Source organism: Lepidochelys kempii, chromosome 7 (assembly GCF_965140265.1).
Source record: "Lepidochelys kempii isolate rLepKem1 chromosome 7, rLepKem1.hap2, whole genome shotgun sequence".
In the NCBI taxonomy this organism is placed as follows: Eukaryota; Metazoa; Chordata; order Testudines; family Cheloniidae; genus Lepidochelys; species Lepidochelys kempii.
Window position 1 is genome coordinate 123857105 of NC_133262.1, and position 56570 is coordinate 123913674.

The following is a 56570-nucleotide window of genomic DNA, read 5'->3' on the forward strand; positions in this document are numbered from 1 at the left end:
CAGCAAAGCAATTCCTGGCTAGAGTTTGCCCAGGGCTTTGGGCTTCTGAAGAACACATGGGCTGGACTTTAATTCCCACTTGGCCAGATCCCCCCAGACGCGGGGCAGAGGGAAGCTTGGAAGTTAGGGGAGGGAAAAGCCTAGTGGGGCTCACCTGGGCCGTATCCCGGCCATGCAGGCCTGGTCCCCATTGTAATCAGCAGCCTCAAGTGTTCTGTCCAGTCTGGTTTTCACTGTCGCAGACAGTGAGTTTTCCACCGCTGCCACCGGAAATCTCAGAGGATGATTGAGGGACAAGTCTGGGGGCCAGGCCAGGACTAGACTAGCCGGGGTGGGGGGAGGATGGCAGAGCTGCGGGGTTGGGTCTCACATCCACATTGCCACAGCACGAGTCATTTAGGTGGCCGCCCCTTGATCTCCCGAGCCTGTCGGAAAAGACTGGAGGAGTCACAGCACAGGGTGGCCAGGCTGACAGCCTCCTGGAGGTAGCGGGCGTGGAACCTGGAGGAATGGCGTGGAGTTAAGGGAGGGGAGATGCAGCCTGAGTACCAGGGGGGACACCCAGATGGTGAGAGTGAGGGCAGCAACCAGGGACTCCGGGGAAGCAGCCCCCTCCCGGGGCATTGGAAGCAAGGCTGCCCAGCACGCAGGGTGAGGTGGTGTTGGGCCCAGCATGAACAGAAGCAGCTGCCTGGCCTGGCCAGACCGAACGGCCTCCCAGCTGTTCCTGTCCCAGTGCCCACCAGGTGCCCGCTGGTAGAGCAGGGCAGGGCAGCTCCAGTTCCTGGGCTCATTCCCCTGCTCTGCCACTCCCCCTGCGGGACCTTGGGCCAGTCACTTCAACGCTCTGGGCCGCAAACTCCCCCCGCCACCCCTGACCACACAGCTGTAAACTGGGGTGGCTGATCCTGTTTTGCTCCCTTCGTCTCCCGTGTCTAGACAGACCATGAGCTCTTCCGGGTGTGTCCGTGACACACCTGGTCCACTGGGGCGCTCACCTCAGCTGGGGCCACACGGCCCGTCCAGCTATGAATAATGCAGAACAATAAATAAAATCACACACGCGGAGCTATTGGTCAGAGCGCCCAAGGGGGAGGGCGCAGGATTCCTGGGTCCCATTCCAGGCTTCTTGTGTGACCTGCACAAATCTCTAACTCGCTCTGTACCTCAGTTTCCCCACCTAAGGGGGCTGATGATACTGACCCAGCTCCCCAACAGGGCGTGTGACACTGACAGCACCTTGGGGGGAACAGAAGAGGGGGGGGAACCCCTGGAACCCAGCACTGGAGCCCCAGGAACAACTGCCCAGAGACACTTTTGTCTCCTAGCACGAGGGCTCCTGATCCAGTGTCCGAGACCTGCCGGGCCCCAGAGCCGGGCACGTGAGCAGGGGGGGAAGCCCCCCCACCAGCCAGGTCACTTTCCCGGTACCACTAGTGACCTGCCATTAGTTACAATGCCCGAGTCCAAGGGCACTGCCGGCCAGCCAGGCCAGGAGCCAGCTCCAGCCTGGCGTGGGAGGATGGCGGAGGGGGCTGGCAGGAGCCTGTGTGATGCCGATGCTGGGAATTCTCTGCTGCAGACCCCAGCGGCTCAGTGTGTGCCCTGGGATCAGGGCACTGGGACGCTCCCCAGGGCAGGGGCCTGTTCTCACCCCCACACCGCCCCCAGCGGTGACCCCGTTGGCTTCACATTGGCATGGGGCAGCTGCAGTCCCATGGGACGTGCTGCTCACTGACCCCAACCACCCCTGGAGTGCAAGGGTGGGAAAGGGATCCCCTGCTTTGTTCTCCTCACCTGCTGCATCTGACCCCTTGCCCCGTACTGCTTGGGCCCCTGAATCCCAACCCGCAGCCCCCTGCTAGCCCAGCCCTGGGCTCCCCACACAACTCTGTGTCCTTCCTTACTTCATCATTCAACTGATCCATCTAGTTTGGGCCCCGGCAGCCAGAAGCGGCCGCTACCTGGTGAGTCGCAGGTAGGTGTGATCCGTCGTCCCCTGCCACAGAGCACCCGGGCCACCCCAGCGCTGCTTAGCTGAGCCCCTCCTCCCCGCCGCCGGCATGACCACAACGAACAGGGGCCCAGACCCAGAGGCTGCTGCGGGCACCAGCACCCTGTAGGCTCCTGGGCTTTTCCATTGCCTTGTCCTCCAGCTCCCTCTGCTGCCAGCAACCAGCTGCTGCTGCCGAAGTCCTGGAACCGGCTGTGCCAGCTGTCATAGAATATATCAGGGCTGGAAGGGACCTCAGGAGGTCATCTAGTCCAACCCCCTGCTCAAAGCAGGACCCATCCCCAATTTTTGCCCCAGATCCCAAATGGCCCCCTCAAGGATTGAACTCACAACCCTGGGTTTAGCAGGCCAATGCTCAAACCACTGAGCTATCCCTCCCCCTCCTGCAGTGGGGTCCCTCGTACCCCGGGGCAGGTGGGTAACGACGGGCCCTGGCGGGGTGGGTCGAGTGACCTCGGGTGTCACCTGCTGAGCTGCCCAGGACAGGGGGGTGCCGTGCGGCTGTGCGGCGGGGACCCTCATTCTCTGCTGCCCTGCACCCTGGGCGCTCACGGATGCCAGGACAAAGCGGGTAGGCCATGCCAGCTAGCCAGAACGGCTGCAGCTCACGGTCCCTTCACACGAGTGACTCCGCAAAGTGCAGGACGATGGAGAATCGGGCCCTGGGCTTTTAAAGACCGGCTGGAAATTTGCACACGTGTTTCTCACCGAATCCTTGGGCCAGGCTCCCAGGGAGGGTGTGGGGGTGTTAACCGTCCCATGCCAGACCATTACGCTACAGGGAGGGGGTGGGAGAAGGGTCCAGCGCTCAATCGCCAGCGACTCCCCCTGCACAACGGGGTCCCAGCTACCTCCCAGGTGAGCCGACGTTCACAGCAGCTGGCCAGCGTGCCGCAGCCGACAATGACCCCAGAGCATCAGGTGGGACAGGGGCTTTTAAAAACATCTTTTATCCATCAAACTCAATGAGGACAATAGAAGGAAAACTGAGCCGTCCCCTTTTTCCCCTACCCCAGAAGAGCAGATCAAAGGGGTATTTGAAATTAAAAGGCAGGAAACTGAGCATCAGAACCATGGACATGTTCCGGTATCTGGCTCGCCCTGGCCCTGTGGACCTGCAGAAAGCCGATGGGCTGAATTCTGCAGTGGAATAACACACGTTTTGTTTTAGGAACATAGGACTCACCGGAAGGCATCAGACCTGCCACCCCCCATGCCAGGTATCCTGTCTCCAACGGCGGCTGGCACCGGATGCTTCAGACGACGGTGCAAGAACCTCCATAATGGACAGACCTGAAATAACCATCCCATATAAACGTGACAGCCTGACCCCAAGCACTATGCACTTGGCCAAGTGGGGAGGGTTTATCACCACTCAGCTAAGTTCTGATCCTCTTTCACGTCATCTCTTATTACCCAGCCAAGTGCCCAGTTCGGGTCTGAATCCCACTCGGTTCTTGCTGAGAGCTGGTGGCAATGAGTTCCACAGGTTAATGACCCATTGTAGAGCTAAAAAAGCATTTCCTTTCCCATGTTGTCTTTCCATTTCCTGGGCTGCTCCCCCTTGGATGCATATGATGAGGCTGGTGACGGGGAGTTGCCTCTTTCCCTCCTGTGAGTATTTTATAAGCCTCCTCTCTCGTGCCCCCTCTTGGCTAAGCTGAGCTGGTAAATGCCTCGGGGCGGGGCCTGCGTGTGGGGGCTGGAAAGCACCGTGCCCAGCGGTGGTGTTAAAGCCACATGTTAATAAGGCAGTAAAAGAAAAAAGTCAGTAATTCTGGGCAGCATATGAAAAGGCAGCACTGCTGTGCCCACGCTGGGAGCAGGTCGTACAGCTCCAAGCACCTCCGGGCAGGAGCCAGAAAAAAGCAACTGAGCACAAGGAAGGGGCAAAGAGGGGACCGAGTGAAATTTACAGCCCCGGCCCTGCAAAGACCCACATACAGGCAGCTGCCTGGCGCCCACCCAGGGCTCCACCAAGGACCAGCCTTGAACCAGATCTCAGCCAAAGCGGGGGACTGGCTGTAAGCTTGTTTTCTAGCCTGGCTGGTGCCTACACCAAGGCGGGAGGTGGAGCCTTTAAGGTGCTCCAGAGGGGTCACGGGGGTGGGATGAAGAACAGGGCGATCTGCTCTTGGGAAACACCTGGTGAGGCCTGATAGGCTGTGGCCTCAGCTCCCAAGGGAACCACCATTGCCTGCATCATGACGAGTGGGTGGATGAAGCCCCAGGCTGCGTCCTTTGTAGGGAGCAACCCCGGAGCTTGCAAGGATGGTGCTAGAAGCATAGGGTCCAACACCAGATGGGCCACCGGCCATGGGACTGCCCCCAAAATCCCTGGAGCAGATCTTAGAAAACAGCCAATCGGGATTGAAAACTTGCCCGTGATGGCGAACCCACCATGCCCCTGGGTAGATTGTGCCGTGGTTGATCACCCTCACACTCACTGCTCAGAAACGATGCCTTGTTTCCAGCCCAGATCTCATGACAAAGGCGCTACACCAGCACCTCACCCGCCGGGCGTGGCTGCCTGGCCTCCCCAGCGCTCCCTGCTTTGCACACTAGACAGTCCCACTGCAGCTTGGGCAGCGGGGCTCAGCGAGGCAGGCGGGTGTCACGCCTCAGAGGGCCAGGTGCGGGAGCGGGTTGGGGGCACATGCGCTGGAGACCCAGTGCACAGCGTGAACTCGGCCACCCCATGGCCACAGCTGACCGCCAGCCCAGTGCCGAAAACAACAGCTCCGGCCAGCCTGACCTCTTCGTGGCTCAGCGACCGCCCCCATGGGACCCATTAACCTTTTAGGAACAGGGCCATCGGGGCAGACGGGGGCCCGGACTCTCCTCTCCTTTGGTTTTAATACACACACTGCGTGGGATCATATGGCCGTCACTGGTAGGAAGCCAGACAGGGCTGTGGGATTTGCAGCAGTTGCTCTAAATATGTTGCAATAACCGGCCAGTCCCAGCCATAGAAATACAGGCGATGGAAAGAAACAGGTTAACCTCCTGCTTCCGGGGTTACGATTAGAGACCAGGACGAGACCCAGAGGGGGCAGAATCGTGCACAGCCGTTGCTGTGGTGTTCCTACACCTTCCTCTAGCAGCTGGGACCAGCCATCTGGGCCTGGATTTTAGGGGGGTGGCGACATGCGGGTACAGATACAGACTCCAGACACTCAGCCATGCACACATGAGCAATTTATAGACGCCGGTCTATTTCTTTTCAAAACTTGGCGTGGGCAGGGAAATTATCCCCAAGTAACACATTTACCAGGAGCCGGAAATGCTGCTGCTGCAGCGGCCGGTCTCCATTTCCCGGGCTGGCTGAGGCCTGAGTTATGGCCCTGTTGGAAAGACAGCGGGTTTGTAAATGCTTCTGTTTGTGCCGCTTGCCAGCGAAATGAGAAACCATTGATCACCGGGGCCGAGTTCGAGCCGGGAAAGAAAAGCAAAATTGGGAAATGCCGCGAGAGACAGACAGCTGATGAATGGGTCTGGGAACCTCCCCCGGCGGCTAACTGGACCTGGAGAATTAGGTGCCAAAACCCATGGGAAGACGGGCAGCTTTGAAAGCCCCAGCCAGTGCCCTATGCCCTGCCTGCCGTACCACTTCACTGGGCTTTGGATCAGGTACGTAGAAACAGGCATCCCGAGACCAGCAGTTCCCCTCTACCCAGGGCCTGTGCTCTGTGTGTCCCTGAGGGGTGAGTGTACGCGGACCAGATGTCCCGATTTTATAGGGACAGTCCTGATTTTTGGGTCTTTTTCTTATATAGGCTCCTATTACCCCCCACCCCGTCCCGATTTTTCACATTTGCTGTCTGGTCACCCTAGGTGAGCGACCGAGCACAGAGGGAAGCCAAGGGCTCATGCAGGCCGCCGGGGGAGCTGGCTGAGCCCACGAGCTCTCATCCGGTCAGCGTGCCGCTGTGGAAGGGGTCAGCGGGTAGAGGGGTGGGGCTAACGGCCAGGTACTAAAACCCCAAGGGCTGCCGGACTGGGTCAGACCATCTCGTCCAGTAACCTGCCTCTGACAGGGGATGCAGCTTCACAGTGAGCAGAACAGGGAAATTAGGATGAGATCCGCTCCCCCCACATCGTCCCCTTCCAGAGGCCAGAGGCCAGGGACAGCCGGAGCACGGGGCTGCGTCCCTGCCCATCCTGGCTAATAGCCGTCGATGGACCCGTCCTCCAGGACCTTGGCTAATTCTTCTTTGAGCCCTTTACACTTCTGGCAGGCTCTGAACCCAGCACTTCCCATGGCGGTTTGTTCAGCGGCGGAGCGGCCCCTGTTAGAAACGTGGGCCTTCTTTCCCATTTGAAGGGTCTGACTTCGGCTCCCAGCCCCTGGTTCTTGAAGCTCTGCCTTTGTCTGTGAGATCAGAGAGCCCTTCGGGAGCTGGGATTTCCTCCCATGAAGGGTGTCTACACCGGCGTCAGCTCGCTGGGGCGACGTGAGCGACAGCTAATCCCAGCCCCGGCCAGCGGGCTGGAAACCAACCCCACATGCTGCCCGGAAACAGCCCAGCGGGCTGGTCAGGCCCCCGCTCGCTCTAGATCAGGTTCCAAGCCCGGGCCCCTTCCCCAGTTCCCCACTGCTCGCCCTTAGCTAGGGAGAGCTCGTTTTTGTATTTGTGAGAGGCTCCCAGAGGGCTCAAGGTCCAATTGTGACAGGCGCTGCCCAGCCCCCTAGAGAGATACAGGCCCTGGCCCTCCCCGTCTAAACAGACAAGACAAGGGGCGGGAAGGGAAACTGAGGCACAGAGCAGCGTCATGACTTCCCCAAAGCAGCAGCAGTGCCAGGAACGGAACTGACGTTTCCTGCAGCTGGTTCAGGACCCACATCACCGGACCAGATTCTGCTGCCCTCCCACCTCCCACGTAGCACCACTGAAAGCGAGAGGCTGACGTGGGTCTTCGCTGGCATACCAGGCTTGTGCCAGGCCCTGGCACTGGGGTGAATTTCACCCACAAGCTCTGGGCGGAGAAAACCTCGCCCATGCCCCGCCCGCTAACCCCGCTAGGAACCCGCAGCCCGTGTCTTGTCCTGGTCGATTCTACCAAGCCTGCTCTCCCCTCCCCGAGGGCTGGTCCAGACACTGAGTCAGGCTGGCCCAACGCCATCGCTCAGGGCTGTGAAAATCATCCCTCTCCGAGCGCTGCAGTTAACCGAGCTAAGCCCCGGCGGAGACACCCCGGGGTTGATAGAAGAATTCCTCCATGGGCATAGCTCGCGCCTCCCGCCCTGGTCTATTTACCACAGCGAGGGGCGAGCCCATCCCAGCGCCGTGCGACGTGCCCAGGCTGCCGGGGCACCAGTGGACGCTGCCAGTGTAGACGCAGCCCCGACCTCAGCCCCTCCCTTTAAATAACAAGTGCCGGCAAAACGCACGTCTCGGAGAACGGCCGCCGCGGCACCAACCCCAGCGCAGAGGGCACCGCCGTGCAACGCGCCCACGGGAAGAACGGTGAAGTCCCCGTTCACGGGACGGGCCACTCCTCAAAAAGGGAAGCTATCAGAGGGTTCAGCGAAAATATATGTATGTCCAAGGACTATTTTTTGTTGCAGAAGGATACACTTATTACAGAGGTTGGGATGCATGATTATAAAAGTGGGTCCTTGAAGCACCTGCCCATTGCCCTAAGTCCCCGGCCGGCCAGCCTGCGAGCCTGTCCGTTTCCCCTGATCTTACACTGAGCCTCGTTACCTTGTGCTAATTACTGGGGCCACCCAAGGGGCTCTGCATCCTGAAGGCACTTGGCAGGGGGGACCTCAGCCCCCCCTCACAACCCTTCGGCTCCTCGCAGGTAGGAAAGCAGCATTCTCCACAGGGCGGGGATGGGGAAACTGAGGCACAACCGAGGTGACGAGAAAGGTGAAGGCCACAGGTGGAGCCAGGCGCTCTCGGGTCCCAGGCCTGCCTTCTTTGGGAACAGGGATGCTGGAGCGTTCCGCGGGTCCTTGGCCAGGGCTGGGGGGTTTGCCGATGAGCCGGGGGAGTTGGGGCCCATCTGCAGGGTTTGTGGGGCTCCTGCAGCCAAGGGGCCAGCACAGATCCCCTCGGCGCCCCACTGCAATCCGTGTCATTCCTCTCACCTCGCTGAATTCATCGATGGCCCAGCCCAGAGCAGGGCTACCGGTGCCAACCCCCACACCCAGCGCCCGCCCCCCCGGTGCACCCACCCACCCTGGGATGCCCCTGCCAGCAGCGTCCACAGCTGGATCCCAGCGCTCTGCCTCCAGGCATCCCAGGGACGTGCTCATCTCCGGAGGGGGGCAGCTGCGGGGCCTGGGCTCGCTCACTTGGGGCTGGCCCCAGGGGCGTTGCTGCTCGGCGTGTCGCTGGGCTCCGGACTCTCCTCCTCCTCCAGGTGCTGGCACATGCTGTCCACCAGGGAGTCCAGGCCCGCGAGCCCCTGCGGAGACCCAGACGGGGGGTGAGTTACCAGCACGGGAGGGCCCTGCTCTGCCCTGTCAGGGCGGGGGGGGGGCGGGTGTTCACTGAGCTCAGCCACCCCCACCGCCTGCTCCTGTCCCCTGCCCTTCCCGAGGCCCCCCCCCAGTCCCTTCGGGAGACCGTCCCCCAGCCTGAGCCATCCCACCAGCCCCCCGGCCGCCCAGTCCTAGCCCTGGCAGCCGCCCCCCCCGTGCCCGGCTTACCTGGTGCTGGGCCAGCAGCGGGCGCAGGCAGGTTTTCATGCTCTTCCGGAAGGCGTAGGGGTCCTCGCTGCTGGACAGGCTGCTGGGGTCAAAGCAGATGCCCTGGAGGCAAGACAGGAGTGTGGGGAGGAGGTGAAACCCCACGCGAACCTGCCCCCCTCTCCCAGTCACCCCGGCTCCACCACCATGGCCCTGGGCAACAGATCATAGCTCTGAGCCCCCCGCGCTATTCCCTGCGGCACAGCACCCCTCAGGGAGTCCCCTGCCTGCCCCCCCAGCACAGCACCCCTAGAGAGCCCCCCGCCTGCCCCCTGCAGCACAGAGCCCCCTAGAGAGCCCCACCCCCCAGAGCACAGTGCCCCCTAGAGAGCCCCCCCCACCTGCCCCCTGGCAGCACAGTGCCCCCTAGAGAGCCTCCTGCCTGCCTCCCGCAGCACAATGCCCCCTAGAGAGCCCCCTGCCTGCCCTCCACAGCACAGCGCCCCCTAGAGAGCCCCCCCACCTGCCCCCGGCAGCACAGGACCCCCCAGGGAGCCCCCCGCCTGCCCCCCACAGCACAGCGCCCCCTAGAGAGCCCCACCCCCCAGAGCGCAGTGCCCCCTAGAGAGTCCCCCCCACCTGCCCCCTGCAGCACAGTGCCCCCTAGAGAGCCCCCCGCCTGCCCCCCGCAGCACAGCGCCCCTAGAGAGCCCCCCGCCTGCCCCCTGCAGCACAGAGCCTCCTAGAGAGCCCCCTGCCTGCCTCCTGCAGCACAGCGCCCCCTAGAGAGTCCCCCTCACCTGCCCTCTGCAGCACAGTGCCCCCTAGAGAGCCCCCCGCCTGCCCCCCGCAGCACAGCGCCCCTAGAGAGCCCCACCCCCCAGAGCACAGTGCCCCCTAGAGAGCCCCCCCTCCTGCCCCCTGGCAGCACAGCACCCCTCAGGGAGCCCCCACCCACCACCCTGCAGCACAGCGACCCCTAGGGAGCCCCCCGCCCCCAGAGCACAGTGCCCCCTAGAGAGCCCCCCCACCTGCCCCCCACAGCACAGCACCCCCTAGGGAGCCCCCCGCCTGCCCTCCACAGCACAGCACACCCTAGGGAGCCCCCCGCCCCCAGAGCACAGTGCCCCCTAGAGAGCCCCCCCACCTGCCCCCCACAGTACAGTGTGCCCCAGAGAGCCCCCCCTGCAGACCAGCGCCCCCAAGGCAGCCCATCCACCCATCTCCAGCAGCACGGCGCCCCCTGGGGAGCCCTCCTGCAGCACAGCGCCCCCTAGAGAGCCCCCTCGCAGCACAGCGCCCCCTGCTGCAGGGGAAGGAGCCGGGGGATGGGCTGTGGCAAGCCCCCTGCACAGAGAGCAGCGGGTGTGACGGCCCCGGCAGAGAGTGGGCCCCACCTGGGCCGTGTAGATCGAGGCCGCGCCGACGTCCCCGGGGTGGAAGTGGTGGCGTTTGCAGAAGCTCAGGAAGCTCAGCACCTGCTGCAGGGCTCGAGCTCCCTGCAGGCTGGGCCCCTCGGGCGGCCGCCCCACAGCTGAGGAGGGCAGAGGAGACAGATCAGCGACCGGGACCCTGCAGCCCCAGGGCGACCGTCCCAGAGAACGACCCTCCCTCTCCTGGGACCAGGCAGCTGCCAGCGGCCACCAGAGAACGTGCCCGGCCAGCACCCACGGGTCAGACTCGGGGACCAGAAATGCCGCAGGTGACCCAGCAGGACCAACCAGCCCCAGCTCCCAGCCCCAGGGCCCTCTAGGGAGCCGCTGGCACCAGGCAACCTGCAGGAGGAAAGGGGCTGCCCAGAGACGCGCCACCCGGCTGGGATCCTGCCCCGCACGCCTGGGAGCCCAGGGGGGCCCACTAGCCCATATCCCGCCTCTGGGAGCCACTAGGCACTCAGGCCCTCGCTTGCCTCTCCGGCGTTTCAGGCTTTTCCAGAGCCAGACCCTGGCCGGGCTGGGGGGCAGACGGGCCAGGGCCTCCCCAAGGCTATTCCAGCCTGACCTGGGCCAGGGGCTGGGGATCTCGGCGCTCGCCTGCCTCCCGCCCCTCTATTAACGGGACGCCGGCGGGAACCTCTCCGCTGCAGCCTGGTGCCCCGCGGGCGCCCACGGGCTGCCCCCAGCTAACCCCTCCGTGCCCAGCCGGGCGCTCACCGTGCACGTCCCTGTCCTCCATGAGGTAGAGGATGGAGCCGTTGCGGTCGTACAGGACAGCGTAGGGCACCAGCAGCCTGGGGTGAGGGGGCAGGAACAGGAAATTGTGTAACATCTTCCTCCAGTCGGAGACCACGGGCACCTGGCAAACAGAGGAGAAGCTGAGGCTGTGTCCTGGGCCCCAACCAGCATCAGCTGGGGCCCCTCAGTCCCGGGCTCCCCCCCCCCCAGCTCTGCCGGGGCCCCTCACTCCCGACCCGCAGCCCCTGCCAGCCCAGCCCTGGCCTTCCCCCACCACAGCTCTGATGGGGCCCCTCACTCCCAACCCGCAGCCCTGGGCTCCCCCCATCACAACCCCTGACTGCCGACCTCCAGGATACACAGAGGTGTGTGGTTTGCAGGCTCCTCGGGGCAGGGAGCCCGTCTCTGTCTGCATTCCCTACAGCCCTGAGAACAGGGGTGCAAATGCCCATTCCTGGCCTTTCCCTCCCCAAACACGCCTCGGCTCTGGACCGAGGACACCCCACTCCGACCCCCTCGTTTGGGCCAGGCCCTGGGGTCAGCTGCCAGGTCTGGCTGAGCCGTTGCGAGCCCGGAAAAGCCGAAGCTGGCTCTTCCCCGGAGCTAAATCTGGTGCCGGTTTCCAGAGGCCGCTGTCGACGGCCATCAATAGAGCTCGGTTAATTAATTTGATGGGAACAGCAGGGACCACACTTTGCATTTAGTGAAGTTCCGAGAACTTCCAACCTCATCTTCATAATTGGCTTCATAAATTTGAGGAAAGAGAGAAATCAGCAAAGCAGGAGGAGGGAGAGGAGGAGAGAGGAACCGCTGCGCGCTGCAGATAAGAGAAGTGGCTCCATTTGGCTTCCTTATTTAATTTTATTGCACAGATCCATCTTCCCCCTCCCTCCGCCAGCCCCCACGCTCCCTGCTGGATTGACCTAATCATGATAAATTCAGATTCATTTCCCCGCCTGCACCGGCGGGGGGAGCACGCTCGTTACGCCCGCCCGGCCGCCACCCCATTAGCTCCTGCAAATATTTACTCATGAATATTAAGCTCTGCTATTAACATGCAAAACCCGCTGACGCCCCCTCTCCCCCCCACACAGCTCCTGGTGTCCTCCCAGGTCTCCTGTGCTGTGCCGGGAGCCAGGCAGGTGTGATTAACCAATGAAATGGTTGGAGGAGCCGGTGATTAAAGCTCAGCGCTCCCTGGGGATGGGGAGCAGAGACGGCGCGGGGGTCCGTGTGCCTCAGGCCCTGGGAGGTGCTGAGGAGAGGCTCAGACACTCTGTGTCGCCCTGACCCACGATCAACCCAATGGCCTAATGGTTAGTGCTGGGCTGGATGGGCCCCACTGCTATTCCTGCCCCTGGCTCCCTCTCACAGCCCCGGGGGCTGAGGGTCAGGAGTGAGGGGCACCGGCAGAGCTGGGGGGAGCCCAGAGCTGGGCTAGAAGGGGGCTGTGGGTCAGGAGTGAGGGGCACCGGCAGAGCTGGGGGACGTTCCCAGCTCCAGGACCTTCCACTCCATTTTCAGCTGCTGCAACATTTGGTTCATTTTTAATTTTCAGGACCATCAGATTCACAGCCAGTGAAGGGGGGACCCCTTCCCGGGAAGCAGGAGCCAGGAGGTTGTCGAATGACAGTGCATTAGAGCCATGTAATGTCCTCATCGCTCACCGTGGGCCGCTCTCCCAGTTCTCCTCCCACCACGCAGCCCCGCAGAGGCCAACGTGGGACTGTCCCCGGCTGGCCAGAGCGGGCCCAGCCCAGGCCCCCTCTCCAGGGCTCTCTGGGGCTCCGGACAGGGCAGTTCCTTGGCCACGTACCTTTTTCATCAGCATGCTTTCCCCGGTGACCCGGTCCCGCGCTCGGAACCAGCGATCTGCCAGCTTCTCCGTGACGTAGAACTGGCGGCCCAGAGCATAGTACAGGAAGAGGCTGGAGTTGGGCAGGGTCGTGGCCAGCTTCCGCCCATCCCGCTGGAAAGGAGAAGGCATTTTAATTAACATAAGAACGGCCAGACTGGGTCAGACCAAAGGTCCATCTAGCCCAGTATCCTGTCTGCCGACAGTGGCCAGTGGCAGGTGCCCCAGAGGGAATGAACAGAATACGGAATCATCCAGTGATCCATCCCCTGTCGCCCATTCCCAGCTTCTGGCAAACAGAGGCTAGGGACACCATCCCTGACCATCCTGGCTAATAGCCATTGATGGACCTATCCTCCATGAACTTATCTAGTTGTTTTTTAAACCCTGTTATAGTCTTGGCCTTCACAACATCCTCTGGCAAGGAGTTCCACAGATTGACTGTGCATTGTATGAAGAAATACTTCCTTTTATTTGTTTTAAACCTGCTGCCTGTTAATTTCATTGGGTGACCCCTAGTTCTTGTGTTATGAGAAGGAGTAAATAACACTTCCTTATTTACTTTCTCTACACCAGTCATGATTTTATAGCCCTCTATCATATCCCCCCTTAGTCGTCTTTTTTCCAAATTGAACAATCCCAGTCTTATTAATCTCTCCTCATACGGCAGCCATTCCAGACCCCTCACCATTTTTGTTGCCCTTTTCTGAACCTTTTCAAAATAATTTTTTTGAGATGGGGTGACCACATTTGCCTGCAGTATTCAAGCTGTGGGCGTACCAGGGATTTATACAGAGGCAATATGATAGTCTCTGTCTGATTATCTATCCCTTTCCTAACGATTCCCAACATTCTGGTTGCTTTTTTGATGCCGCTGCACACTGAGTGGATGTTTTCAGAGAACTATCCACAAGGACTCCAAGGTCTCTTTCTTGAGTGGTAACACCTAATTTAGACCCCATCATTTTACATGTATAATTGGGATGATGTTTTCCGATGTGCATCACTTTGCATTTATCAACATTGAATTTCATCTGCCATTTTGTTGCCTAGTCACCCAGGTTTGAGATAGCCTTTTGTAGCTCTTCGCAGTCTGCCTGGGACTTAACTACCTTGAGTAGTTTTGTACCATCTGCAAATTTTGCCACCTCGCTGTTTACCCCTTTTTCCAGATCATTTATGAATATGCTGAATAGGACTGGGCGCAGGACAGACCCTGGGGGACACCACTATTTACCTCTCTCCAGTTTGAAAACTGACCATTTATTCCTACCCTTTGTTTCCTATCTTTTAACCAGTCACTGAGCGATGAGAGGGTCTTCCATCTTAGCCCACGACAGTTTACTTTGCTTAAGAGCCTTGTTAAAAGCTTTCTGAAAGAGCAAGTCCACCATATAGACTGGATGGCATTTGCCAGGATAGCGACCCCCACCCCCAACCCCTACAGCTGGCTGCATTCTCCGTTCCTAGATGTCGACATTTAGCCACATTCAAATACATATTGTTTGCTTATACCCAGCTCGCCCTGTGTCAGGGATCTGTCCTCTCCATTACTTCCCACTCTCCCAGTTCGTGTGTGTTGTCTGCAAACGTTACCAGGGAAGATTTTCGGTTTCCTTCCAGGTGACTGATCAGAATGGTAAGAGGTGTAGGGCCAAGAACCGACCGTGGCGGGATTCCTCCAGAAACACCCCTGCTCAATGATGATTCCCCGTTTACATTTTGAGACCCATCAGCCAGTGATTAATCCATGTCCTGTGGCCATGTTAATTTGATACCGTGCTAGTTTTTTCTGCAAAATATCATGCGGTACCAAGTCAAGCGCCTGACATGGCCTTTGGGGGTGAAAGGAAACACAAGGTAGCCGGGAACCACCAGGGAGGGCCTTGCATCAAGCCGCCTAGAGGTACGTGAACCTCACGGAGAGATCAGGCTTCAGGGCATAAACCTGCAGGGTCAGGAAGGAATTTTGACAGCAGCTGTACAGTTAACCAGGTGCATTATGGGGATTTGGCCTGACTGTGGGTCATAGGTGTAATGCTGGCAGACCAGGCCCGAGCTCACCTGGGCACTGGCAAATACACAGCCAGAGTCCGGCTCACCTGTGGGTTAATCCTGCTAACACAGGTATTCCATTGATCAGCAGCTGTGGTGTGAGTCTCTGTGGAAAGGGGCATTAACCAGAGTGAAGAACTGCGGAGGGCCCAGGAGCTCTGGGGCTGGAGAGCGTCTCAGAGGGTGGGTTACCGCCCTGCCTGTCCACACCCAGAGTGCTATGTGCAAACGCTGGCTCAAGCTCAAGGGGAAACAACGGGGGTAAGGACATAGGAGCTGCCAGGCTGGGTCAGACCAACGGTCCATCTAGCCCAGTGTCCTGTCCTCAGTACCCTGACCGCGGCCAGCGCCAGCTGCTCCAGAGGGAATGGCGAGAACAGGGCAGTGATCGAGTGGAGGGAGCTGGCTAGCTGCTCTTCGGGACCATCAGGGAAACCGGTTGGAGGCTTGGCGTGAGCAGCAGGCTGCCTTTAAAAAAGTGCAGGACTAGAATTGCCGGGGGCTGTGGGTTGGGATGGGGGCACCGGTGAGGAGGGGGAGAGGGAGGCTGTGGGTCGGGATCAAAGGGTATCGCAGAGCTGTGGAGCGGGGGGAGTATAGGGCTGAGATAGCCGGATGGGGGGTGGGGGCTTCAAACCAATAATCTCACTGAATCAAGGACTGTCCTTGCCTAGCTGTGTACCGCACCTGGCACATTTGGGACACTCCTGTAATCCTGGGGTTCTCAACTTTTTCCATAACAGGACCCCTCCCATCTAGCCAAGACCCCCACCCCCCATAGCAGTAGGGGATGCCCTGGCAAAGAACCCTGCTGGGGGTCACAGTTACTAGCAGGTTCGGGGACACAGGGCAGCAGCCGGCTGTGGGCACGTGGGAGAGGGGCTGAACCTGAGACAGGTTCCTCGCTCGCTCAGCTCCCTGCCAGGCAGCAGTGACTCCCGAGACGGGCACCTGCCGGCGAGCTGTCGGCACTCACCATGGGCAGCACGGCCAGCCCCAGCGCCGGGTGCTCCTCCACTCGCCCCAAGACCAGGCCGGAATCCAGGAGCGAGAAGCAGCCGCCCTCAACGTCCAGGAACGTCCGTCTCAGCTTCTCCAGGAGGGACAGGCCACACGCCTTGGTGAGCCTCCCGTAGGCGTCCTCCACGGACATCTTAGTGGGAGCACTCGCACCCGCGGGCCCCAGGTCCCCGATTCTCTGGGCCTGGCTGGCCGGCTCCTGGGAGACGGGCTTGCTGCTCTGACGGTCCGGGCTGACCGAGCAAACAGAACTGCCGGTGCCCGGCCGCCTCCCCAGCTCGGTGCCCCGGGGCCGTCTCGTAACCGCGCCCTCCTCTGTCCCGCCAGGACGTTCCGGCAGCAGCTCCTCTCCCGGTGGGTGTGCTGAGAGGGGGTCTGGCTCAGGGGGGGCGCCCGGGGCCAGCCTGCTCCCCACAGGATGGGGGATGTCCCGTGCCCCTTCCCGGCTGATCACCGGCTCCCTCGCACCCTCGCTCAGCGCGATGCTGCCGTCCCACCGCGGCTTGGCTGCCGGTTCCGATGCCATGGGGTCAAGCCCACGGCCTGTGCCCTCGGCCCGGCGTGCGCCCGCCCTGCCCGCCGAGAGGCCGAGAGCTGCGCTGGGAGGGACGCCTGTACAGCCCTGCTCTTCCTGGAGAACACGGTGACTCTCGGGCAGAGACACATCCCGTCCCAGCTGCACGGAGCAGAGCCGAGCTTCAGCCCAGGGGGAGCAGTCTTCTGGGATGGGGGGCTTCTCCAAGGCCAAGGGGGGAGCCGTCCCGTCCTCCAGCCCTGGCTTGGTCTCTGGGCCTTCCCAGAGCTCTAGATCCAGGACTTTGAGGCCCCTGCACCTCCCTGGCTCTCCCCCAGGCCCGCTGCCCAGCCTGGCCGTCCCGGCGGGCAGCTTGCCGTGCTGCAGGGTCAGGTCTCGGTGAGGGGGCGCAGAGTTGGTCCCGAAGCTGAACGGCAGGGTGGACTGGCCAAAGCCCTTTCCTGGGCAGGTCCCCGGGGGCAGCTTGGGGTAGGGGGTGTTCCAGAGCCGGCAGCCGGCGCCGGGCTGGGCTCCCGTCTGCAGCATAGCGAGGCCACAGCAGCGGCAGCCGGTGGGAGGGGGGGGACCCTCGTAGCCCGGCGCGGGCAGCGCCCCCGTCTCGCTGACGGCCGTCTTGATGGCGTGCTGATGGCTCCGCGTCCCCCCCGAAGGCAGCAGCGCGGCGGTGAGGTCGATGTCGGTCTCCGTGGTGATGGGGGACCCGGTGCGCTGCATGGTGACCCCGCACAGATGATGGCTCCCCGGCAGGAACAGCTGCTGGGCCCCTGCCCTCGGGTCCGGCCCTGGGAGGAGACAAAGGACAGCGGTGTCAGGCGCAGGCCTCTGGGCCAGCTAGTCGCTGGGCCTGTGGGTGCAACGCGCTCCCTGGCTCGGATCCAGCCCCAGGGCCCGTCACTGACCCGTTCCCTGAGCAGATCTCCCCAGCCTGGGGCCGAGGAGAGACAAGGGGAAGTTCAGGGTCTGTTCCCACCCCAGGCAGGCTCCCAGCCCACCCTGGATCCAGGTCTGGGCACGCTGTGGATTCTCAGTCGCGTAGCAGGGGCTTTCCACTGCTCCCTGGGTGTCCCGCGTGGGCGGGTGCTGGGTGGGCCACCTACCCCGGCCGGCCCTGCAGCGACGCCTCTAGGGCGAGGGGGGTTGGGGCCCCAGCCCCATTCAGTCCTCGGGCCCCTCTTGGGTCGCCAGTAAGGGGTCTGGTTAGTGCCCAGCGTGGGGGCTGTTTGTACGTGGACATCCATCCCCCCGGAACCGGGCTGAGCCCGACCCGCTTGGCACAGGTCACCGCTGGCGGTCCCCCTATCCGGTAACCCGCAGAATGTGATTCTATCTCCTGGCTGGCCTGGAGGCTGGAGGGGGCTGATCGGCGGGGAGCTGGCAGGCGATCAGGCCTCTAGAACTGGCTGCAAAGAGCCAGTAGCCTCGGGGGCTTTGACTCTGGTGCGTTTCCAAGCCCTGCTTCAATGAGGGAATTCCACAAGCCTCGTCCGCACACGGGCTTGGCAGAGCGGCCACAAGAGGGTGCTGTTCTCACGCCGATGCTCACGGGCTGGAGGAGCTGCCATGGCCCCTATACGGGGAGTCAATGGGACAGCACCATAGCCAAGGCTGGAAGCCCAAGGGGCCAGGCAGGGCCTGGGGGCCCCCGCTGCCTGCCTCAGCCCTGTCCTAACGCTTTCAAGAACGGGTGAGCTTCTGCGCCGCAGGGCCCCGCTGCCACGCCGGCTGCGAGCTTCCTCCCCGCAGTGCCCTGCCAGTAGCAGGGTCAGTCCCCTCCCAGGGGCTGAGTCTCCGTTACCTGTGACCTGTCCCTGCCTCTCCATCGCTCACTCTGTTCTCAGAGTTTTCCCCACTCAGGAACTTACTGGATTCTCCCCGACCTCAATGGCGCCCGGGATCTGCCCCACGAGCCCCGCACGGACACACGCTCACGGCTTGGCACCAATCCGGGGATCAGCTGCAGAGAAAGGGGAGTGTCTGTGTGGGAGACGGATCCTGAGGGGCGGGCGCTCTGCACCCTGTACGCTCCCTCAGCCAGCACAGGTGGGGCTCTAGGCCTGGCATGAGCAAGGCCTCAATCCTGCCCACCAGAGCAGGGCCCAAGCCAGATCCAACCACCCGCTGTGAGCTCCCTGGCAGCAGTGCCCTGTCAATGCCCCACCACTCCCCAGCTCAGGCCCCTTTTCCAGAAGGCCTAGATGGGACCCTGCCTAAGGCTCCTCTGGCTCTGGTTCCAGCCTGATGGGATGTGCCCGAGAATGCCCCCCCCCCCGCCCTCCGCACACACACGGTGCCTATCCTCACAACCAAGTGTTCAGCGAAGCATCCGAATCCAAGCCCCACGCCCCAGACCGGCTGCACCAGAGCCTCACTGCCCCTTCCCCTGCACGGTTACCCAGGATCACTATCAGCCCCTGAACACCCCATCAGTGCCAATGTGACCACCCCAGTACCCCAGGCTGCCGAGCAGAGCCCCATCAGAACTCTGATCCCCTCCTGCACAGGCCCCGACCCCAAAGAGAATCCCCATCAGCTGTTGGCAGTACATGGCCAATGACACACAGCACAGTGGCTCCAGCTCCATCCAGCAGAGGGCAGTGGCTGCACAGCACCCTGGGTGGCTTATTGCCACATTCTCCCCCACACCTAGAGACAGCACTTTGCTGTTTTCCCACCCAAGCGCACAGCCCCAGATCCAACCCCCCCTACCCCACCCTCCACCCCCAAACTCTGGTGCCGGAGCCTGCCGCACAGATCCAAGGGCCTGCATGAAACCCCCACCCGGGCAAGGCCCGTTACCTTGGCCTCAGATCCTCCGGCCTACGTTCCGCAGCCCAAGCCCGAGCGCACCGACTCTGCGACAGCCACCCCAGCTTCCTTCCTCTCCACCCTGCCACGGAACAGCCACAGCGAGACGGAGAGGGGAGGAAGCGCAGCTGCCAGACCCTAGACGAGCAGCCCTGGCTGGACGCCGCCCCACGGAGCCTGACCCGCAGTGGCCTGTCCAACCCACAACGAACTCCAAGCTGGGGAAGCCGCCCGTCCCAGGGGATCTAACCAGCTGTGGGACATCGGTGCCAACCAAGGCCAGCCAGAGCAAGCCCCAGTCAGATGGAAAGCGAAAGCAGCTCCCTCCCATACGCATGTGCAGCCAACTCCGGAGGCTGGGCTTTGCCAGCTGCCCTGGCTGTGTGCCCAGCACCAGCCCACGGCTTGTTAAGGGCCCAGGGCGGCTGCGTGGGCAGTGTCAGGTGGACGGGGTCGGTTTGCCGATAGCTCCACCGGTAGTGGGATGGGGTCCTCATGGGTTAGTGCCCCCCTGGGGTTGGCAGAGGCCGGGACTGGTGCTCCGGTGGTTTTCGGCACCAAACCCACAGCGACGTGAGCATCACGTCTGCTGCCCAACCGTGATCCTGACTCCAGAAGGGGCTTCCCGGAGGATCTCACCTCTCCCGGCCCCTCGCACAACCTCGGCCCAGAACACTCCTTTCCACCAGAGACCGGCACCAGCCACCGAACCGGGGGTGGGTTCAGAACACCCGGAACCGCAGGGTCATTGTCCGGGGGCGTCTGGGAAAGGGGGATCCAGACCTCTCGACCTCTATGAAGCAACGACACAGACGAGTTTTGAGCTCAGCTTCTGCGGCAGCAGCCCAGAGAGCAAGGTGACGGACCCTTTAGCAATGCCTCAGCAGGGTTGGGAGCCCAGGCCTGTTTCTGCCCAGACCGCCCCCGTGGCACGACAGGGGCCCAGAAAGGCTGTGAGCATCGCCTCTCTAGCAGGTTGGTGTCTTCTCCCAGAGGGGTCCGGCCCAGAAAGTGAACTCAGGCGACGTTGCCTGGCTCTTCTGGTCCCAGGGGGTGGACGGGCTGAAATCCTCCTCCCTGCACGCCGCACAGCCGCCCCGGGGGTGAAGCTGGGAGTCGACGAGGAGCGAGGTGTGAGATTGGCCCAGGGCGGGACAGGCTCATTAGCGAGGTTACAGCAAACTCGGAACGGGCCCCGGCGCCAGCATCGCATGGAGTGGCCCAAAGCGCTGGGCACACAGCGCCGGCTGTCCTCGTGCCCGGAGTCACCCCAATGACTGGGGACTAGTCCCCCGCAGGGAACCAGGAGGACCTGCCGGGTCAGCACCCCTCACCCGATCACAGCCCCAGGCAGACGGCTGGGCTGGGCAGCTTGGATCAGATCCTGCTGCTGGGGGAGAAAGGAGCGGAACGAAGACGGACAAAGCTGCTGCAGTCGCTACGCTGGGCGTACGGCCCCCTCGAGCCAGCCCCAGGGGCTCCCACCGTCCCGGGAAACATTCAACGGAGACAAGACCGAAGCGGGGTGGGAGGAACGGCAGGGAGGTTTGCAAAGCCCAAGGAGAGGCAGCTTGGCTCAGCCCTCCTGGCCTGGGGGACCCTGCCACTGGGGGGCTCCCTCCTGGGCAGCCGAACCCCCCACATGAGTGCCGCGGAGCCAGCTGCTTTCTGGACTGTACCTCGGCCAGCTGCGTGCCCCAACCACTCCCTCTCTGGGTGCCGGGAGCCAGGGGGCTCAGATCTGCCCATCCAAAGCTCTGGCAGGTCCCTGTGCTGGGCCAGGGGGCCCTGGGCCTCCCCCACCAGCAATGGGAAGAGGGCGCAGCCGTGCAGCTTACCCACTCCCAGCCATCGATCGCCGCCCTGGCTTCCTGCTCCTGCCCCCGCTCACAAGCCGAGCCGGAGCCGAGCAGCCAGCATGCGCTCGGCCTACGTGTCGCAACTCGCAGCCTCGCCGAGAGCCGAGCAGCCCCACGCGGGGAGGGGAAGGGCTAACGGGCCAGCTCCGACACTGCGGGGGCTTCTGGCCTCATCTCAGACTCAGTTCAGCTCCTTGAGGGGAGTCTTGGGAGAGGCTGGGCTTGCGGATGATACTAAACTGGGAGGAGTGGTAGATACGCTGGAGGGGAGGGATAGGATACAGAAGTACCTAGACAAATTGGAGGATTGGGCCAAAAGGAATCTGATGAGGTTCAATAAGGATAAGTGCAGGGTCCTGCACTTAGGACGGAAGAACCCAATGCACAGCTACAGACTAGGGACCGAATGGCTCGGCAGCAGTTCTGCGGAAAAGGACCTAGGGGTGACAGTGGACGAGAAGCTGGATATGAGTCAGCAGTGTGCCCTTGTTGCCAAGAAGGCCAATGGCATTTTGGGATGTATAAGTAGGGGCATAGCGAGCAGACCGAGGGACGTGATCGTTCCCCTCTATTCGACATTGGTGAGGCCTCATCTGGAGTACTGTGTCCAGTTTTGGGCCCCACACTTCAAGAAGGATGTGGATAAATTGGAGAGAGTCCAGCGAAGGGCAACAAAAATGATTAGGGGACTGGAACACATGAGTTATGAGGAGAGGCTGAGGGAGCTGGGATTGTTTAGCCTGCAGAAGAGAAGAATGAGGGGAGATTTGATAGCTGCTTTCAACTACCTGAAAGGGGGTTCCAAAGAGGATGGCTCTAGACTGTTCTCAATGGTAGCAGATGACAGAACGAGGAGTAATGGTCTCAAGTTGCAGTGGGGGAGGTTTAGGTTGGATATTAGGAAAAACTTTTTCACTAAGAGGGTGGTGAAACACTGGAATGCATTACCTAGGGAGGTGGTAGAATCTCCTTCCTTAGAGGTTTTTAAGGTCAGGCTTGACAAAGCCCTGGCTGGGATGATTTAACTGGGAATTGGTCCTGCTTTGAGCAGGGGGTTGGACTAGATGACCTTCTGGGGTCCCTTCCAACCCTGATATTCTATGATTCCCGATGGGTGTGAACGAACACCCGGGAGCGTGAAGAGCTGATGGGGCAGCTCTGCCGGTGCCCCTCAATCCCGACCCGCAGCCCCCTGCTTCTCCGGCCCAGGACACCTCGCTCAGGTTCCTTGTACATCCCCCGTAGCCGTGCCACTCCCTTGCGCTGGATCCTGCCTCTCAGCAAGGAGAGCGGCTGGCGCTTCCCCGGCTGCGGGGCAGTCGCAGGGGTGAAGGTGGTGCTCAGCAGGGTGACTCGCAGCCCAGGGAGCTGTGGCAGCTTCTCCCCCACCCCGAAGGGGCAGAGCGAATCTGTCCCACCCAGAATGGGCAACCGAGTCCTCCCAGGCCTAGCTGGGTACAGCTCGGAGCGCCCAGAGCCTTCCAGGCCCACCCCACCACGGCTCCCGTGGGGCTGGCTTCCCAGGAGCCCAGGGGTGTGGTGCTGCGAATCTGGCCCTGGCAGGAGAGCGCCCAGGGACAGCGTGGGCTGGGAGCTGCGCCAGGCGGGGCTGGGCTCGCTGTGCACGCCACCAAATGGGACGCGCCGTCTCTGCTCTGAGGGGAGAGCAGGCACCTTCCCCGGGCCCATCTCGGCTGATACATGCACCCATTGCCCAGGTCCCCTGCCCACCTCCCAGTTACAGACACAGGGGCGGGGGGGCCTCCACCGCTAACACCTGGGGCTCCGGGGGGGTTCGGCGGCTACATCCACACAAGGAGCTGGGGGGCGGTTCCAGCATTCGCACACCGAGCTCCGCGGGTACCAGTGGCAGCGTAGCCGGGGTGGCAGCAGGGGAGGCTCGGCTGAGCCGTGGGCACGTCCCTTGACACGGTTCGGTCGGGCTGCCATGGCCACACCGCTCGTCACCCAGGCACGGCCCGTGACCACCCCTCGGCCGTAGACGCAGCCCTCCGCTGACCGTTCCAGGGGAGGGGAGGACAACGCCACCGGACCCCCCGGGGGAGAGGGCAACGCACCGGCCAGCCCGGCACGCACGGGCCGAGTCGTCGCTCCCAACGCGGGAGCGCCTGCATGAGGCCTGCCGAGAGCTGGCTGGGACCCATGGGACGCACTCTGCCCATGTCCCCCGCTCTCACCCCCATGGCTAGTGTCCTGTAGGCAGCAGACAGCCGCAGCCCCTGCCCCGAAGAACTGCCAGGCTAACACAAGGCGAGGGACCTGGCTCTCAAGCCACAGACTAGAGGGATGGGACTCACGCCTCCTTCCCTCTGCCAGGATGGGGCCATCCAGGGCCGGGTAAGCGTTAGCTCAGCAGCCCCACACTGAGCCGGACGTGCACAGAATAAAGCCGGCTGCGTCCCATACACCGTGCTCCCCAGGGCGACTGCTCCAGAGCCCCTGGCCTGATCTGCAGCGGTGCTGAGCGCCTGCCACCCAGGAGAAGGCGCCAGCCGGGCCAGGCACTCACCTCCGCACATCGGGCCCCCCTTTGGCCAGGCAAGTCTCGGGGCCGATCTGCCCCTGTTGACCCCCTCGCTTTGCCCCTCCTTGTGGGCCTGCCCCCGGGGGTGCCCTTGCACAGATAAAAGCTTCCTTTCTTTTTGTGCAGGTTAATTTCTAACCCTGGGGTGGGGGCGCTGCCAGGCCAGGGAGGGGCAGGCCCATGCGCAGATGACATTACAACAAGGCTAATGACTTCGGCAACGACATGCGATCCTGCGGTGCGAATTTTCTCAGGGGCTGGATCTGCAGGGGCGCCTGGACGCCCCTCCCCGGGACAGAATCCATGACAAAAGGGGCTGGGCTGGGGAGGCCGGGCTCTTTCTGGGGGCTGGGAGAAGTGGCCCCCATCAAGCTCTGGCTGCTAGAAGAGCAGCAACATCACCCCGGCTCCAGGCTTCTCGGCCTTTTGTCACCGGCTCGTAAAAGCCCTTGTAACTCCAAGGCTGGGCTCTTTGATGAGCCGCAGCCTCTGGTTGGCACCTGGGTGTGAATTGTGTCTCTGGTCCCCTCTGCAGAGGGACTGACAAAGGGAGAGAATGGGGGGTCCCCAGCTCCATCTCACATTCCCAGTCAGCGAATACCTCAAGGGCACAAAATCCAGGGCAGGTGCAGAGTGGGAATTTACCCCCCCACACACTGCCCAGGGGTCTCCCCAGTGCTGCGGAGGGGGCATTCTCGCAGTGAGCAGCCCGGTCAGGCAGTGCTGGCCCAGTCGGGGGATGCCGTTAGAGATGGGACAGAGGGAGCGGAGAGGGCATTGCCCAGGGCCTTGTCCAGTCTAATTTCATGTCCCCCAAGGGACGGGTCTCCACAGCCCCACAGATCCCCCGGGGAGGGGGGGGCGGGAAGCTGATCTTGCCGGTTGGCTTCTTTCTCCTTCCTTTTTCCAACCCCACTCCCGCCCCCTGGCTACACCCCTGGAGCCCCTCAACGGTCGCTCTCCATCCTTGCTCCTTTGAAACACACCAACGCTCTTCTGTCTCTGCCATTGCTCGGCCAAGCCAGACTCAGCAGTTCCACCTGTCCTCGCAGGCCCCCCGTTTTCATTGCCACTCTCAACTCCGGCCACTGCAGGGCGGAGGGGCCTGGCCCGGAAAGAGTTAGGGCAGTAGAAATGCCTCCCTCTCTGCTCCGCACCACACCTCTACTCATCCTGCCCCAAATCACAGCCACACGGCCACCAGTTACCCAGGACACAATGAGGACTCGCTCTGCCCTGGCCAGGGGAAGGCGCAGGTGACCTGCTGGGACAGGTTGAAATCAGTGACCTACAAGTGACAAGGCACTGACCCTGGTCCCGTTGCCTCACGCCCCTACAGCCCGAACACTGGCAAGCGGCAAGAGGGGAGCCGAGCGCCCTGGTCTGGGAAGGGCTGAGGCAGGTGCTGAGCAGAAGCAGATGAGAGCTGATGCTCTGGGCTCTGTACTGGAAAGGGCTCCGGACAGCAGCTCTGCTCCACTCCAGCCGGAGAAAGCCCAGGTGCCTGACGCCAGCCAAGGGTGCTGAGCTGTCACCGGGAGGAGGGCGGGATAAGAACATGGACAGAGCAGAACAGAATGAACTTACGGACACCAGCAAAGGAGGAGAGCGGGTGGATTTTATTGTTCTTCCCTTCCAGGAACCCAATTTCCCAGGGTCGTGGCAGATTCTCCACCACGGAGTTTTTAAATCAAGCCAGGCTGCGTTCTCCGAAGCTCTGAGCTAGGGGTATCGGGGGGCAGGTTTCTGGCCGGCCACGCAGGAGGTCAGACTAGATGATCACAGTGGTTCCTTCCGGCCTTGCAATCGGTAACAGTAGCATTCCACTTGCAGCCCCATTCTGGATTTTCCATGAGCACAGCACGAGGGGCACCGATCAGCCTCCACCAGCCCACTGTGGGTGGGAGCAGACCCCCGACTGACGGGTAGGAGACAGCAGCTGTACCAAAGAGCCCGGCGGGAAGTCAGTGCGCATGTCTGGGTTAGTGCCCCAGGGCCTGCCAAGCAGCATTGTTGCTCAGTCGCTTTCCCATCCACGCCGACTCTCCGGGCACCGCTGGAGAGAAATCAGCAGGTGGGTCACAAGCCAGCATCCATCTACATCATCAGAGCGCGGCACTGGAGACCTTCTGGAGAGGACACGGGAGGGGGAGATGAGCGATCCGCCATATGGGAGGAAGGCACGGCGTGCCCACGCTGTGAGGTCCGGTGAGCTCGTGCGTCTCTACGGAGCTACGTCTGCTGATGTGTAACTACCGGGCTCCTGGGATCGGAGGTGCACTGAACTACATTCCAGAACTGGTGACACCCCAACTCCCAGGCCTGGCTGGACAGTCACGAAGTGCCACTAAGCAGCAACAGCAGCCACTGTCCACCAGGGCCACCTCAGAGCGAGCCCGGAGCAGCCCGGTGATATGAGATTAAGGAGTGTCCCCCTTCAGTGTCTGGCAGGGAACCCCCCTTCCCCGCCAGGGCGCTGGTGCCTGCAGAACTCATCGGGCAGCTGGTGGGCTCCCCCATGACACCCTGGAGGGCAGGAAGGATAGGGTTGGTCCCAGCCCCATCACCAGTCCCGCTCGGCAGGCTCCCGGTAGGGCAGCCCCAGCAGCGTGAAGACGTCCCTCTCAGTGGGGGTGGGCAGGACAAGGCCGGGCCCCATCTTGCGGCCGCCGGGGGCGCGCACCACGGCGGCATGGAGTGCATGCTCCGACAGGCTCATGCCCTTGGTCTTGGCCAGCGCTCGCATGGAGCGGTTGAAGTGGGCCGAGCCGGTGAAGTACAGGAGGGCGCAGGCGAACTCGCAGTGGGGCACCACGATGATGTCGAGGCGTCGGTGGCGCCGGCCCGGCCCAGGCAGCCGGCACACGCCCAGATACTTCTTCTGGTTGCCGCTGTCTTCTTGTCTCACCAGGTCATCGGTGAGGAAACCTGCCAAAGGAGCAGCGTGAGAGGAGGGGCCAGGCTGTGACCCCACCCTCTTCCCTGGCTCCTGCTGAAGCATCCCATAATCCACTGCACGGGTCCCTGGGCACCTCCTAAAGGGGGTGCCTGTGCGCTGCCCCTGGGTGCAGCGGGGGCCCTCACCAAGCTGCACCCATTGCACCGGGAGCACCAGCGCTTGCTTGGCCGCCTTTCTACAACGCTAGCGACGAGGATCCTGTTGGAAGCCGACCCCGCCACAGCACCAACCTGGCCAGCTTCCCGAGCTCTGTCCCAGGCCCCCCTTCACATGACCCTAGGACCAGCTGGGGTCCAGCGAGCCCAACATCCTGGCTCAGATAGGGGCCAGGACCAGATGCTGCCGCGGAAGACCCCTGCAGCAGGTACTATGGGACACCCACCCAGAGGGAAAGTCCTCCTGACCCCCAAGGCAACAGACCATCCTGGATTCAGACCTTCAGTGTCCGATCCTCAGGCAGGGCAAGTGCCACGCGCCAGCTGCTCACCCTGACACAAACCCCTTCGCCTCCCATCTCGGAAAGAGCCAGCCAGCCTCCTGGCTGCAAGCACCTACATACCGCTCTGCCGGAGACTGTCAAGCAGCTTGCCGAAGATGCCGCGGTGAGACTGCCCATCAGGGTGGGTAACCAAAACGTCCACATCGCCGCAGGTGGCCTTCCCCCGTCGGTACGAGCCGCACGCCATGCACACCAGCCCAGGGTTCAGGGACTGGGCTGCTTCTCGCACCTTAGGGAAGAGTCACGCGAAAGGGATCAGGAACCAGAGACTAGCGCTCGCCTCCTAATGCCCTGGCCCAGACTCCATGGCTCCCCCACACAAACAGCACCACCTGCTGGCCAAAGCCCGGTGCCTGCACCGAACCTGTAAAAGGCACCACCGCCTTCTGTTCAGCTCCGCTCTGCCTACGCAACACAGCATAGCCACTCGCCCTTCAGAGGCCACCTGCCTCCACACCGGGTGATTCAGGGTACGTCCGCGCAGCAGCTGGGAACTGCCGTGTAGATGGACCCAAAAACGGCAGAGAAAACGTGGCCTGCAGTCACGTGGCGGTCTCAGTGAGTCGGAGTTTGGGCTGCCAACCCCTTTGAGGGGGACGGGATGGATCAGAGTTCATGGGGGACCTTAGCAGCAGAATGCAGAGGGGGGGGAAGCAAAGGCAGGGTATGGGTGGTGGGGACCCCATTAGCCTACAGATAATTAATGGAGCCGCAGCAGGCCTTCAGCTCGGCTTCCACCCATTTCCCCGTGGCTGACTGGGTCTGCTACCGCGGGTCTGCGCTGAACAAAAGCCCTGGAGAGCAACTGAGGACGGAGCCGGCAGAGTTCAGCAGCAACTCACAGGCCGGAGAAGCAGTCACAGCCCCAGGGACAGCCCCAGCCCCTGGCTAAGTGATAAACAATGAGGAAAGAGACAAGGCCCAGAAACAGGCCAAAGGCCAGAATGTCCAGCGGGGCTTCCCACCAAGCTGCTGCGCTGTGCGTGTAGATTTAATGCACGTCCCTCTCCAGGCCTGCTAGCCAAATGCACAGCCTGGCCCCTACCTCGCAGGGCTCCAGAGGAATGGGTCTCTGGCTTGGCAAAACTGGCAATCTAATGATATTAGACACATTTGCCATTAAAGTGCCACTTATTTACAGCCACGCACGGATCACTACAGGGCCTCCCATCCCAAAGGATCCCAGAGATCCTTACAGAGCACAGAAGTTGGGATTGCTTTGTCAGTGCGCTGAAATGCAGCCACCTCTGGGGTGGAACCTGGCAGTACGAGCCAGCCATTTCTGATGGCTTCATTCCGGAAATGCTGGAGCGGTGCAAAGGGCTATTACGGTATTACTGTGCCATTCACTCTGACAGCCACAAATCATTCCAACACCAGCTCTGCCCTCTGCTCTGGCTAAGAGACAATCCCAGCCTGTCCAGAACACAATGGCAGGGGCAGGGAAAGCAAGCTGGGGCTCGAAGGGGGGTGTCAATCTCAGCTGTCCCGAGTCAGTCTCCAGGATCATCCTTCATTAGGGAGAGAGAAACCCATTAACCTTTGCCCCAGAGGTGATCTGAGAAGCCAGGCCGCTTTTCTCATGCAGATCGACCCCTCCCCTGCTCCCTTTCTTGCCTCAAATGAAGATTTCTAGAGAACCACAAGCCCCGGCTGGAGTCTGAAAGCTCCTCAGATCTTGGTGTGAGAGGCAGCAGGGACGGTGGCTAATCCCGTCATTCTCCTGTCTGTCTCCTGGGGCCCAGACCCAGGTGGGGGGGAGACGCGTAATCCCCTCAAACCAACAATAGCCCCACCCCTCCTCCCTAAGGGCCAGTGTTACACCCTAGCGGGCTTGGGAAAGAGACGGCTCGCTCCTGAAATAGCTCTAATCCCGCAGTGGGGATGGCAGCACCGGTGGGGGCGTATTCTTCGCAGCCAGGCCCCGTGGCTGAGTGACAGCGTTGCACTGGCCGCTGCTTCCATGGTGATCACAGAGCAGGAGGGAGCAATGACAGAACGAGCTCTCCCCTGCTCTCTGCTAGTGCAGGGCCAGATTGGGAATTCTGGGTGGCTTTACACACCTGGGACCAAGCATGCCCCCAGGCTGAGCCAGCATCCAGGCGGCAAGGGCGAGGTAAGGCCTTGATGCAGAGTAACATTCTGCAGGGTGGGAAGGGGCAGATACAGCCCATTTCGCTCATACGAGGATTTTTCATCCAATTATGCTGACCCCGGCCTGATGACCAGCAATGGCTGCCCCCCATGAGGCACTCCCAGAATCCTTTGCAGAAGAAGTGCCAAGGAATGGGTACAATGATTTGCATGGCTCAGGAGGACCTGGGTGATGGCAGCTGGTTCCGTGAGAGATCAGCAACAGAGAACAGGCGCTGGAGACTATTCCCAGCCCCGGAGGGTAACGTGCAAATTGCCCCCTTCATAAGTTACAGGAGGCATTAGTGCCAGGGACAGATCTCTACACACACAGACAGACCAGCTCTGTTGGTAAAGGGCCACGTCACCAGCTCTTGCCATCCTGGATTACCAGCGCCAGGGATTTCAACCACAAGATCCCTTTGAATCACAAACCAGCACCCACAATCCAGGCCTGCTGCAGTCTAAACCGCCATGGCAGGGAACGTTCCCAGCTCACGGTGCAGATTATCAGGGCGGAAAACCAGACTCCAGCTGGCCTGGCGGTTGCTGTTGGACTGTGCTCAGCACCAGGCAGAACCCAGACCCACTGCAAATCAAACAGCTTCACCACACGGAAAGGGGCATGACACTGAACTGCTCTGTGCCTCAGATCTGCATCTGCATTAAGCGAGGAAAAGGGGGGTGGGTGATCCTCAGGGAGGTGGGGTGGGGAAGTAGGCACTTTTGAGATCCTCGGATGGAAGTCCCTGACAAAGCACTCAGTTAACCATGCCGCCCTTGGCAGCTCCTCTGAGCAGGGCAGGGTATCTGATGCAGGAAATGTCCTACGCCTTTGCTGGACGCAGGACATGAACTGGAGAAAGAAGTGGTTTGGGACTATTTAGAAAAGCTGGAGGAGCACAAGTCCATGGGGCCGGATGCGCTGCATCCGAGAGTGCTAAAGGAGCTGGCAGATGTGATTGCAGAGCCATTGGCCATTATCTTTGAAAACTCATGGTGATCGGGGGAGGTCCCGGACGACTGGAAAAAGACTAATGTAGTGCCCATCTTTAAAAAAGGGAAGGAGGAGGATCCTGGGAACTACAGGCCGGTCAGCCTCACCTCAGTCCCTGGAAAAATCATGGAGCAGGTCCTCAAGGAATCAATTCTGAAACACTTAGAGGAGAGGAAAATGATCAGGAACAGTCAGCATGGATTCATCAAGGGCAAGTCATGCCTGATTAATCTAATTGCCTTCTAAGGACGAGGTAACTGGCTCTGTGGATGAAGGGAAAGCAGTAGACGTGTTGTTCCTTGGCTTTAGCAAAGCTTTTGACACAGTCTCCCACGGTATTCTTGCCAGCAAGTTAAAGAAGTATGAGCTGGATGAATGGACGACAAGGTGGATAGAAAGTTGGCTAGATTGCCGTGCTCAACGGGTAGTGATCAATGGCTCTATATCTAGTTGGCAGTCGGTATCAAGTGGAGTGCCCCAAGGGTCGGTCCTGGGGCCGGTTTTGTTCAATATCTTCATAAATGATCTGGAGGATGGTATGGATTGCACCCTCAGCAAGTTTGCAGATGACACTAAACTGGGAGGAGAGGTAGATACGCTGGAGGGTAGGGATAGGATACAGAGGGGCCTAGACAAATTAGAGGATTGGTCCAAAAGAAATCTGATGAGGTTCAACAAGGACAAGTGCAGAGTCCTGCACTTAGGACGGAAGAATCCAATGCACCGCTACAGACGAGGGACCAAATGGCTCGGCAGCAGTTCTGCAGAAAAGGACCTAGGGGTTACAGTGGACGAGAAGCTGGATATGAGTCAACAGTGTACCCTTGTTGCCAAGAAGGTCAATGGCATTTTGGGATGTATAAGTAGGGGCATTGCCAGCAGATGGAGGGACATGATCGTTCCCCTCTATTCGACATTGGTGAGGCCTCATCTGGAGTACTGTGTCCAGTTTTGGGCCCCACACTACAAGAAGGATGTGGAAAAATTGGAAAGAGTCCAGCGGAGGGCAACAAAAATGATTAGGGGACTGGAACACATGACCTATGAGGAGAGGCTGAGGGAACTGGGGATGTTTAGTCTGCGGAAGAGAAGAATGAGGGGGGATTTGATAGCTGCTTTCAACTACCTGAAAGGGGGTTCCAAAGAGGATGGATCTAGACTGTTCTCAGTGGTAGCAGATGACAGAACACGGAGTAATGGTCTCAAGTTGCAGCGGGGGAGGTTTAGGTGGGATATTAGGAAAAACTTTTCCACTAGGAGGGTAGTGAAACACTGGAATCCGTTACCTAGGGAGGTGGTGGAATCTCCTTCCCTTGAAGTTTTTAAGGTCAGGCTTGACCAAGCCCTGGCTGGGATGATTTAGTTGGGGATTGGTCCTGCTTTGAGCAAGGGGTTGGACTAGATGACCTCCTGAGGTCCCTTCCAACCCTGATATTCTATGATTCTCTAAGACTCTAAATGAGTCTGGGTCCCGTTTTTGTTTCTGTCTTTTTATTTTCATTGCTGCCCCTGCACTTTCGCCCAACTTGGGACCCAGAGTCCCAACTCTGCTTGGGGACAGGCTGGGAACCTCCTGAGAGCACCCAGCTCTGCAGGCCCAAGAGCATGGGAACCTTTGGGTGTCAGCTCCCAGCTGTTATTCCCTGTTATGGCCGTGGAGCTGGGTTACTTACAGTCTGTTCTATTTCTTTAGCCTCCTCTCGTGGCATACGCTCCAGGAAGTCTTCGTAGTGCTTCAACCCTATGGCCTGCTGGCTGGTCAGAGGAGCCTTGGTGCGGATATCGTCTAGGGTCCGGAAGCCCTGCCCCAGAGCACATGGAGACATTCAGACAGGGAATCACTGCAGGGACTTCGCTCCTCCAATACCCCCACCGCAGGTCTAGGGGGTGTCACAGCTCAGGTGACCAAAGCGGCTGGGCCCAGACCTTACCCAGGGAAGCGACCCTACCTGTACGGCTCCCCCTGCCCGTGGAGACCCCAGCGTGCACAGGACCGTTAGGTTTGCAGCTTGGACGTCACAACGATGAATGCTGCCTCACCACTTGTCAGCACAGCGTCACCGCAGGCCAGCCTGTGATGCAGGTGTCAGTCTAGCACCCAGACCAAGCCTGTTCGATTCCAACATGAAACACCCCAGACGGCCTCTCTTGCAGGCCTAGCCTAGGTTCTAGACTCCCCCCCACCACACACAAAACATTCACAGGCCAGCCCGGGATACACCAACAGCCAAGCCACAGAACTGACGGCTCCCCACAGCTATCCCATGAAACCTTCTCGCCCCCACCCCTCCCCAGAGAGCCACCCTAACACACCGACTTTGCTACCTGCCCTAAAGACCAATAAATACGGGCTCTGGCAAAGCAGAGTAGAGTGGTGAATTCCAAGGTAACAGACCCTTCCCAGAGAATGTCCTGCCATCAGCCCCCGCTTTTATAATGGGGGGCTCCTGCTTGGGCACCTCCTGTGATCTCAGCTGTGGCAGTACGGCCTAGGGAGAGGGGTCTCACACACACGCAGACCTTGAGCCATTTAACGATTTCCAGATCAAACCCAACACCTTCAACCCACTGGAAATACCCAGGCAGCCAGTGCAGTTCATAGAGCCTGAAGTCAAGTGCTCAGAGCCAGACACATTGCTTAGCACACAGGCTGCTGCATCCTGCACCCACTGCAGCTTGGACAGGATTTAAGCAGCAGCTGCATTAGGGCATTACGAGGGGTGACAGAGCAAAGAGGGGAACCCTCTGCTTGCAAAGAGACAGTTCTGAGCAGCCATGCTGAAACACTGCAGGCAGGTCAAATCCTGCCAGCTGAACACCATGAGCAGAGGAATAGCAGGAAGGGTCTCTGCTATGGCCCGACAGGCCTTCTCTGCTCACGGTGTCTGAGAGCACACACACTCCATTGGAAAGGAGGAGACAATGACCTGTTGGTACCACATCTGGGCTGTCTTGACTCCTGCTCCCCAGATGTTGGAGAAGACCTCCAGCACTGCTACGCTCTCGCTGATGTGGTCCAGCTTACGCAGGTGGCCGCTCTCCAAGATCTCCAGGATCTTCTCCGCCATTCGCTTCCCGATCCCAGGAATCTTACAGGCTTCCTGAAGGCAAAGGCAAAAGAGCAGCTGGCTAATGGGCAAGCTGCTGAGCTGCCCCAGGGCGCAGAGACGGGAAAGTCCAGGGGACTGGTTCACACCTCTGAGCCAGGTTAGCACTCAAGCAGTGGGTGGCAGCCCAGGAGCAGCAGGGCCTGGGCTCTGCACACCTCTTGGCCAGTTTAAGGCAGGCTGACTAACTGCCACGTCGTAGGACACAGTGTAACCGTATAACGTTGATTGGACACTTCCCCAGCGCGGACGTAGCAACTGCCTCAGCACGACAGATGTGCATCCTACTCTGCCACTGGCCAAGAGCTGAGGCTTCAACAGAAGGAGAAAGGCCCCTCCCTGAGCTGCTGCAAACTGAATGAGGCAGTAATGGGGGAAGGAGAGAAAGCTGGCTACATCGCCAGGCTCAGCAAGTCGTGATCAATGGCTCCATGTCTAGTTGGCAGCCGGTATCTAGCGGAGTGCCCCAAGGGTTGGTCTTGGGGCCGGTTTTGTTCAATATCTTCATTAATGATGTGGAGGATGGTGTGGATTGCACCCTCAGCAAGTTTGCAGATGACAAACTGGGAGGAGAGGAAGATACATTGGAGGGGAGGGATAGGATACAGAGGGACCTAGACAAATTAGAGGATTGGGCCAAAAGAAATCTGATGAGGTTCAACAAGGACAAGTGCAGAGTCCTGCACTTAGGACGGAAGAATCCAATGCACAGCTACAGATTAGGGACCAAATGGCTCGGCAGCAGTTCTGCAGAAAAGGACGTAGGGGTTTCAGTGGACGAGAAGCTGGATATGAGTCAACAGTGTGCCCTTGTTGCCAAGAAGGTCAATGGTATTTTGGGATGTATAAGTAGGGGCATTGCCAGCAGATGGAGGGACGTGATCGTTCCCCTCTATTCGACATTGGTGAGGCCTCATCTGGAGTACTGTGTCCAGTTTTGGGCCCCACACCACAAGAAGGATGTGGAAAAATTGGAAAGAGTCCAGCGGAGGGCAACAAAAATGATTAGGGGACTGGAACACATGACTTATGAGGAGAGGCTGAGGGAACTGGGGATGTTTAGTCTGCGGAAGAGAAGAATGAGGGGGGATTTTATAATTGCTTTCAACTACCTGAAAGGGGGTTCCAAAGAGGATGGATCTAGACTGTTCTCAGTGGTAGCAGATGACAGAACAAGGAGTAATGGTCTCAAGTTGCAGCGGGGGAGGTTTAGGTGGGATATTAGGAAAAACTTTTTCACTAGGAGGGTGGTGAAACACTGGAATGCGTTACCTAGAGAGGTGGTGGAATCTCCTTCCTTAGAAGTTTTTAAGGTCAGGCTTGACAAAGCCCTGGCTGGGATGATTTAGTTGGGGATTGGCCCTGCTTTGAGCAGAGGGTTGCACTAGATGACCTCCTGAGGTCCCTTCCAACCCTGATATTCTATAATATTCTATGATTCTATGAAGGAAATTACTCCAAAGTGGGGCCTGTCATCTTGCAGAAGCTCAAGGCTCCAGTCCCCTGGCTATTTTCTTACTCCAGCTTGAAGTCTCGAAAATAACACTGATGCTCAATGAATCATATTCAGGCTGACTGAACTGCTCATGTTCACAGCCTCCCATGGCAGGGACCAACTCCAGGGAACTACACGTCTGGAGAGAGGACCAGGTAGCCTTGTGATTAAGGCCCAGGACTGAGAGTTAGGACTGGTCCCTATTCCCAGCTCTCCTGCCGATTTCACTCTGCTCACAGGGTAGCAGGTTTCCGGTTACCTGGTAAGAGGTGACTGGTTTGTGGTAGCTCTTGAGTGCATTGATGGCTTTGGAGTAGCCCAGAGCCCTCCACTTGTCCCCCTGGACGGTGTAGGCTTTTCCCAGCACTTCCAGCTTCTCTGTGATGTGCCGGTTGTGATTCTCTTTCTTGCTGTCAGAGGACTGAGCACAAACCCACTTGCCAGCAGCAGGGGGCACTGTGGTACAGCTGCCATTGGACAGCCCCGATGAGGTCTCAGGGCAACGTCCTGAAATTAGTGCTTCCAGGTCTCCCTGAGTGACGCTGGTCTCTTCCCCTTCGCTTCCTTCGTCATCAGAGCCCCTCTTCAGGGAGAAACAGAAAAGCAGCAATGAAATAATGCCCGTCTCTCTCAAACATTTCCTTTAGGGTGGCAATTCTGCAACAGAAAAGCTTCAAAACAGACTCCAAGGAGAAACTGCTGAGCTTGAATTAATATGCAAACTAGATACCATTAACTTGGGTTTGAATAGAGCCTGGGAGTGGCTGGGTCATTACACATATTGAATCTATTTCCCCATGTTAAGTATCCTCACACCTTCTTGTCAACTGTCTAAATGGGCCATCTTGATTATCACTACAGAAGTTTTTTCTCCTGCTGATAATAGCTCATCTTAATTAGCCTCTTACAGTTTGTATGGAAACTTCCACCTTCTCTGTATGTGTGTGTGTGTGTGTGTGTATATATATATATATATATATATATCTTCTTACTATATGTTCCATTCTGTGCATCGGATGAAGTGGGCTGTAGCCCACGAAAGCTTATGCTCTAATAAATTGGTTAGTCTCTAAGGTGCCACAAGTCCTCCTTTTCTTTTTGCAGATACAGACTAACACGGCTGCTACTCTGAAACCAAACATTTCCTTGGCACTGACCCCAGCATTCCCTGGGGCAGGAAGTCACCACAGAACTAGGGGTAGGGTGACCAGATGTCCCAATTTTATAGGGACAGTCCCGATATTTGGGGTTTTTTCTTATATAGGTGCCTATTATCCCCGCCTCCTGTCCAGATTTTTCACACTTGCTATCTGGTCACCCTAACTAGGGGAGGCGGGTAATCTCCAGTGTGTGCGGGAGTCCTGTTACAGTAGTGGGAATTGCCTGTGTTCTCTAATGATCCATGGCTGTATATACACCCTTACCCCAAATCACACCTAGCTCACACCTAAAGCACAGGGGAAAGAAGCAGCTGCATATCAGGGGAGTGATGTGTGCACACAGAATGTAAAGGGCTTCTGAGGTGACTCGGATGCAAGGGGTTCCACAGATGTGAGATAATAGTGTAATCAGCAGCAGTGGAATGGCCTTTATGTGCTGTAGTCTGCAGCCACTAGAGGGTGACATTGTCACCTAATCAGTGGTACTGCACAGATGCACATGGTGGGTATTAATGCAAAAACCGGTGTTACTGCAGTATTATGGTTGTGCAGTTAAAAAGTCAGGCAATGTAGAAGTTAGTGTTCAGAAAGCATGCACCAGCTGTGTTGCAGTTCCTGGATATTTCATGCCAGGCAGCGTGGCAGAGTTGATATTGTTGCTGGAACATTAAGTGACAAAAAAGCCAGGGAGTGGGAAAACATAAACTGTGCAACCCTAATATTTCTCTAACACCGTTTTTTGCATTTTATTTCCTAGGAAAAAAAATGAATGAAGCCTGGAGCTCAGAGTTGGCAACAAGGCTTGTAAGCTCTTTAAAGCAACCTGTGCAAAATTTAACTAGCCACACCTGAATGCACAGCACACATCCCCTCAAGTGCACACTGGTAGCCTAGGTCAGTCTGTGATTTTCAAATGCTCATCTCTTTGTTAAATCAAAAACATTTTTTCCAAACCTAGAAAAGAGCCTATGGCTAAATGAGGGCTATTTCCAAGCTAAGATTCCAACCTCACCCTTTCCTGCTATGCTTGTGTCTTAAAAGAATGGTTAGAACTTTCTTTAAAGTGTTTTTCCCCCTCACCTAATCCTAAAGACGACTCAAGAAATTTTGCTCAAATGCTTAAAAAGACTGCTTTCCTGCACGGACCAGGCCTGGAAAATGTAATCACAGAAGGTAACTTTATGAAAAAGTTACAAGTCTGCAATCAAATCTCAACCACAGCAGATGCTGCCAAGTAAGCAGTACAATAAAACTCCTCACAAAGCAGGAGGCCTGCAATGGAATCTCTAAGTATATTACAATTGTCCCTAATAGTGGGGTTCGTTAATAGTGATGATTACTATGTCAGCAAGTGACACAAATATCAGTAAAGAGAGGGGAATGCTCTGAAGGGGCCTGGAGAGATTGGAAACATGGGCACAGGAGATTGTGCCTGTAAATATACCAGCTAATATATCTAAGGGACAAGGAGGGAGAAACCTTAACACAGAGGCAACCAGTGGACAGCAAGTTAGGTACTGGCTGCAGGGTTCTGTGCCAGGCCCGGCCGTGGTAACTGGGGGCAGAGACACCACACCACAGTGCGGAGGAGCAGCTCACTCTCTAGGTGGCCCTGGGACGACTATGCCGGGTTTCTGTCTGGAGAGCATCTTACCAAAAAGGTGTCAACAAACAGGAGCAAATTCAGAAAAGGGGGAAAAGATAACGTAAGGTCTGGAGAGGCTGCCTCTGTAAGGTATTATCTGACCACATTACCATAGTACCTGACACCTCTCAATCTTTAATGGATTTATCATCAACAGTCCATGAGGGCAGGAGTGTTATCCCTACCGTGGGGAACTGAGGCCGAGAGGCTAAGTGACTTGTCCAAGGTCATGCAGGAAGTCTCTGGCAGAGCACAGACTTGAACCCAGGTCTCAAGTCCCAGGTTAGCGCTCTAACCACTGGATCATCCTTCCTTGCTCTGAGAGTGACTCACGGGGAAGGAGCCTAACAACCTGGTATGTATATTCTGAGTGCAAGCGATTGGGTGCTGGGAAGCAATATGATCTCTTATAGCTATATGGGTGTTTGAAGGGGTAACCCCATGGAGTGGGGAACTGGTTAGGGTGGGTCAGGGTGAAATATGGGATCAAGTATCAGAGAAAGCTTCCTAGCAGGGAGGTGTCTTAGGCTGTGGAAGTCTCCCCAAGGATGCAGGGGAAACACCCTGTGGAGTTTTTCCAGCTTAGCTTGGCCAAAGCCCTGGGACCTGTTTGGCAGGGAATGGTCCTGCAGGGACAGACACATAAAAGGTGTTTTCCCACCTCCAGCATCCAGGAGAGGCAGAGAGAAGCAATAACAATGACCCTAGACTGAACCCATTGCTGGCACATCACTGAAAACCCCAAACACTGTGCTGCCCTTTTTGCTGGGGTAGAAACCGACACTCCTCAGCCTTGCGAGGCTAGCACGAGCCAACAGAGCAACCATGCAGCATGTGTGTGGGAGGACACTGACCTGTGTTTGAAGGCTTTGCCCCTCCACCTGTCGCTGTACTGAGATGGCTGGGCCCTGAGGCAATATGGCTGCTGTCTGTGCTTCAGCCTTCTGCTCCAGTGCTTCCTTCTCTGGCTGGGGTTGGACAGTCTCACTGCCCAGGAGCTGCTGTTGACCCTTCGGCAGATCCCCCTCCTCCAGGTACCTGCCAGGGGCCAACATGGAGCTGAGCAGATTCACACGCAAGGAACACGAAGACTTCGCAGCCCAAAGCCCAGGCTGGGAAATCCTCTCTCTTCTTTGGGGATGGGGCAAAGAGCTAGCGTTAGCTTTGCTCACCCAAGCTAGAGATTCATTGCTCTGGCTATGCCTGGCTCCCTCAAGCCTCACTGACCTGCCACGTCTAGCCCTTGCTATTCCAGCCCTGGGCTCCTCCTACACAGCTCTGCGGATATGCCTCAGTCCTGACCTGCAGCCCCCCACTATTCCATTCCCGGTCCAGTCTTGCGTTTAACTGCCAGCCTGCTCTCTGCTTTCCATCTGCAATACGCAGAAAATGGTATTTAATTGTTAATCGTTATATTAAAAACATGCCCTTGTTATCTCTAATGAATCAGGAATGCGTCTAGCAGTTACAGCAGGTGACTAAGAATAAGGATTCTTGGGTTCTATTCCCAGCTGTGCTATGGACTCACTGTGTCCCCTTGGCGCTCTGTGCCTCAGTTTCCCCATCTGTGACATGAGAATGATATTGTCCCCACCAGCAAGAGGGTTGCAAGGCATCATATGTGCTCTCTGGGTGAAAGATCAAGATCTCAGCCAATTCGGGCAGGGACAGAGCTGCTGCGGGGGGCTGAATACCTGTCTGGGATGAAGATGCTGTATCCAGTGGTATCCAGCAGCTTCTGCTCTCTAATGCAGAAGCTCAGCCAGGCCGCCTTCACCAGCTGGGTCCCCAGGGGAAGCTTGGCCAGTCTGAGGAGGCGAAAGGCCCGGTCACAGTCCATGTCTTCTGCCACTATGACGTGTGTCACCTCCGAGGAGAGCTGGTTGCAGACGCGACCCCCCCTCTGGACAATCTGCTTGTGAAAGATCTCTGCCCTGGCCTGCCCGATGCCCGCTGGCAGCACGTAGGCTGTGACCGGCTTCAGCCATTCTACAAAGAAGAGGCACAAGGGCAGAGACTCAGTGACATGGAAACAGCTTCCCAAACCAAACAGGTTACATACCTTGCATGGCATTACTGGGACTGTCAGCAGTGCCTGGCCCCAGGATGACAGAGACCATGGGGTGCCCTGGCTTGACACCCAGAGTTGCCTAGCCACAGCCCCGCCCCGCCCCCTCCCCGATATTAGGGTTGCTTGGCACTGAATGACCTGATAGTACTTCAGGACAGATCTCACCCTACATCTGCAGTTAATAAACAGGGACATGGGTCTGACAGACTGTGTGACTGCTCTTAAAGGAGAGGAGTGGGTGCAGGACATACCTTCAGTGCTCCCAGTTTCCTCCTCTTTCAGGACCTTTGGAGGGACCTTCCTCTCTGAGTCATCCCTCATCTTCTTCCTCTTTGGAAAGGCTTTGACAATTCCCCTGGGCTCCATGGATTCTCATTACAGGGTGTCCCCTCCCTGGGCAGGCAGTTAACATTCCACTCACTGAATACCAAAGATAAAGACAAGAATTGTTTAGAATGCCACCATGTGGGCAAACGTGTTTCCCTAACCGAGTTCTCAGAAACAGCTGATCAGTTTTTACTGAAATTTTCCAAAAATATTCAGCCTGAGGCAGACACCCATAAAGGAAAAGTTCAGCTCAACAGCTACAGTTTGGCAAAGTTATAAGCAACTGAAAAGAGGTTCTTATAATGGAACATGTCAGATAATTACCTACAGGAATCACTACCAGCTCCGCATACAGTAATCACCTTATAACCACTTCTCAGGTTAGCAGAGGAACAGATTCCTCCAGCACTGAAATGCAGCCACCTCTGGGGTGGGATGTGGCAACTGTTTAACACTCAGATGCCATCACTACCTAGGACAGCAAAAGAAGGAGAACCTGGTGTCCAGCTTCAGCTGCAAGTGACAATTAGCAAGGTATAAAGTAACTAACTGAATTCATATTTGGTCACCACCACCAGAGTTAACACCCCAAAAATAACATTGGATCTTGCCTCAGGGCAGGGGGCTGGACTACATGGCCTTTCAAGGTCCCTTCCAGCCCTACATTTCTACGCATCTGTGATCTTTGATGACCATCCACAAGTGATCAGGGCCTTAGTTTTCATCCCACCCAAAAGCCAGAACTCTCCAGCATCACTAGCACTATGTTGGAGCTTTGATTCTGCATGGACTCTGAGAGGGTCCAATTCCTGCAGCATCAGGGTTTTGCTTAGAGATCTCTCATCCAAGTACTGAGGCAGCCTGACCCTGAGCAGCTTGCAAGATATAATAAACCCACAGCCAGTCTGGTTCTAACAGGAACACAAGCTAAGTGTCAATACAAGGCCAACACAACCCTGTATTTGGTTTTCAACACTGTAGGGGAAGATTTAACTTAAAAAAAAATACCTGTACATTTTAAAAATTTTAATTCATGAAAATGTTTCTGTTCCTATGAAGTTTTGTCAGACGCTTCCTTTAAAAAATGACATTCTGGGGCCTGAAGTAAAATCCTCTTGAACTCTTGAGAGATTTCCACCATGATTGCAAACAGACCCGAAACCCTGGAGATCGTTATGGGCCAAGAATACTAAAAGTGGGGTTGCCGCACTGATCCCAGATTGGACCACACCACATCCCCGCCAGGCAATTCAGGGTGCAGAGCAAGGTGCTGTTATGGGGGTGGGGCCATCAGAGCTCACTGCAGGCATTTCAAAAGCAACCAGCAGGGTGGATAAAAATCAATTATTTTTTTTTAAAAAATCAAATTGTTTTGATAACATGCTTTTTGAGGAAAACAATCTATCTAAAGATAGTTTTAATTAAGATACATTATAGCTCAAAGATATCTCATCATGGAATAGGGATTATAAATTCAAATTCTATAGTATGAGACAATATATTCATGTAATGTTTAAGAAAAGTTTTGTAAATGAATTCCAATAGTTCATGAATTAGGGACCCAATCTTATGGGGTTCCACAGGCTTCTGTATAGATTATTTATCTTTCTATCTACCCAATGAGACTCAGTGCTCAGTCCAGAAGACACCATCAGAGATGCTTAGTTTTGCAGCTCTCAAACTGTGGATTTGTGTCTCCAGAGGTAACATGCTTGTTAACAGCAAACATGTTTTTAAATAAATACATAATAGATAGAGGTGGGAAATAACAGATCTCAACCCTATTATCCCTCTGCAAATTTGTGTACACAGAGTCAATCCCTTACCTCTCTCTAAAAGTGGAAAGTTTCAAAAAGTTCAATGCATAGAAGATTGCTGGGGGTGGAATAGATCTGGACAAGGAGAAGTCTGGAGATAAATGTGAGAAGTAAGGGACATATGCTTGTTTTGTTAAAATATTATATGTTTGCTGTTGAAGAAAAAAATCCAGAATACTTAACGTTGTTGTTTTAGTTAACTAAAACAATGTAAATGTCTGTCTGGTGATGTTCTCCAAGAAAATCCTCCAAATATTAATAATTAACCTGTTGAATTGGAGATAGTTCACCTCCCAGTGACTTCATAAATAGCTGCTTCAATTACCTTTGGTAAATGAAATAACCAAACAATCGTTCATTTTCTGATATAGCTGTAAAACTCATCCAAAAAGTTTTCAAAATAAATACTGTTTAAAAATGTATAGTGTGCACCTTCTAAAAACTAAACCTCCATCGATCTCTGAGTTGTGAAGAATATGTATTAAGGTTGTAAGAACCAACAAGAATGCACCTTTACATAGAAAACCATGATTAAATCGAGTCTTCCTGACCAGTGATTTAAATCAAATCCACCCTGGCAACCAGTGATTTGGAGGCCTCTATCTCTGGGTCCCAACCCTGAGTCCCGCGCTCAGCGCTTACTAAGGACCAGACCCCTTTAGGGGACCTCACGCCAGGGCCCCAAAAACGGCCACAGCACTGTGGGAAGGACAGGCTGATGGCCTGAGCCACCCACTCCCCTGCTTGCACCCCGCCCAATTCCACCCTCGAGGGGTGATGCCCCAAAACCCCACAGTGGGGATGGGTGGGACTGGGATGGGGCCACCCCAACATCCCAGTACAGTCGGACAAGGGGCCCCCACACCTAGGGGGAGGGGAGAAAGGACCCCTGGTACCCCACACTGGGGGGAGGGACCCCAGCTTGCGGGGGGAGAGGGGGGAGAAGGGTCCCCAGCCCTGGGGGACGGGGGGAGAAGGGGCCCCCATACCCCACACTGGGGGGAGGGACCCCAGCTTGCGGGGGGAGAGGGGGGAGAAGGGTCCCCAGCCCTAGTGGACGGGGGGAGAAGGGGCCCCCAAACCCCACACTGGGGGGAGGGACCCCAGCTTGAGGGGGGAGAAGGGTCCCCAGCCCTGGGGGATGGGGGAGAAGGGGCCCCCATACCCCACACTGGGGGGAGTGACCCCAGCTTGCGGGGGGAGAGGGGGGAGAAGGGTCCCCAGCCCTGGGGGACGGGGGGAGAAGGGGCCCCCATACCCCACACTGGGGGGAGGGACCCCAGCTAGAGGGGGGAGAAGGGTCCCCAGCCCTGGGGGACGGGGGGAGAAGGGGCCCCCATACCCCACACTGGGGGGAGGGACCCCAGCTAGAGGGGGGGAGAAGGGTCCCCAGCCCTGGGGGACAGGGGGAGAAGGGGTCCCCATACCCCACACTGGGGGGAGGGACCCCAGTTTGAGGGGGGAGGGGGGAGAAGGGTCCCCAGCCCTGGGGGACGGGGGGAGAAGGGGCCCCCATACCCCACACTGGGGGGAGGGACCCCAGCTAGAGGGGGGAGAAGGGTCCCCAGCCCTGGGGGACGGGGGGAGAAGGGGCCCCCATACCCCACACTGGGGGGAGGGACCCCAGCTAGAGGGGGGAGAAGGGTCCCCAGCCCTGGGGGACGGGGGAGAAGGGGCCCCCATACCCCACACTGGGGGGAGGGACCCCAGCTAGAGGGGGGAGAGGGGGGAGAAGGGTCCCCAGCCCTGGGGGACGGGGGGAGAAGGGGCCCCCATACCCCACACTGGGGGGAGGGACCCCAGCTAGAGGGGGGAGAGGGGGGAGAAGGGTCCCCAGCCCTAGTGGACGGGGGGGAGAAGGGGCCCCCAAACCCCACACTGGGGGGAGGGACCCCAGCTAGAGGGGGGAGAAGGGTCCCCAGCCCTAGTGGACGGGGGGAGAAGGGGCCCCCAAACCCCACACTGGGGGGAGGGACCCCAGCTAGAGGGGGGAGAGGGGGGAGAAGGGTCCCCAGCCCTGGGGGACGGGGGGAGAAGGGGCCCCCAAACCCCACACTGGGGGGAGGGACCCCAGCTAGAGGGGGGAGAGGGGGGAGAAGGGTCCCCAGCCCTGGGGGACGGGGGGAGAAGGGGCCCCCATACCCCACACTGGGGGGAGGGACCCCAGTTTGAGGGGGGAGGGGAGAGAAGGGGCCCCAGGTCCCCAGCCCTGGGGGAGGCGGGAGACCCCCCCCCCCCGCCGGAAGAATCAGCCCCGCCCCTCCCCCGCCACTTACTGCTCGGGCGGGCCCGGAGGAGGCCGGGGAGGGGGCGGGGCCTCGCGCGCCCGGCGCTTCCGGGTCCGGCGGAAGCGTGCCGGTTGCCATGGCGACGCGGCCTAGCCGCCATGGCGGGGCCGAGCTGGCTGGAGCGGCTGCGCGGGGCCCGCAAGACCGCGCTGCTGCAAGACGGTACCGGGGGGGCTCGGGCCCGGGCGGGACCTGGAGCCACGGACACGCGGGGCGGGGCCCAGCCCCCCCGAGCCCATCGCCAGCCCCGCCCGGCAGGCCGAGGCCGCTGGGGTCCGGGCGTGGGATGCGGGGGCAGGCAGGGATGATGGGGGAGGGGCAGGGGCCAGGGCCCATGGGGGATGATGGGGAAGGGGTGGGGGCCAGGGGCAGGCAGGGATGATGGGGGAGGGGCGGGGGCCAGGGCCCATGGGGGATGATGGGGGAGGGGCAGGGGCCAGGGCCCATGGGGGATGATGGGGAAGGGGTGGGGGCCAGGGCCCATGGGGGATGATGGGGAAGGGGTGGGGGTCGGGGGGGGCAGAGATGATGGGGGACGGGTGGGGGCCAGGGCCCATGGGGATGATGGGGAAGGGGTGGGGGTCGGGGGGGGCAGAGATGATGGGGGAGGGGCGGGGGCCAGGGCCCATGGGGATGATGGGGAAGGGGTGGGGGTCGGGGGGGGCAGAGATGATGGGGGAGGGGCGGGGGCCAGGGCCCATGGGGATGATGGGGAAGGGGTGGGGGTCGGGGGGGGCAGAGATGATGGGGGACGGGTGGGGGCCAGGGCCCATGGGGGATGATGGGGAAGGGGTGGGGGTCGGGGGGGGCAGAGATGATGGGGGACGGGTGGGGGCCAGGGCCCATGGGGGGGGGCGGGGGCCAGGGCCCATGGGATGGGGAGGGGGCCCTGGGTCTGGCCTCATCTTGCCCCTGTTGTGTGTAGGGAAGAGGAAGGTCCATTACCTGTTTGAGGATGGGCTGGAGATGGCTGAGGAGTACGACCTGAAGACCAGCCAGCTGCTGGGTAAGTGAGAGGTTCCCCCCCTCAGCTCTTGGCCCCTGCCCCTGAGCTGGCCCCGTAGTTGCCCTTACTAATGACTCTCCCTCCCCCCCCTTGGTGCAGCAGGAATATGTCGCGAGACGGGCGGTTGGCCAGGGTGCAGCCTTTCCCCCGGCGTGCTGCAGAATCAGTTCTGCCAGGGGTTACCTGCCTGCAATGCCCAGTGACTTGAGCAGGGCCAGCCCGTCTGTGAATGAGAGCGGAGCTGGGCCCAGGCAGCTCTGACGTCCGTGCCACGGTGGGGAACCTCTCCCCCAAACAGCAGCACTGCTGCCATACGGAATTCAGCATGGCAGAATGGCACAGCCATTTGCAGTGGCCGAGGCTGCAGGGCAGGAACACGTACCCTGGTTGAAAAGGGCCACAAGGGCTTCAGTCGCCTCAGGTGGTCACGCTTTTGGTTTTATGTCTCCCTCCAAAGTCAGCCTCTCCAGCACCTGTTGTGAATGTAGAATATTGATTCAGTACCATCTCACAAAGCAGAGCTCCTGAGTCACTGGCCCCACAGGCTGAGTTCAGCTGCATGGGGAGCAGCTGGCGGTCATCTGCCCTTCGGGGGAAAGGACTATGCTGGTCATGGGAATGAGACTCCATCAGCCCCCTTGTCTGATGTAGCCAAGGCTCTGGCTGAGGTGTTTGCTGGGATTTTTCACCAAAGCGCAGCTTAAAGAAAAGGGGTGACCCTTCTTCTTTTCTCCACAGCTAGAAAGTGGCGAGAGAAGAATGCTCTGGGGAGCTGCGGCAAGTGGCAGGTTGAGGTGGGAGAGCCGACCATGTACCCAGGGGGGGCGCTGGAATCAGAGCTCATAAAGGAAAGCAGCTCCAGTGTACGTAAGGTGGTCCTGCTCACAGCAGTAACTAGACCCACAGCCTCATGAACTGCAACCAGTGAGTGGCTAGGAGGCTGAGGTTATGGCTTATCTCCGGGGATTTGTAGGGCTGCCAGGGTAGAACTCCAAACTCTCGGGACACCTCTCAGCTGGGTTAGGACTCAAGTCTTCGGCATCCAGAAGGTGGGGGACTGGGGAGAAGAGGGAAGGCCTTGCTGTTTCCAAGGGACCTGTAGGTTTCTTAAGTGGAGGACTCTCCTTTATTGCCCTGCTGGCTGCCTCAGTCTGTCTGTCGTCCATGAAGCGGCTTGAAAGGGCATCTGGAAATGCCAGTGAGTGTAAAGCACTGAGAAGGTGACAGCTCCAGTCGCAGCTATTACACACATGCAGTGCTTTATGCTGGTGGGTCAAGCCTTCCGGGAGGGGTGGGGGGATGGTCTGTCCTTGTCTCCATTCTACAGTTGAGGAAATAGAGGCCCGCAGACATGCTCAGGGCAGCACAAGTTAGTGGCAAAGCCAGACCTAGACTTCAGCAGTTGTGGATTTTTGCCCACGCTGCTGCTGTTGCCCTTCCCATGAGGAAAGGCAGTGGGCAGTTCCTGGAGAGCCTGAGGCCAGATTTCCTTGTACCAATGGGAGCATAAGTCTCCCCGGCCCCCTTACTCAGTGGGAGAGTGATCTAGAGGAAACCTACCCTCATGGACCCTGATCAGCAGCAGTGCAGGTGCAGCCATGGGAACAGTTGGAGAGAGTGCAGGAAACTCTCTGGGTGCCTCATCACAGGCTCCATATTCAGACTGGAGTGCCTGTCTGACACTCCTGGCCCCAGTCAGTAACCTTAGCATGTAACCCCGGGAGCTCATCCTAGCTGTGCCCCATCAGACATGCCTGTGTTTGCTGCAGCCCATCTTCATGAGGAGGGACACTCAGACCAGTTTCCAGTGGCGGATCCGGAACCTACCCTACCCCAAAGAGGTCTACAGCGTCTCTGTGGAGAAGGATCAGCGCTGCTGTGTTGTCCGTACCACCAACAAGAAGTCAGTAAGCACAGCACTGTCTTCAGCGAAACGTCCTGGCTTGTTTTGGTTGGTGTGGGAGAGAGCTAGAGGCGGAATAGGTGATCAGACAGGGGAGATGTTCTCTCCAGCCTCTGGAGGAGAGTGGGGGGCTGGAGCAATTTCTTGACTGCTTTATACACATGGCTTTGCAGACCCCCTCATCCCCACCACTAGTCAACTCTTAAGCTCCCCAAACTGTTCTTTTGCTGCACCTCAGTCCTGTCCTGCAGCACCCTCTGGTATTCAGGCCTGGGTCCTCCTTTCCTCTTCCCTAGACTGGGGCAACCCTCAATTAATGCACCTCACGTATAACCAGAGGGTCAGAGGGTTCACTGATCTCTCTTCTGAGGCCAAGCTGCATGGGGAGGAGGGGCATTATACCTTTGAAAGTGTCATGCTTATTGTGCCCCAATATGGTGGAGCAAACTGCAGAGTGCATCTCTCATGGATGTGGCCAGTCCTCCCCCAGCACAGCTCCCCCTCCCCTTCATGGGGACACTGCAAGTACCACTGACCAATCCCGCTGCCTGAGGAAGGGCTTCCTCTACCCTCTCTGTACTGTAACGAACCCTCTAGTGACCATGAGATAGAATCTGGAGCTGGGGCAGATCCAGGACCCCTCCCAGCCAGCTCCCTGCTGCTCGCAACTCTCCCCAGTTCAGTAGCCTCTTCAGCTGTCAGTAACCTAGGGCTTGCTCCCTCTCCTAGATCACCAATGTAAAATTGGCCCTATCCTGATCTGGGGGGTTCCCTCTCCTGGATACATCCCCGTAACTTGATATTGAGACGCTAATCAAATTAATCAAGTCAGGGTACCTGAAGCCACAGGAGGAGACTGTACTCAAGGGCCATTGGAACTACCCAGATTGGGGGTGGGGACGCAGCCAGCTGCAGAAAGGTGCCTCAGTTACCCCCAAACAAGTCAACTTTCTGATCTAGAAGTAAAGAATGCAACCAGTGACGAAGCCAGCCTGGATCTGCTATGGGTAGGGAGGAGCTGTCAGAATAAAGGGAAGCTTAGGTCTGTCCATAGAGCAGTGGGAAGCGAGCCCCCAGCCCGGGTAGACAGACTCACATGATCTTGGCTTGAGCCAGCACACCAACAGCAGCAGGGGGGATGTAGCAGCTGGAGCCCTCAAGCCCACCCGAGCCCCTGGCTCTGAGCAGGGGTGGCTAGCCCAGGTATCCTCTGGAGCCACAGTGTCCACGCTGCTGTTTCTAGCCTGCTAGCACAAGTGTCTCTCCTCCATGTAGACATACCCCTTGATACCTGCGGCAGCCCCTGGCTTGTTAAATATAATTCCCTGCTGTATAATGACTTGGTGCTTTGTGCGCCGAATGAGACCAGCTCTGCTCCAAAGCGGTTACAGTCTGGGTTCAGACACAGGCCTGCAGTAATGGGGAGAGGAGGAAATTCTCTTTCCCTCCATGTGCGAAAGGGCCTACTTGCAAATGGGGGACATTCCAGGGGTTGCTTAGCAGGAGCTGGAGGCAGCTGCCTTGTTCTGTCCATCTCCCAACACTGTCGCTTTAGACAGAGAGAAATGAGTTTACTGGGGAGAAACCCACTCTGGAATTGCCCTGCTTAGCACCCAAGCCTTTCTAATCCAGCTCCTCGTAACTGGCTGTAGGTGGCGCTGTTGCCAAATAACTGTTCCTTTCTCTTCCGATCCACCACTTGGGACCTTTAACAAGGCCTGCTCCGAAGCAAAGGAGAACAAGTGGCGGTAGTAACCCTCCTCTGCCAAGTACCCCCAGCAGTCCCAGAGAGGGGGGTATGGGGGGATGCACTAGGAACAGGATATGGCCACCCCTCTGCATTTAATAACCATAATGTCGGTAGGATGGGGGCAGAGGTGCCTTTGCTCCCAAGGAAGTGCTGAGCATTTGGGGTTCTCAGCCTGGGGAGGTGCAGGCTGAATCCACACAACTGGGACGCGAGGGGGAAGAGCGGCCAGTTACTCAGACAGAACCACATCTCTGGGGATAAACTGATGAGCTGCCTCATACACAGCCAGGCTCATCATTTCTGCCTGGGCTCCACAGCGTGCTGCTCAGGTTTTTTCCACCTGCTTGGAGCACTGAGCAGGGTTCAGGTGACTGTCTCCCACGCCCTCAAGGTGTTGGGTTGTAGAGGGGTTTCTATGCAGAGGCAGCAACCCTTCCTTTGGCCTCTGGAGAGCTGTTTGAGTGACAAGAATGGCAACATTTCTGCTGCAGGGCAACCTGGGCCCATGCATAGAGGTTTGCACATGCGTGTACATTTGCCCATTTTCACCTTGAAACTCGTTCACCACCTGGAAGGGGAGAGAGGGGGTGGGCGGACAGGGATGTTCACAAATGCTTGGGATAGCGTGAGTGGTTGTGCACAGGAGTACTGAAGTGACAGGCCATTTCATTAAGCTGGAGGGAAGGATCCTCACTGAATGGGCAGCGGTAGATGACTGCTGCTAGGACCTAGAAGTGATTTCATCAGAGCCTCGCCTGTCAGTCACTTAACTAGTAGCCTTGGAGCTGAAATTGGCCGTGTCCAACCTCTTATCTAGGGTTTGAGCCGGCTCCCCTTCAAATCCCCTTCAAATCAATGGGCGTCCTTCCCTTCGCTGCAGTGGGCTCTGGCTCAGGCCTTGGCTGAGCACTGGCAGCGTGTCTGGTGCTGTACAGTAGAACACCAGCGTTATGAACTGACCAGTCAATCACACCCCTCACCTGGAACCGGACATACGGAACCAGGCAGCAGCAGAGACAAGAAAAAGGCAAATCCAGTGCAGTACTGTGTTAAACAAACTGCTAAAAAAAAAAAAAAAAGCATTTTTTCCCTGCTTAGTGAAGTTTCAAAGCTGTATGAAGTCAATGCTCAGTTGTAAACTCTGGAAAGAACCAGAACCTTTTGCTCAGAGTTCCGAACGTTTCCGAGTTATGAACAACCTCCATTCCCAAGGTGTTTCGTAACTCGGAGGTTCTACTGGACAGTCACAGGGCCTGACTTCGCAAGAGGCTGAACACCTTTAGTACTCCCTGGTGTTGGTGGCACTCAGTGGTCCTCTGGCTCTGGGAGGGTCACAGGCCTGTGGAGGACAATGTACTAGGAAAGACAACGTGCGATGCTCCAGGCAGCACATGTTCTCAAAGGGTGACTTCTCCTCCCACAGCAGGGAGAGTCAGGAGAGACTCTACTCAAGCCAGCATGGTTACGCAGCTGTAAAGCTAGCGAGAGATCAGAATCACACCCCAAGCCCATACAGATCAAGTACAGCCCTGGGGCAGCGCCTGGATTTTTATTTGTGTTTGGTGTGTGGGTTATTGTGGCAGCATGTTAAGGAGGGAGCTGAAAGTTGTTCGCCTGCAGCTGGAACTTCAGGTCACTCAGAAAGGGCTTTGTTTCAAACTGCCATGTTACCTCAATGACAAGTACCTTGGCCATGTCTGAGGAACCTTGCTGTGGAAATAAAGTTATAAGGATCTGAAAATTGCTCTCCTTAAAGGACGTCAACTACACTGACCATGCTGCCCTGTGAGCACAAGCCAACCAGAGTGGGATCAGCCAAGAGTTTTACAGCTGTCCGTTTTGTGCTTTGGTTTTTAAATTAGTTTTCATTTGTTTCCTGCTGACTCTACGGCAAGCGTGTGCGGGGAGGAGCTAGGAGTAGTAGTTCTGGAAGTAGCAGCAGCTGAAGCAAGCTATGGAGCAGGCTAATGTCCCTTGTGGACAATTCGGATAGATCACTTGGTCCTAGGCCCCTGGTGCCCGACTCTATCCACCATAGCCAGTGGGAGCTCCATCATTGACTTCCTTGAGACACATCAAGCCCCCTACAGATGACAGGTGCGTTGGGCACAATGCCTTAGATAGATGAATTCTTCTGGATCCTGGATCCAGACCCTGCTTGACTAGTAATAAGCAGACAGTGGCAAAGGAAATGAATCCACAGGTGGTTAATGCACCATCACAGGAGAGAAATTAACCGCCCAAGAGTTCCCACAGCACTTGACACTTCAGTTAACTCCTCATACAGGGGAAGAGCAGTTCAAAGGGGAGAGGTTCTGATTGGGGAGCAGTCCCTGCTGAATGTCTGGGCTCTCTGGCTCTAAGTCCTGCATTACTACATTGCAGTAAAGGTTTTTGTAAATAGAATTCTCTCTTCAAGTAAACCCATTTCAAACAAGACTAGCAATGAATTCACTGAAGCAACATCCAGCATCTAGTCAAGGAGTGGCCTGAGAGTGCAGTTCCAACCTCTACCACAAGGTGAGAGCCAAGGGCAGAGAATCCCAGTCACTCGAGCAGGGCTAACAAATCCATTTGCTGGCCTCTGAGCAAGAGCCACACACCCAACGCAAAGGGTGCTGGTAGCTTCTGCCCAGTCACTCCCATTCCCTCTGGCCACGGGGAAGGCTGCTCAAGTGGGATTTGCCTAAAACCTCTTGCTGTAAAATAAATCCATTAAAGTAAATTCTGAAAACAAAACCGCAAAGCCGCCTCCGCCCGCCCACCAAACCCGATTCAATTCTTGAAGCCAGAGGTAGCGGTAATGTTACAAGGAGGAGGGGGATGGCCAGGCAGATCTGGTTTCCTTTGATCTTGTCACAGATTTGAGTTTGAGGCCAGTCAAAGCCATTCTTCTCCCCTGCTCCTTAGTCCTGGGGCAGCAGAAGGCTGGTGTTTCCATTGATGGCTCCCAAGCCCTTTCAAACAGTGGGTTTTTCTGTGTACTGCAGTTTTTGTCTAAGCGGTAACACTTCCTTACCATGGCTTTGTGTTCATCTAATCTCTGCTGTTTAACCTTTGACACTTCCCTTATTATCCATGTCTGCCACCTTTCCCAAACACCGACAGCCGCGACAACACAGAATGGTTTGAGCCCTGCGGTAACAAACCGCTTGCATTCCTCCTGTGCGGGAGAGTCATTTGCCCTTTGTATCTGTTTTCACCAGGACTTGGAAAATAAACTAGCTGCACTTGGGGCAGAGGTAGAGAGACGCCGGGCTTCATGCAAAGCCAACTTAATGGAGGTGAATCCCTCATGCTCTGACAGTAGGAAATAAACCCTTTTCCGGTCAGTTCGGGGCACCTTGGGGCCAGAAACATGTCAGTTTCACAGACCAATGGGGCTGCAGGCCTTGATGGAGGACGAAAGCCTGAAACCTCAACAAGGGCTGGAGGGGGGATGGAACCATCTCCATGGAGGGTGTCAGCACCCAGAGAGAGAGGATGGTTCAGCGTCAGCCAACAGGCCGCAACGGGAGGCTTGTGGTTAAAGCCCCAGCAGCGGGATCCACCAGAGTGGAGTTCCCGGCCATACTGGGCCAGACCAAAGATCCGTCTAGCCCAGTATCCTCCATCTTCCAACAGTGGCCAATGCCAGGTGCTTCAGAGGGAATGAACAGAGCAGACGACCATCAGGTGATCCATCCTGTCACCCATGGGGCGCTCTCTGCCTTACCTCAGGCAGGAAAGTGAGGCTACGAGGACTTAGTAGTGTCTTAATGGGCCATGTGCACCTACCTCCTCCCTTCCCTGGAGAAGTCTCTGCTCCTGCACGCAGCATAAAGCTCCCCAGGCTACTCTGTGAAGCTGTTCTTGGTTCTGGCTGCCCAGCCGAGAGTGGAGAACAGAGCCGGCTGCTGCCCCTTTCTCCACCCCCTTGCCGGCCCAGACGCCCTCAGCCGGAATGCAGTGTAGCAGCAATGGCAGCATGAGGGGGACTGCACAGAGAGGTGTCAAGAAGCAGGCTGCCGACAGTCCCTTTTTGTAGGGGGCCAGCGCGATCACCCCTGGAATCCTGTGTCCCGAGAGTGGCACCACGTCACCAGAGAGCTTGACAAAGTACGGGCAGTTCCGAGACAAACAACAGAAACAATTGGGGGACTGGACGGTTTGATTCAAACAACTGAACGTTTATGGCTCCCGGAAGAGACGGCCAAGCAGTGGAGATGCTGTGACCACTATTTCAAGAAGAGAGGAATGATTTAGGATGGGCCAAGGGGAGAACTAGGCGGGATGAGATCGGGTGAATAAAGGGGTGATTTTGAGGTTCAGGAGTAAGGAGACCCTCCTGAGCCACCAGAGCTGACACCTGACTAGTTCCCCAGCCGTGGGGACATTTAAAGCCAGATGTGACCAAATACTTGACTGTTGGAAGGCAAAAGCCTGCACTGAGCCCCAGGTGATGGGCTAGTTGGGACCCAAGGAGCTTTTCATTCGGATTTCTATGGCTGTGAGTACAGGTCCTGAAGCAAGCCCCTCCCTGAGCCTGGAGAGAGCAGCAGACACGCCAAGGGACGTATGGACCAGCTAGTAATGCTGCACTTGAGGAGCGTTGGGTGCCTCCCTTCCCTTGGGAGCACTGCTGTCCCCTCTGCGCCGAGCAGATGCACTGTACTATGTGCACCTTGCCAGGCCATGCCCCGGTGATAGCCAAGGAGGCAGAACTCCATCTCGGAGCCCTTGCGCTGAGACAGTGGGAAGCCCAAGGCCCTGCCTGCCTCGGCCCCTCGTTCTCCATCTGCTCGGCAGCTCAGGCCGGATCTGGAGAAGTCAGTTTCTGGGACACGCTTGGCTCAAAGGATGCAGCTGTGGTAGCAGCTCGCCTCTTGCTACAAAACCGTGGACTTGCAAAAGCAGCTTGAGTGAGTCTGGCCTGGGCCCCCTCCTGAGCCTTTTCAAGAGCGTCCGTTCTGTTCACTTCCCTCCATTTCTGGGTTCCCCACAGCAGACAGCTGGGGTCTGATTTGCAGAAGTGCTGAGCCCCTGCAGCGCAGCTCCTCACCACAGATCAGTGGCCACTTCTGAAGGCTTTGGCCCGAGGGAGGTGCAGGGAGGGCTCTGGCTGAGGGGCGTTGGAGCAGACGTCACCTCACTGGTGTGCACTTTGTGCAGGACAGAATTTTAGTCTCTCCCCTCCCTTGTGCTTGTGTGCAGGTATTACAAGAAGTTCCCCATTCCTGACCTGGACAGATTCCAGCTTCCCCTGGACGCGGCTGCCCTGAGCTTCACTTATGCCAATGCCACCCTGATTATCACGGTGAGATTCCAGCCCATGTGGGAATACTCGGCCCTGAGCTTTACATCCTCCGTTTCACAGCTAAGGAAAGGGAGGCCGAGAGAAGAGATTTGCCCGTGGTCACAGGGGATCCAGTGCCAGAGCTCACCTGCCCGACAGGGGGGTCTGCGTGGCAGAATCACGGATGCTCGTACAGTATCTTTGAGAGTCAGTGAGTGTGCTGACAGTCTGCCCATGGCTAAGCAGCCCTTGGGCGCAGGGACATGTTCTCTGCCTAGAGAAGCTCAGTCTGAAGAGCACAAGGTGTTACCGAAGGGCCTTCTCCAATGCTGCCCCCAAGTCTTGGAACACGCCCCTTCCTGTGGCAGCAAACTCGTCCCCTTCCCAGCTCACTTTTTTCCTGGGAGGCCCATCAGTGTTACTGCCAGGTGCGGGGCTGGTCTCACGCTGTCTCACACACAGGGTCACCCAGTGCTTTGGGCATGGGAGGATGTTCCAGCTCTGCAATGAGACATCTGTGGGCAAACGGAATAGGAGCTAAAGGTACTCACCAGCTGGCGGGGAGGGAGTGGCTGCCTGCAGCCATCAGAGGCCAAGTGGTCCCCTTAGAGCTGCAGCTCCTTGTCTGTCCCAAACTGAGAAGGCCAACGACCAGCAAAGTCTGCTGGGAAAGGATCCTGGTCAAGAGTGAACTCAAGGCAGCGTTCAGGGCCCTCTGCTGCTCCAGAAGAACTAGGCCAGCTGGACCATCCTGTAGCTCTTGTCTGACCTGCCTGCCACAGGCTAGGGCATTTCCCCACTGATCCCTGCATCCGGCTCCTTAGGCTGTAGTTGACAAGGGAGCTCCCAGGGAGATGCTGGCCCTGGGCAGGGGTCTCCAGCTCCCTGCCCTCCAGCACCAACACAAAATCTATTACAAACCTCGGTCAAGAATTCAGCTTACACTGAAACTTTCCAGGCTGCCGCTTCCCAGGGCTCCCTCCTGCTTCGCTGCTCATTGCGGTGCACAAGGAAGTTCCTTCCCCATGGCCGGGGCGGTACCCACTTTGGGGATAAGGGGGAGATGCAGGGTTCTCGAGGTCAACCTGTCACCTTCTGCCTGTACGATAAAACCCATCCCAAATCAGGGCCAATGGTCCCTAGCCAGGGTGCTGCCCCCTTGCTCCAGCAGGCACCAGTTGGGTACAGACAGGCGGCAAAAGAGGCACTTTCACATTGCTGTCCCTCTGGATCCATGCTGCCAGGCAGGGAAGCTGCTAATGAAGATGCTTCTCTCACAGTCTCAGCTTAACTAAGCTGCTTGAAGGGGCTAGCCATGCAGTGCCAGTCTGAATGGGAGCACTGAGCGGCCATGTCTCTTCCCTGCAGTACCGGAAGCCCCAGGAGATCCTGGCTGTGGAAGAAGAGCTGCAGAAGGAGCTGAAGAAGATCAAGGCAGCTAACGATGGGGACGGGGAGTGCAAGACCCAGTAGGCGATGGCTGCAGGGGGGTTGGGGCAGAACCGTGCACTATTTATTTTGCTGCTTTTTCTAGTAAAATGATTTCCACAGGGAGGTTGCTTGGTTTGCAAGAATCATTATGACTTGGGCTCCATCAGCCACGCCGCACTCGGGTCTGGGAACACAAACCTCAGGGCTGCTTTCTCTCCCACTCCCATTTGGCTGGCCAGCACTGAGCTACGTAGTCCCTCCGGCAGCGTGGGATGCCATGGAGAGTGAGGGAAATAATGCAGCCAACAGCTTTCTGCTCCTACTGAACACTGCTGAGCGAGGAATGTCCTCCACTATTTCTATATGGCTCACAGCAGTGCTGACCCAAAGCAGTCAGGGGGGCTGGGATTAGACCCTTAGGGTTGTGCCAGGAAGACCAGGCTTTGCAGGGACTCCCCTGCCTGGCTGCGTCAGGGGAGCTATCGTCATACCAGGGAAGCTCCGGCTGTCTCCCCATTGCCCTGGCGTCCGCTCCCTTTAGCTGTGTAGTTAGGAAGATGATCTTGGGCCTTAACCACCTTTCCAAACAGTGCCAGGAACTGCCTAGCCTGAACCCAGCGAGTCCCTCAGAACGCCGAGCTGTGCAGCCACAGGGAGGAGGCCAGGAAGTGGAGTATGGGGCAGGTGACTTGCGTTGCAGGGAGAAGTGACTGTAGTTATTCAAGGTGCAATTTGGCCAGCACAGTGGGGTCAATAAACCTGCTCTTTCCTGTAGCACCAGGGGACCATACATGCCCACAGGCAGTTTCCCAACTCCTCTGAAGTCACGCTGGGACCCCAGGGAAGAGCGCCACCTACAACTCTGTTCACTTCTTCTCACACCCCACCTCCTCCCTGGTGCCCTCCAGCTGACAGCAGGCTCACCACGGCCACCCCTCTAGTTCTCCCCCCCCCCCCCCCCCCCAGCCTGAGGTGCATGCCTCCAGCCAGGTCAGCCCTGCACCGGTCAGGAAGATCTAGGCTGACTTGGTCCTACATCAGAGCTGATGACTCTCGAGGTCCCTTCCAGCCTGACATTTCTGAGTCTATGAAAACAACCTCCCTCTCCCCCAAGTCCCAGGGCCCACCCCTGCAGAGTTCACGTCTGCAAGATCTACAACTGCCAGCTCCTCAACAGAGCACAATGCCCACTCCCATATTACTGG

The 56570-nt window shown here is 57.9% G+C and overlaps 3 protein-coding genes across 11 annotated transcripts; 1 reads left to right on the forward strand and 2 right to left on the reverse strand.

Moving 5' to 3' along the window:
• Positions 1-6907: 6907 nt before the first annotated feature.
• LOC140915092 (uncharacterized) lies at positions 6908-19421 on the reverse strand. 3 transcript variants are annotated; one of them, XM_073354560.1, is made up of 8 exons: positions 19090-19421; positions 18156-18247; positions 15715-17075; positions 12645-12797; positions 10808-10949; positions 10052-10188; positions 8676-8777; positions 6908-8431 (listed from the first exon to the last, which is right to left on the reverse strand). In XM_073354560.1, the coding sequence occupies exons 3-8, from the start codon at positions 17005-17007 to the stop codon at positions 8315-8317; spliced, it is 1944 nt and encodes a 647-aa protein (XP_073210661.1). In that variant the 5' UTR covers positions 17008-17075; positions 18156-18247; positions 19090-19421; the 3' UTR covers positions 6908-8314. The 3 variants fall into 3 exon arrangements, with proteins under 3 accessions (XP_073210661.1, XP_073210663.1, XP_073210664.1); XM_073354562.1 differs by lacking the exon at positions 18156-18247; XM_073354563.1 differs by lacking the exons at positions 6908-8431; positions 10052-10188 and having other exon boundaries at positions 8682-8777.
• Positions 19422-25103: 5682 nt separating this feature from the next.
• Positions 25104-44061, reverse strand: POLL (DNA polymerase lambda). Of its 5 annotated transcripts, none has more exons than XM_073354564.1 (9): positions 43989-44061; positions 39820-39988; positions 39192-39486; positions 38352-38535; positions 34952-35275; positions 33018-33191; positions 31764-31892; positions 27021-27189; positions 25104-26430 (listed from the first exon to the last, which is right to left on the reverse strand). In XM_073354564.1, the coding sequence occupies exons 2-9, from the start codon at positions 39932-39934 to the stop codon at positions 26066-26068; spliced, it is 1755 nt and encodes a 584-aa protein (XP_073210665.1). In that variant the 5' UTR covers positions 39935-39988; positions 43989-44061; the 3' UTR covers positions 25104-26065. The 5 variants fall into 5 exon arrangements, with proteins under 5 accessions (XP_073210665.1, XP_073210667.1, XP_073210666.1 ...); XM_073354566.1 differs by lacking the exon at positions 43989-44061 and adding an exon at positions 42038-42862; XM_073354565.1 differs by lacking the exon at positions 43989-44061 and adding an exon at positions 41722-41810.
• DPCD (deleted in primary ciliary dyskinesia homolog (mouse)) lies at positions 44056-55486 on the forward strand. 3 transcript variants are annotated; one of them, XR_012160095.1, is made up of 7 exons: positions 44056-44162; positions 44926-45006; positions 45745-45869; positions 46776-46913; positions 51866-51943; positions 53853-53955; positions 55303-55486. XR_012160095.1 is itself a non-coding variant. In XM_073354573.1 (6 exons), exons 1-6 carry the CDS (start codon positions 44099-44101, stop codon positions 55405-55407), a joined length of 612 nt encoding a protein of 203 aa, XP_073210674.1. In that variant the 5' UTR covers positions 44056-44098; the 3' UTR covers positions 55408-55486. The 3 variants fall into 3 exon arrangements, 2 of the variants coding, with proteins under 2 accessions (XP_073210674.1, XP_073210675.1); XM_073354573.1 differs by lacking the exon at positions 51866-51943 and having other exon boundaries at positions 46776-46909; XM_073354574.1 differs by lacking the exon at positions 51866-51943 and having other exon boundaries at positions 45745-45800; positions 46776-46909.
• The last annotated feature ends 1084 nt before the right edge of the window (positions 55487-56570 follow it).

Bases quoted from the DNA above. Each gene is read 5' to 3' on its own strand.
- DPCD (XM_073354573.1), top strand. From the start codon at position 44,099: ATGGCGGGGCCGAGCTGGCTGGAGCGGCTGCGCGGGGCCCGCAAGACC. The intron at 44,163-44,925 runs GTACCGGGGGGG...TGTTGTGTGTAG, and splicing joins GACCGCGCTGCTGCAAGACG to GGAAGAGGAAGGTCCATTAC. The intron at 53,956-55,302 runs GTGAGATTCCAG...TCTTCCCTGCAG, and splicing joins ATGCCACCCTGATTATCACG to TACCGGAAGCCCCAGGAGAT.
- LOC140915092 (XM_073354562.1), bottom strand. From the start codon at position 17,007: ATGCAGCGCACCGGGTCCCCCATCACCACGGAGACCGACATCGACCTC. The intron at 10,950-12,644 runs GTACGTGGCCAA...TCTGTTTGCCAG, and splicing joins AAAGCATGCTGATGAAAAAG to GTGCCCGTGGTCTCCGACTG. The intron at 8,432-8,675 runs GTAAGCCGGGCA...GGGTCTCCGCAG, and splicing joins CGCTGCTGGCCCAGCACCAG to GGGCTCGCGGGCCTGGACTC.
- POLL (XM_073354564.1), bottom strand. From the start codon at position 39,934: ATGGAGCCCAGGGGAATTGTCAAAGCCTTTCCAAAGAGGAAGAAGATG. The intron at 39,487-39,819 runs GTATGTCCTGCA...TCTTCTTTGTAG, and splicing joins GGAAACTGGGAGCACTGAAG to AATGGCTGAAGCCGGTCACA. The intron at 35,276-38,351 runs GTCAGTGTCCTC...TTCTCCCTGAAG, and splicing joins GGCAAAGCCTTCAAACACAG to AGGGGCTCTGATGACGAAGG.